This window comes from Gobius niger (assembly GCF_951799975.1).
Source record: "Gobius niger genome assembly, chromosome: 8".
Classification (NCBI taxonomy): Eukaryota; Metazoa; Chordata; class Actinopteri; order Gobiiformes; family Gobiidae; genus Gobius; species Gobius niger.
Genome location: NC_136859.1, coordinates 24,680,366 through 24,732,878, shown reverse-complemented (window position 1 = coordinate 24,732,878; position 52,513 = coordinate 24,680,366). Strand labels below are relative to the sequence as shown.

Sequence of the window (52,513 nt, the reverse complement as noted above, 5' to 3'; positions counted from 1 at the left end):
AAAAACAGACAAAAAAAGTCACGCTCAGTTTTGTAGGCCTTAGCTTTCAAATAAAGCATTACTCTGACCTATAGGCTGTGAGCTCCAGTCGAGAAGCTTTAGATTTGGGTAAGGTCGACCTGGAGAAAATGTGCTTGGTTCAGAGGTTAATAATGGTTGTTGGGCTGTATCTAAAGTGTTGCCATGTTTTGTACTGTAAAAAAAAAAAAAGCACTGGAAAAGACTTCTAAACAAACAAACTCCAGTCTGAACACAGCCTCGTGAGACAGTCCCCATTTTATTTCAGATATTACCATAGCTATATGCAACAACAGTATCAACGACAGAATACTACAATGAAGATTTCAATGTTTTCTTTCTGCAATTTCTTTTTTTTGGTCCGGTAAGTTATTATTTTTTTTAACTGTCTCACACATTGTACAACACATGCACGTCGTTCACCTGTATACAGAAGGACACCAGTCAAACATACCATAATATCAATTTTTCTCTTAATTTTCACCTATACATTACTAATCGTGGTTATAGGGCTAAGGGACTGTACAGCTATGCACCAAAGATTCACTCGTCTGGTCTACAGAAGGAAAAAAAAAAAGAAAAGAGCACCATATTTACATCTATATTTACATTTGGTTTAAAAAACAAAACACAACCCAAAAAGGAAAAAAAAAATAAGGTGAGACCGACGTAGCTTTCCTTTTTTCGGATTCAAAAAACAGAAACAAACAAAAACTCAGAATCTGTACACGTAGCTGCAACACACTTAGCTTATTGCCAATGCCCTTAAAGTGAGGGTCTGGGCTTGATTTGGGACTGTATAGACTGCCTTTACTTGTAGGCATTTTCAACAGCGTTTATAAAAGCAAGAGCTGAAGAAAAAGAAGGAGCGCTCTGTGTGTGTGTGTCAAAATTCAACAGGTGCGTAAGCAGGGAAGCTTCTTTAGGCTACATGATGAGGGATTGTACGCGCCCACTACACTTACAGGACAAACATTTGCCTAAAGCAGCAGTTTAAGGCATATTTAATTAATGGCTGAACATTTTGGAAAGTGCATTAGCTTCTTGAAATTACAAATGAATCTGACAGGTAGCTACTGTTAAACTCAATGCTGAAGTACGGGTAAATAGCCATATAATTTTGGTTTATATTTTTTTTATAGCCAACTACACAGTAGCCAACATGTTGGAGTCTCTCTTGAATGGTTCTATACAGATAAAGAACTAGACATAAATGTATGTTCAGCCAATGTTAAATGTTGGGGGTACACAGTACATGACCTACAGTCCCGCTAAACAAACCCAGATTCCCACAGTAAAGATTTCCTCTGATTTGTTCTTTCCCTCGGCTCGTAAAGCTGCTCAGATCTGACTCTAGCCGACGAGATTCACTCAGGCCCCTCCCGGTTCAGCATCACAACACATTGTTTTTTTTTACAAATTTAAAAAATAAAATCATTATTTTTATACCATATATACAAACAACAAATATTGACACACCGTGACAACATGTAAAATAATAGTTACGTGTGATTGCAGATGGGACAAGCCAGTAGGTCAAAACATACAGAAAACTCCTGTTCAAATGAACATTTAGCAGTAACTTTTATGTTGTTGCTACAGTACAATTTTACAGAGATGAGCAGCTCGAGTCAAAAGCAAAAAATTTAAAAGGAGTAGTTGACCAGTTGAGCAGTTTTTGTCTCAATGAAAAGCTTAAAAAACAAGGAAAAAAGATTGTCTGAGTGCAACATGAAGACAAGCATTTACAAAGAAGAGGTTAAACTAAAATCCACTGCTCCGAGCGGTCACTGAAAACCCAGTCTGGGACATCCCATCGCCAACATTCACAAAGGAGGTGGGGGCAGGAGCTGCCTGCTGCTGTGTTCAGAAAACAAGATCCTATGGGAATGTGATGGAGTATTAGGTCACATTTCAGGATCAATAAAGGGATCATTGACAAGTAACGCGTTACATTTAAAATATGCATTACAATATTGTACGCCAGATTTGATTCAAACTGTTAAAACACCAAACAAGTTCATCAAATATAGGTTTACAAAAGTCGTTCATGCGACAGGTCACTGTCACCAATTTGGTAATTCATTGTAAGTCATATCAAATTATAATTCATTGACCAACTTTAAACAACCTTTGAAAATGGTTACATTTTGTGTCCAGCAACATCACACTGATACTTACCGTACATATTTCCTTTGGTAATAAAATAGATTTTGAACATTTTTTATCACTTAAATTAGCAGACCTGTCTCTTATTGACGACTTTTAGTTTGTCTTAAAGCTAAGACTACTCTCATAAACATATTCCTTAAAATGGAACAAAGCTAATTATAATCCACAGTGGACTATTACTCCATCACTGAAAAATGTTCAAATATCATATAAAAATAAAGATTTAAAACAGTTAAAAACGCACTCATGAGGCGGATACGATGTGGCAGCAGGCAGTCACATGACCTGCCTGGTGGCGTGGTCATATGACCTGGCAGCAGGAGGCGGGGCCTGAGGTACAGAGCAGTCCATCTCTGGGTCCGTGCTGAATGTTCACAGAGATGGTCTTCTCGCACAGAGGTAGTTGCAGTACCCCGTTCTTGAGTGTGGGGGCACTATGTGTGTGTGGCCTGCGGGGGACGCTGTGGTGGCGGGAGGCTGCAGTCGTGGGGAGGGTAAGAGTGTCCAGACTCCCTGTGGATCCAAAGCACATCCTCCAGGCTGACCTGTCCTGGGCCTTCACACTCCGAGGGTCTATGATGTACCTGTCACAAGTCCCGCCCACTTTCTGGCTCCGCCCCCCTCTCTGCAGTTGTGAGCTCAGGCACAGACTCATCAGTTTCAAGCTCTCCATCACTGTTGCCCGGGACGGCCGTGACATCATACTGGGGGTTGGACTCGAGAAGCTACTGTTGTTGCAGCAGGATGAAGGGCTGTGCTGTCCTTTACTGCCCCCGGGTGGCTCTCCGCCTCCTGTCCCACTGTCATTGCCCCCACCTCCAGGTGGACTGCTCCGGTCAGGGCCCGAGCTGCCCCCTCCCTCCCCAGGAGGCTGCCCAGACCCGCTGCCTCCTGAGCCCCCCTGACTCCCTGGGGGACCCTCACTGCTGTCCCGTCTGTTCCAGCCCAGTCCAGAGTCCTTGTCCAGCCTGCGCCGGTGGCTCTCAGAGTCGTCGTCACTGGTCTCAGAGCTAGAACAGGACGAACCACGGCCCTGGCTCTTTCGTCTGTGGTAGCGTTTCTGAGGGGCCCCTGGAGACCCCTGCCCCACAGCGGGGCCAGAGCCCGGGGCCATATTCATTCGGAGCCGGCTCAGTTTGGGAGGGAGTCCCTCGTCCATGTCAAAATCATCGTCAGATTCCCCCTCTTCCTCAAAGATCTGATTCAGCACTGGGGCGCTCTTTCTGGACGTCAGTCTGTTTGTGATAGAGGGCGGCTTCCTGCGCAGGACCACCTGAGAGGGCAGAGGGGCAGGGTCATCCTCCTCCTCCTCATCTTCTTCCACCCTGAAAGACAAAGACAAATTAGCCTTCAATGAACATTATAACATAAATATGTCAATACAGTATCAAGGCCTAAATGAGACAGGTTTGTACCTGAAGAGGCAGGTTCTCTGTTTAGCTGAAGAAGATGCTGATGGGACAGGGGCCCTGAGTGCCCCAAGGCTGGAGGAAGGAAGGGGGACTGCAGGCACAGCACAGGCTCCCTGGAAAAAGATCACAAGGACGTAAGTGTCACATCACCAAACATAGTCACAGAAATCTGCCAGAGTTATATGGGGTACCACAGGGCTGTGTACCTGGACCATTGGTGTTGAGTCTGTGGTGTCCTCTCTTCGCCCCAGCTCCATCAGGCCTTTCGAGCGATGTCCGTTTAGCAGGTTTTCTGCACTGCGGGCCGGGGACTGAGGACCTCCACCGTGAGAGATTGAGGACGCTGCCAAACTGTCTTCAATGTCTTGGTGCATGTCCACTCGGGTGGGCCACGACTGCCTGTGAACAGATTACAAAATAAGGCATCAATCTGTTAAGCCTGGAGAGCTGTAATCGTGAAGTTTTAATCTTGACCACAATCATAACAAAGGAACCTTCCTATCGCAATACAGTTTTTAAATGGCTCAAACAATGGGCCAAAACAACATTTCAAATATGTATTCAGGGAACAAGGACTCTAAATGTACCACAATACATTCTTGAACAGCTATACCAAGCCGTTATTGTAGTAGTAAGTCACATATGATACAGGACTAGAGCTGACCAGAGCTATCACAGCCCTGCTCTCCTGAATCACAGAGCTGCGTTTGAGAGGCTCGCTGTGGGAAAACTGTCAGACATCGTGAAGTCCTATATCACTCCTCTGCCGCTCAGCTCTCGCTCTCGCTCTCGCTCTTCTTTCCCTTTCTCTCGCTTTCTGTGTGTGCGCAGAAGGAGTGCTTCGGAGGAGCAGATAGGAGCTGACACTACACAGAATAACAAGGCTTTTAAAATTTGGAGGAGTCTAGGGCAGATGCGCGAATTAAATAGTGTCACTGCAAATCACATCTCACATCCACAGTGAAAGGAATAGCCTCTAAGCGAAGGGTTGGTAACGTGGCGTGAATCTGAGGTTGGGGCTGCATAAGTTCACACCTACTGTTAATGCTTTTGTAGCCTGGCCAGCCAAGCTATTCTCTGTTTAGTATAGACCTATGACAATTTGTTGTTGAAGTTCAAAATCAAACTAAAAACATGAGAAAAACTATCCTCTCTTCCCTAAAAACTGTAGCCTCTGATACTCCAAGGCTGTTAAAAGGCTTTCAGAATCTCCCCCTTTATGTCATTTGGCTTTTTATAACCACTCACCATCAGCTCTCTCCTTCCTTTTTGAAAGGGAACAATCTGAGGAAGGAAGCGCTCAGACACGGACAGATAAACACGGAGGCTTTATAATTCAGCTCCGGAGAGAATGGGGAGAATGTAAACCGTACTGAATTTGATTACACTAAATGTTCAGCACTCTCGATGAGCCACAACGTTCACATCAATAATGCCTCAAGTTAATTAATTACACTACTCAATGGACAACTTTTATCATTTCTTTTCCCTTTGGCCTCCCCACTGCAACAACACCAAACCAGTCACGCATGACAGCTGTATTTAGTATCAGCCAGATATGATACAATACATATATAAAGTGTGGAATTTCTCACATTTCTGCCTAAATTGGTCACAAAATGTGGTCTGATCTTCATCAAAATCATAAGAATGAATAAACAGGGTCTGCTTTAACTGAATCTCACTGAACTGCAGCAGTTTTGTAAAGAGAAATGGTCCAAGATTCATCCTGATAGTTGTGAACGTCTAATCTGCAACTAGAAAAGCAGTTATTGCTGAAAACGAAGTCAGCCAGTTATTTAATACAGGGGATCACTTACTTATTCCATGCATGTTGTGAATGTCTCTTTTCTGCAAAATATCTTTATAAACTTATGAATAAAATGTTCTATTGATGCCAGCACGTTGTCCAAGCCCTGAGGCAACAGAACAGCCCCACACCATGATTCTCCAGCACCATGCTTCTGTTTATTCATTTTTACGATTTTGATGAAGATCATGCCACATTTAGTGACCAATTTAGGCAGAAATGTGAGAAATTCTACACAGTGTTGTTTTTGGCAGCCCTTTTAGTTTTAGTCTTAGTCTTAGTCCTTTGGACGAAAATGCATTTAGGTTTAGTCACATTTTAGTCATTTCAAAATGTGATCGTTTTAGTCACGTTTTAGTCAGATGAAAATTAAAAAGGTTTTTGTCAAGTTTTCGTCGGTTTCATCATAAGAAGTGATAATTAATTTCGATAAGTCTTGGATATTGGGATAAATAAAAGCTTCTATTGGCTTTTGACAAACAGATGACACCACGATAGGCACTGGCAGAAGTGGTCGGCGGACTGTGAACAGGACTTTTCCCAAAAGCGCCCGCTCTCCTCGTCCTCTGATCATCGCTTCGAGATTTATTTATTATTTTTTTTACCAACAGCGCTGTCTGCACATACGTAGCCTACATCAACGTGCTTTCTGCGTTCAGACGCCACGGTATTGAAAACTGTCCTGAGAAACAACAAACTCCCTGTGACCTGGATGTCAGACGCTCCGAGGAGGATGTACGTGAGCAGTGACCGCACGCCACGGGGAGAGAGAGAGAGAGGAAGACGCGCCGCCGCCGCATCATGACCAGCACGGCGCGTTCTCTCACTCCGCGCACAAACTCTGTTTGTGAACGATCTGACGAAAAACCTTCTCCCATTTTTGTCTCGTCTCGTCTCATTGACGTAAACTCGTAAACGTCTCGTCTTGTTCTCGTCCCCAAAGAGCTCATTTTAGCTCGTCAACGTTACGTTATCGTCATTAAAAAAAGGGGCGTCAACGAAAAGATATCGTTATCGTCTTCGTTGATGAAAACAACACTGATTCTACAGAGTGTAGTCACTTTTTCTCATCACTGCATGTGTCTTTCCCAGGGACATGACACTATTTTCACCAGGTACTTTTTAAACTTTTGAGTAAATGGTCACTAGTTTTTACTTCTACTTGAATACAATTATTTTAAAGTAATGCTAGTAAATATTTCAGCTACTCTACCCCCCTCCTGTATGAACCATCCACTGTTGAAGAGAGACCGATTAACCTACTGCTCCATACAGACTACTGTATATGACATTATTAGGGAAAACTAACAAAAAAACACACTCCAACTATAGACTGGATTACTATGAGGATGTTTTCGGGAAGACTGTGAGGGACAAGTGCAGCAGGAGCAGATGTAGTGAGCCCTAAATGCAAATGAAACCTCTGTAGCTCTATCATTACAGCCTCCCCTGGAACATTAGGAGGATGTGCACTGACATTTCCACTCTGATCATTAACTGGCACCAAACGACTTCTCCAGCAGCAGGGAGCTAAAGGTCGGGGATTCCAAATGGCTTTATTCCATTTCTCACATTAGGTAATGATCGCCTGCATATAGTGTTTGTTATGAGTGGTTCCAAGACTATTGTACTATGGTATTATAAGTTGGTTGGTTGGTTGGGTTGTTTCTGTCTGTCTGTCTTAGCCGAAGTGACAGTTGAAGTGGGATCAGGTCCATAATATTTTGAGTGCATCCTTAACAGTTTAGATCCACAACATTTTGAGGTGTTCGTACAGGTGTGACATGAAGCCAACTTCAGCCACAAGGGGTCAGTGAACATTTGGCATTGTGACCTGAGCCTCATTTAAAAGCTAAGACCAAGAAAATGTGCTTGGTTATGGCGGGGGTTAAGAGGTTAACGGGTTATAGTCAGTGGGAAGAAGAAGCAGGTGAGAGTTGAGATTGTCAATGTGTTATTGAAATAAATAAACAAGTGTATTTTACTAAGGTTGGTAAGGTAAGGTAAGGTAAGGTAGTGGTTGTACACACTAACACTCTGAGGAAGGCTTATGCCGAAACGTGTTAGTATGTTGTAACCAAATAAAGAAATATGTGAGTACTTCTGTCTGGATATATGTATAACTACTGATGTGCTACCCTTTACACTTTTTCTAAAATGTATAATTTTTTGGGCTTTAGCACTCAGAAGACGCACAACTTCCCTTCCGGGATACTATAGTTATAGTAATATTAAGGTTTATTTATTGAATGCTTTAATCAGGCTTTTTCACACTCCTTGCCTTGATATTTTTGATATTACAACTAATGTCTAGATAGAAATACCCCCGTTATATGAACGTAGCAATGTGTAGTTATACATAACACCAGCACTGAAGAGGTGCAGTGTACCTCTTCCGGCAAACATGCTAAACTGTATAAGGCAGAGAGTTTGGCGACACATTTTCATGGGGAAATAACATTTTAACAAGCTTAACCCCCACCGACTTTTACCTGAAATGTGCCTTGATGTTGCTGGGGCTGGAGGATCGCGTCTGCACCTCTTTCTCTTGCTTCTCTCTCAGGATGCGCTCGGCCAGAAGGTAATACGTCGCTGTGATGTGGTTGTACTTGTTGGTCTCTAGAGCCCTGGAAGGTACAATAAAGTCATTAAGCTCATTTAGGAAGTTAGGGAGGGACATATTAATAATCGGCCTTGATAATGCTGAAATTAAATGGATAAGAGATAATCACAATCACATCATGACATATAATTAAAGAACCACATTTTATTCATTCGCAGACGCTATCCTGGATGGAAATAGCGTGGCCTCTATCAGAAGACATTTCAGTGCAATTTATGACGGTTCTTACGTAACAGGAACAGGAAAAACTGGAATGACACATGCCACAGTGAGTTTATGGTACACCTCAGCAGTGCAGCGTGAAACATCTTATCAAATACTCAAATATGAATAGAGATGACATAATTCAGATTACGCTTTCTTTGACACCGTCTTCCCAGTGTCATGAAACCCTTACCTGAGAAAACGAACAATAAAATCTACACTATTTATGGACTGGCTTCTTTATTGTACAGATTAATACAACCTCCAAAACCAGTGGTGAAAAAGGTTGTCACAATATCTGCCACCTGGACGCAGCTACATCATTCCCCTACGCAGCTCCAGCCTTCACCGTTTGACAGCTGGAGACTGTTTTATTGGCATCTACAAAAAAAAAAAAGTTGCGTGTGTCATATTTGGCTGATTTATGCTCACTTTACAGGACAGGGGCAAATGGGAACACGTCTCTCCATTAGCCTTGGCATTTCCACTTTCCCAGGAACCTCAATCCCGTCCCAATTAAAAAGGCGCGTTATGCAAGTATGTAAAAAAAACAAAAAAAACATCTGCTCATAATGCATGCTGTTTGTTTGCGATATGAGCAGTTTGTGGTTCTGGATGAGTCAAGACATTCAAATGACGGTTATATTATTTCAGGAACATGAACGGGCTGATAATGACACAGCCTCTTGTGTGTTTCTCCTCGAGGTAAAACGGATGTGTATGGAAATATTTTGAATAACAAATTTATGACAGTGGGACGGTGGCTGACAAACATGTTCCAGCAGAGTCTACAGCTGAGGGAGGGACACGGTGTAAGGTGGGAATAAAGAGAGAACGTAAAACTAATGGATGGCAAATCATATAAATCAAATCGAGGTTTTACAACTACGCCCACTATGTAAAACCATGGTGACTTTTATTAGGGGTGTAACGGTTCAACTATCTTACGGTTCGATTCACGGTACAGGACACACGGCATCACGGAGCAAGTGCGATTTTTTCAATTATTATTATTATTTGACCTTTATTTATCCAGGTAAAAAAACTCAATGAGATTCACGATCTCCTTTACAAGAGTGACCTGGCCAAGAGGCAGCAACAAACAAGGATCCATAAAACAGTTCCCTTCATCATATTACTGCTATATTATATTATATCTATTCTTTTGTCTTGTTATATCCTCTGCTGAATATTGTGCAACCAGCTGCTCAAAGAAAACAAAGACCAATGAATGAATGTCAACCAAGATGAGACGAAATACGTGCTAGGAGAAACATCTGCAACCACCACAGCTCTGTTACAATTTCATCAACTTATATTTAAGAGTTTGGAGAGACCAACCCTTGAAAACTCGGCTCATTTAACAGCGGATCCTGTTCAGAGATTTGAGGTTGGAAATGAATCTGAGTGCTCCATGGTAAACTGTGTCCAGTGGCTGCAGTGCCCGAGTAGATGCCTGTGAATAAAGCCACCATAATCCAAGACTGGCAGGAATGTTGCAGTGTGAGTAGTGTGAACTTTCAAAACTAATAAGTTGGTTTTAAAATAAATAAATAGCCTAAAAGTTCAGTATTTGTCTCAGGATAAAATAGGCAATGCTCTTTTTCAAAGCTGCCCCTGAGCTCACAATGCAAAAGAAAATAGAAAGCAAAATCGTAGTGTTCTACAGTCTGAAGGCCATGCGCTCATTAATTGTTGGTTTCGTTTCCCACAGATCGATGGCAGCTAGAACACGCACAGAGCAGCACATTCGATTTGAGGCTCGTGTTGGGGCTGTTCCTGGACAACATTATGCTTGTTCTTCTTTGGAAACAAAGCTTTTGAGGCCTGATTATGGCCAAGATTGGATCCTACGCATTTGTCTGCGCCTCTGACGTCACGTGATGCACTAGATCCATCATTCACCGCAGCCTGGTCATCTACAGGGGAATCCATTACAAAGCCACAAAGATAACTTTGCAGGAAAGTTCCACAATCCCAGCACTTCATCAAGTCCTAATTAGTCCTGCATCCAGCAGTTAAAGCTCAGCATCTAGAGGTTCTTGGCTTTCAAATGAGAAAACTTGTGCTAGTGTCCAGTACTCAAGCTCAAGCCATCCCAACTCCAGGTGTAGTAGTGTTCCAGGTTATGCAATAAATTGGAGGAAACACAGCTTTTGTTTTAGTAACTATGATTATCAAGTAATTAAAAAAGTAATAATAAAGTTTTATTGCATCAATTTAGCAAAACATTAAAATGATGGAAAGGTCCAAGTCTGCTCGCAATAAAGATAGACACAAACAAATCAGGACAAGCCTTTGGGCTGTAAAAAGGTATGACCTTTTTACAGCTCTGGTGATGACTGATGATTTTATCAATTTTAAATTATATATTACGTGTATTGCAACAGTCAAGAATAAACGCAATACTTGGTAATTATCAAAATGTTGATTCAGAGATATATCATTGGCAGGTGTCAAAGTAGTGTGAAGCTAATAACACGTTTATTAGTTTTTTTTTTTTTCTCTGCAACTACTAGCATGTTACGCCCAAGGAGGGAAGCTATGGCGGCAGCAATTACCTAACCTCAAGGCTGATTGGTAAACATGAGCTACTGGCAACACAAACACAGCACGTTCATTTGCCTTCATTTTACAGAGCAAGGTTTTCCTAAATGCTCTCTGAATGTTAAACAGTACATTTTCAAATACTTTAAAAGGTAAAACATGGAAATTTAGAATATCGTTCAAAAGTTCATTTCTTTATGTACAAATAAAAGCTATACATATCTCACTTTGCATGTAATGAGTCTATCATATACAAGTTTCACAGTTTAAGTTGAATAACAGAAATTAAAGCACTCTTTTTTTACTAACTTTCCGAGTTTCACCTGTATTCTGGAAAAAAAAAAATGAAGCTTAATAAATATTAGTCAGCAGTTGTCAGCTGTACCATAGCTTCGGTCAGGTCTGTATGTCTGACATATGATAGAGACTCTTCTCTGTCTAACATTGAGATTTCTGTGGGGGAGTTCACGCAGGTTTGGAAAACGGTTGGTTTTGAATGACAGTGGACTGGTGCGTGGCCTGTGTAAAACATGACAAAATGGAACAAGACATGGAGGCGTGAAGGTTTGCGGCGCTGCTCAGATCATCACACACAGCGCCACGTGCAGTTTTCAAATGTTTTGGGAAAAGGGAGCAGGAAAAACATGGAAAAGTGTGGGTCCTTCCTTAAAACAACCCACCGGTTGAGAACCACTGCTGCACAGTGTGTTCACCTTTTTACTTTTCACCACTGCATTATACGTCATCTTTCAGCAATCCATTTAGAGACAACGGTTTGGTCTTTATTAAACGCAGCAGAGGAGCGACAAAAGGTGCAAATGGAAAGTGTCAACACTTACTGTCCTGTTTTAAATGTGAGCCTCGCGTGGCGAGGGGGAAAAATTAACTGAAAAACTGAGCAGGCTGAACAAGCGTAAACATGACAGAGCTCAAATCCTCTCAGCGTTCGTCTCCTGGAGCTAAAAGGAACGGCATGTGGTTCCAGTTGGCCATAAACATTCACTGGGGATAAATAGGTTTATGAAAAACTGGAAAACAGTTTTGTTGGCTGCTGCACGAGCGATAAATTAACACCCAGCATCAATGTTTTTCAAGATTTTACATTGATCAGCCCCTTATAATCAGTGGCATAGCAAGGGTACCAAGGGGCCCCAAGCAAGAATGTCAGTAGGGGGCCCTCTGATGGCCTTGTTGTACTGCGCACTGGGAAAGAGGACGTCATGTGGGCATGAGCGGGTCACCTGACAACTCCCATAATGCAGCAGTTCTCTGTATAAGTTTTCCTCAGAACAGAAGGCTGAGGTTCTTTTTTAGTCATGAAGAGTGTTGCAATAAACTTTTGAACTTCACTATTAGAAATATAATCTGGTGGAGCCATGAGTAAAAAAGTCTGTCCACTGCTCAATACAAGTGAACATTAGGGAACCGTGACTCACTTCAGCAGCAGCAGGATGGGGATGAACAGCGCCACGGAGCACTGGTGGAGAGGTGATGTAACTGCATGACCAAAAGGAAGACTGTATATATATCAAGAGTTTACTGCAGGCCTCTAAATAACAGGTTGGTTCACGGGGGCCCTTGAATGTCGGGGGCCCCAGGCAGCTGCCTGCCTTGCCTTGTTATGTCAAGCTATGCCTCTGCTTAAAATAAAAGGCTTTTTTGAAAATGGAAATGGAGAATTTTCAATGTAGGAAGAGTGCCTTCCTTTTTTTTCATATACAAGTTTTGTTCCATAAACATTGAAAAGGAACTTAATCCTAAACAATTATTTGACAGGAACTAGTTCCCGATAATTTTGCCGATGGCAGGCTACTGTATCCTTGTAGGAGTACTACCTTTACCAACACATTCTGTTGCAAAAGTCCTACATCTAATTTGCTTTATTTCAAGATAAGACAAGTATAGATTAGTACACTGCTTGACCAAAACATAGTTTGCCTTAAAAAAGGTCACATGCTCTAATATTTGTTTGGCCCGCCTTTAGCTTTGACTATGACAAACAGTTTCTTTCCCCAAGCTGTGATCACTTTAAACAAAGCACTTTAAACTAGGCACTTTACATTTTTGTATGGACTTTTCTTATTTTGACCGTAAGAATTTCTTATTTTCTTATTATTACCGTAAGAATTGTATTTTTACCGTAATAATTGCATGAGGCATTTGTTTGTTTGTTTGTTTGTTTGTTATGTCTATTTATCCCAAACATTCTTAATGGGGTAGTAAAGATCTGGACTCTGCGGTGGCCAATCCATGTGTGTAAATAATGTGATACCGATGAATCCTGGCATTGTCATCTTTGAATCTTCGGGCACAGAGTGTTGCTGAGCGTTTCGTTATTATCATTTTTTCTGCCTTAATGTTGAAAAATAAGAAATGCACTACAGTTCCGAACAACTTTGACCTACTCACAAACACAGCACCACATTTAGCCCAAGACAAAAGCAAAGAGCTGCAGACGCCAGGCACAAACAAAGACATCAGATTTGTGCGTCTTTTGCGTGTTGGAGAGTGGAGCGTAATCAGAGTAATTGCATGAGGACGTCCATGCAGGCTGTTAGTCCGGTTTGTCTCATTAATGTGTGTGGGCGGACATTGTGCTCGTATGAATTACTGCATTATCTCCCGCTCGCTGCTCTCAGCCGTATTTTCAAAAGGCTCAATGTTGTGAATCGTGCCGCAGTATGAGGCTGTAATTACTTAACAGGAAATGAAATGCTTTAAAGCCGCCCCTTTCACGAATAAGGGCCTAGATGCTGCTTGTATGGAGGGAAATTGCTAATATTCAAAAGTGCAGCCCCTTTCAAGAAGATAAGAACTGACCGAATCAAAATAAGCAAAGTCATTCAGTGGAGAACAAAAAAGGACATTTGTGAGAATTCATGGTTGTATTTGCAGTCCATTTAAGCGGCTAAAATACCTCTTTGTGTAAACCCTTTTGTTTTGTCATGGTATCCTGTCCTACAGTGTCCAATATTAAAGCAGTACTAAGTAACTCTTCCCCCTAGAGGCCATAAGCGCAACTGCAGGTGTCGTAGCAAGTTATGATTTTTTAACTTATTAATTGTCTTGGAGAGTAAATACTACGCTGACAGGAAAGGCGAAGGGAGAGTTACTGTGCATCAAATTACACAATGGAAATAAGTTTTTTCACTCAAACTTGGCTGTAAATACTGTTTAAAGTGACGTTAGCCCGCAGTTAGCTTTGCCCGTTAGCATGTTAAGCTTCTTCTTCGTGATTCCATTAGTGTGTATTGCTTGCTCCGGTCCGGTGGAAGTCAAGTTGCAAACATGGGTTTCTGTCCAGAGACACCAGGGGGAGATGAAAGACCCCCCAATCATCCCATAAACACTTGTATTACCCCCACACGGACTACGGAAAGGATTTATTAAGGTAAACACGTTACTTAGTACTGCTTTAACACTGTTTTACAAATTCAACCTTAACCCCCACCTGAACCGAGCACATTTTCTCCTGTTTGGCTTAACCCAAATCTATCATTTACAAGTCAATATAGCAAGAAAAAAACGAAAAAAGAACAAAAAATGTGATGAAAACACAATAAAGGGGCAACAAAAACGTGCCAGAAAAGCCACAATAATACAACAAAAAAAGTGATTAAATAGGCAACAAAATCCCATGACCAAAACGGAAAAAACAATAAAAAGGCAAAAAAAAAAACGGACAAAAAAGGCTTTACACTGTTGCTCTCCAGTCGAGAAGCTTTAGATTTGGGTAATGCCGCACGGGGGAAAATGCACGCGAGGGGTAAGAGGTTAATAGATTGATAATTGAGCGCCTGGGCCTGCGTTTTTTACATAACTTCAGTAATATCAAATAATTAAAAAAAAAGTTTTAATGTCATAACTTTGTCCAACGAAACGAGCTTTCCAGTGAACTCCAATCAGGAGGGGGAGGGACTTGATTGTTTACTTCTGAAATCTCTCTCGCTCTCCCATCCTCCTTTTGGAATTTCACAGATTATCACTTAATAACAACATTAACAACAATGGGTCCAGTTATTCCAAAGAAACTGTTTAGGAATAAGCAAATTCAACATGACAGGCTGTCAATCATCTCATGTACTCACTCGATGATGGCCTCCCTGTCTGCGATGTCGCCCAGAACCATTCGCTGGATGATGCTGTTGTGCTCCTCCTCCGACAGGTTCTTGTGGGACACGAGGGGCGTGTTGAACTTGGTGGCTGGAGACGGGTCCACTCCCTGCAGCCACGGATGAGTCTCGATCTGCTCCAGTGAGGCTCGGCGCTTTGGGTCTCTCTGCAGCATCCGGTCTATCAGACTGTGGAGGGAGAGGAGGACACGCTTCCACTTAATTAATCACAATGGGAGCAAACTGTGTGCATTTCTTTACTTTTTCCACCTGTTCTGTTCTGTGCTAGTTTTATCTACAGTCATCGAGCGTGAACCCGTGAGCTTTACTTCCTATCCCGAAATAAAAGTCACACTGAAATGTTTCAAAAGTTCAGAAAGTCTAAATGCGGCTCTAGTTTTAAAGCGGTGGTGGAGCGCTCCAGGCTGCAGAGATGGATGAGGGGGGTATTGTTGGTGACAGGTGCGCTCGGGTCACACATGGGTCCCATCTGCAGGAGAACCAGGGTTACTGTTGTTTTCTCTCAGAGTCACCTCCTGCAGCGGGGGCCAAACATGTCAGGATCCTGTGTTACTGTGTGGACTGACAACTCACCTCACACTTAACCGCGGGTCGGATCAGACCGTCTCACTGCCCGCGTCATAATGCTTCAAATGTTTGGTTTTATTTGGATAGCTGTGTTTCTTTCTGATCCTCAGCATATTCATTGTAGACATTTTTCTAGTGGTGGAATCAATGATATGAAAATTGTGTATTTTTTATCAAAACCTATTTTGTTATTAAAGTTGGGGTCTGTAGTGTTTTGTACATTGAAAAATTCATAAATATCCGTCTGTGTTTCATCCAATTAGAAACAGAATTAGCGCCAAGAGCCTCCAACAAACATTCACTCCTTCAACACGTCCTCAAGCGGCGCCACGTTAGCATTATGTGGTTAAAAAAAAAAAAAATAATTCATACACCATTCACAGCCGAGCGATTAATCGATTAATCGTGAAAATAATCGGTAGTTGCAGCCCTAATTGTGCACCAATTATAGAGCTTAGTAATCAATCAAGAACTAGCTTGGTTGTTGTTCACTGGGGCTGTAACAATATATTGATTTTTTTGATATATCTCGATATATTTGTGGGATGATATTCCAACACTTTTATTTTGAGAGATACTTTTGATGACGCCATGCATATTAATGACTGACCTCATGCATATTATTGAGCTAGCACTGCTCTACTGTTTTCAGGGTCAATATGTACAATCAATAATGATCTAGAATTCAGTCAGAACATTACAATTTTAAGTACGTACTTGGCCCAAACACCGTCACACAAATATATTACTTTTGATGATAGTTTTTTATAATTATAAATAAGGTTAATTTATGTTTAATTTATTCCTTTTGAAACAGGACTGTGATTTCGTCTTTATTTAAATGTAAATGAAATGATGTCACTGACCAAACAAAATCGTGATGTATCGCAGGTTATTTTTGTGCAATATATCGATTAACGTAGTATCGGCATATCGTAAGATTATCGTTATCGTGAGCCATGTATCGTCTGCACCTCTGACAACCGACCAGAGCCTAATTTGTACTTGTGGAAGACTGAACTGAGCCTCAGTCCGCTAGAGCCCGGTTTACTTGACGTTACAGTGGGCCGAGAGCAGATGGAGCATTAATACAGAGGACACAATCACAGACCAGCGGCCCGGACAATTCTGACACTGCAGCTGGTCCGCTTAAAGTCCAGGCAAACTACGCAAGAGATTGCATTTTAATAGGATTATGTCAGAATAAACGGCAGTGAGAAGAGTGAAATTAATGCAGGAAAAAAGCATGATACGCTCAGGGGTCAGCCATGATAAACTAACACAGGAATTTACATCTGCAGTGGATGTTATCCCTGTCTGAAAGGAATTATAATGCATTATTTCTATGTCGGCGGCTCATCTTTTTTTACCCTTTAGTGCTATAAGTGTGAAAGTGCGAAGCGAGGAGTGTAATGGTTGCAAATGTTTTTTTTTTTGTTTTTTGTTGTTGTTGTACTACATTCGTTTGAACTGACTTGTAATTATAGTGAGGAGAAACTTGTTGTGGGAAGAAACGACGCAACAATTGTCACCAAAAACTTGACGTGACCACAGATTCCATGACACCAGCTGCTTTCCATTCCTTTGATGTGTGTATGGAGACTGGTACATAGTGTCTACACTCCAGTCCCTGTAGGCATTACACACACACAATGCACATCATCAGGAAAGATGGAAAAGACGACATTTACATACTATATAATGCCAGGGGAGTGCTGAACTGGCATCAAAGTGCTCCGATTCTGATACGATCCACAGTTTGGTGCCAGTAAACCCCTGTGGAGGGCTTGCAACGAGTACCAGAGAGCGGCTTCTAACTGTTTATGTAAAATGCTTTGGGACAAGATGCCAATCAACTTGAAGACCTAGTGCAAAAATACCAGAACCAAGAACAAATCATCGGCTTTGAGTAGAGTTGAGTCGCCGTCACCCAAAGTGATAGAGATTTCACAAGAAGCCTCGCAATGAAAATTGGTTAGCTACAAGTTTGTTAAATATAAGTTTCACTAAACCTCAATGAATATGGACAAGTCATTTTGAAGCGCAGAACCCGGAGTTTTCAGTTTTCAGTTAGCTTTAACCTCCGCAATTGTATTTCTGATCGCCGGCTAGCAACAGTTTGCTAATGCTAACGGCAACATGCTAATGCTAACAGCTACTAATAAAAGCTAGGACAGAAACTATGATTGAATCACCCAAAGTAATAGAATAAAATTGGCCACAGCTGGAGTAGCCAAGTATTTATGTTTTTACAGGATTATATAGACCAGACATTTGGAAAAATCGACAAATAACATCAGTCAAAAATATCGGCAGAGCATATATCAGCATTGGCCTTAGAAAGACCCATATCAGTCGACCTCTAGCTTTGAGGACATTACAGATGTAAACTCAAATTGAGCCCATGATGGTGATAACAATGTGTTTCAAGAATATACTTAATAATAATCAAGTGACTGATCCTATATATCACTCTTTTTGACAGGGACAAATAAATATATAGTGGAAGGTAAAAAATTAAGGATCATTTTTTATCTAATTATAGGACAAATGTGATAGAAATCCCCATTCAATTGCCTATCCACCACTTGTTTTTATAACTGTACTCCTTCGTGTTAAGATGGATTTGTTACTTCACACATTTCGTCGAGCGCCACCCAACATCCAAGACACAACTAACTGTGGACAAATGAACAACACAAACATGCAGGCAATTCATTTCAATCAAAGCCAGTGCAAAAAAAAAGAAGAAGAGGAGAAAAAAAAGACTCTCCACAAGTGGTGACGCATCTTCATGTAAATGATGTGTGAAAAAATAGGTTTATGACATTTACCGGGAACACAGTGTACAGCTTGTATAGGACTGGTTTGAAAACGCAGCAGGTGAATCACGCTGCAATGGCAGGCTTCACTTGCACTGACAGAAAAAAAAAAACACTTCTACATCAAACTAAGCATAAAGTTCATTAAGAGGTCTGTGTTTTGGTGCATATCTATCAAGCTTGTCCTATGGCTATATCATGCATGAGCCTGTTAAAGTGCCCTGAGATTCATTCACTTAATCATTGTGTGATGTTGAAGCGGTGGAGTTATTAGCTGAGGGTAAAAAATAAGAGTAAAACTGCTGCACAAGCACACATTTATCAGCTTTTACCCGAGGGTGGTATGTGCACACGTGAAAGAGAGAATGTATGAAACTTTACCAATGCCTACAGTCACAGACTTACAAACGTCAAGTTAATATACTATGATCTCAATTTGTTTCAAGTAACAGACGACAGAAGAGCAGAGGGAAGCGGTGTGGCATTATTCGTGCACAAGCAAAATGTCATTCATTGTGCTACAAGCAAATATTTGAACAGAATCTCAAAACTGTTATTGATATTTTCAAATGCAGTGTGGGACTGAGAGTCAAACGCCTCAGATTGGTCCCAGCTGCGGCCCTGTCTCTTTAGCAACAATCAAGGACTTTCTGTGCACAGTACATTGTGAAGCCTCCAGTTACATGTTAAAAACACGGACAAACTGTTTGTTGTTGATTGCCGTTTTTTTCATCTATAATCATATCTGTCATTAACAATAAGTCTTTAATGCAAAGTGTGATTTACACGCTCACACAGTTAATCATGCAACTGTGGTTCATGTATTTCTGCCTGAAACACAGAACTATTTTGAGGCGAGACGTGTTGTTGTTGTGCTCGGAGTGGGACAAAGCCCTGTGCAGCTGGATCCTCACACTGCCTCAAGGCCTCATGTTACCAACATCAAATCTGTCTGGAGAAAATGCAAAGGGAAATGTTTTGAATAAAAAACTGCACTTTTATGGAGTTCCAAGGTCAGGACGGGTGGGGTCAGCTAAGGTTTTAGGAAGCAGCCTTCACCGAATCCCGCTGAGTGCATGGTCTACTGTCCGTCAATCGTGCACCGTGTACATGGAAAAGCAATTCCCTTAATAAAGTCTAAAGTGTATCCAAATACTGTTTATAAAAGTATTAAATTAGGGTATGTAATATGGTGAGTTCTGTTACATCTGAACGGTCAAATTGGTGAATCATTTTGGTGGACCTGTAGTTTCAGCATGTGCTCTACTCACTCTTTGCAGGTGCTGGAGACTCGCGCTGGTACAGTGTATTTACAGTCCATGATCATGGTCAGGGTTTCACTGTCGTTTGCTTCCTGAAACGGAGGCTGTCCGCAGACCAGCATGAACAGGATCACGCCCAGGCTCCAGATATCTGCGAAAACAAGAGTTCTTTTAGACTGTATAGTGACTGAACTAGGGCTATGGCACAAAATAATACTGGTAGATACATTTGTCCTCATTCTCAATAAAATTATTATTAGGGTTTAAAGTAGCAATGCTCTGGTTGGTGGTACTTCAGTCAGTGCTTTTACTTTCAACCACTTTTACAGTCTTGGAAACAAAACATTGCATCTTCAAATTCTCAAAACCTGAGGGAGTTTAAAAAAATAAATTAAAAAAATCACAATATCATCCTGCCAATGAAAGAAAATGCTTTGCCAAATCTGAGTCCCTTCTGTGTGGGACTTAATAGAGACATGACACCAGCGGCTGTCCGTGCTTATTTTTAGCTCGACACATCACGAAAACCTGCTCCTGGCTCAGAGGCTGCGGGCTGAGGCAGGAGGGGGCTTTCAGCCAGAACAAAATATATTGTTTCTATTAACATTTCAGTGTTTGCGCATCTGCTCTCCGTGTGATGTCCTTTACAGGCGAGGGAGAGTAAAGACACGGTCATAAGTAAGTCTGCCATTAGTTCTAATAATAATATAAACACCAATATCCTGTCTCAGTGGGGTTTGATTATGTATAATAAAGCCTGCTATCCCGTGTTCTGCACTTAGGGATGCACCGAAAGCAGGTCAAAGTAGCTCATGCCCCTAGAAGCCATAAGCGCCAATGCAGGTCGTAGCGTGTTACGTTTTCTTACTCATTACTTGTCCATGAGAGTAAATACTATCCTGACAGAAAAGACAACGGGAGAGAGGGATATTGTACATCCAATTACACAATGGAGATACTTTTTGTCACTGAAACGTGGCTGTAAATACTGTTTATGTGGCGCTAGCAGTTAGCTTTGCCTGTTAGTTTCTTCTTCGTGATTCCATTAGCGTGTATTAGAGCTTCTGACCCAGAGGCAGCAAAGTTGCAATTGTGGTTCCCCCCACAATAAAGCAAAACAATAAGTCTAAATAACAACAGTAAAGGACTCAAACATCGGCATATTTTCATACGAGGGAAAAATGCAATGCCGTGTGTGTTTATATGCAGGGGGGATAAACCTCATGCTTAATGTATCAAGATGCCTACATTAGTTTGGGCAGACAGGATTTATTTGTATTACTTGTCATTACACGAGCTCAAGAGCCAGACTTGGAGCCCTTGGCCGTCCAATTTAAACAGAAAGATCAAGCCTGCAGCCTGGAGTGGAGACAGTAAACATCATTTAATATGCATAAGTCCCCTCCGCGTTGTTTGACAAAGTCCATTAATCTCAAAGCGCTGCCTCTTCAAACAGAACCGACACGATGCATACTCCAACCTTCTCGCGTAATCCTCAACAAACATTTATACATCAACGTCGCCGTTTACACCAGTCAACGAAACCAAGACCAACACGCGGCTAACATTCAGATCACAACACATGTTTATTTGTATGTAAGAAATAAAAACTACTAAGCGATACATGTCAATAACCTGCAAACAATTTTGAATGATTTGGTGTAGCCGGAATCGTTTCGGCCCTATTAAGCATAGGCTGATAAAGCAGACGTGTCTCTAAACCAGGCTCAGTAAATACCACAGAGATACAAAAGCACTGTTCTAATTAAGACTAAATGGGTTAGGGATAGGAGGCCTGATTGTGCAGAAATGGTGCGAGAGTGTGACATTTTCCCCAGTCACAATAATTGGCTGACCAGGTTTTAAACTTTCAAATGACTTGGAGCCGAGTCTTGACCTAAAACAGGGTTAGTCACATAATTTTCCAAGTCACAATTAAAAGGACCATTTTTATTTATTCCTTTTTTTGGTATATTAGAGATCTAAAAGGGGGGTCCTCGAGGTCTCCCCCCAGGAAATTTGTATAGACATTTTTTGAGGACTTCTCAAAATCATCTTGAGAGCCTGAGGGTACATGTTTGAGGGCCGGATTTGGTCTGCCGTTGCCTACCAATGGACAAAACAAAAGTAGCTAAATGTACAGTACATGGGTCCAATCAGCTTTGGAGCAGTGTAGGGAAAGAGTCTTAGCCAATGCCAATGTTATGGCAAACTTGGCTTAATTCAACCCTGGCTCATTAAGCATGGATCCTCACATTCTCATGCACACCTAAACTTCACCTGAGCTGCTTTGACCACCTTCAGCATGTGTCCGTGGATTACTCTTGGCTTTAGTCCAGTCCTACAGTGTCCTCTGCTGTCCCTCACTGCTCCGGGCCACACACGCCCCCCACATCAACATTCACAGGACAAGAGCCGCCCGTGTCCCAGAGGCATTGTTCGCCATTCTCATCTACTCATGTCCACTTACAGGCTGTGAAATAAAAGGCAATATAACCACAGGACACACACCGAATACACAAGCAGAGAAGACATGTTCAGGGATATTGGACGAGAGTCCCCTTGAGCCATAGAGTTAATAGATTCATTGACATCCAGGTGGTATTTGTTGAGGAAGGGGAGGAAGGGGAGTGTAGAATGATTGTCTAGTGTCTGCTCTTGAAGGACAGGTACTTCTTACATAAAACCAATTCTTTTGTTTATACTTTATGATTGTCCTACTGGCCGTGAAGGGTCGTATCTTCAAACTTTAAAGCAGAACTAAGTAACTCATGCCCCTAGAGGCCATAAGCGCCACTGCAGGTGTCATAACATGTTGCGTTTTTTTACTCATTAATTGTTCATGAGAGTAAATACTACACTGACAGAAAAGACAAAGGGAGAGAGGGATATTGTACATTGTATATTATTTTTTTTCACTCAAACGTGGCTGTAAATACTGCTAAAATGAGCCCGCAGTTAGCTTTGCCCATTAGCCTGTTAGCTTCTTCTTCGTGATTCTATTAGTGTGTATTGCGCCTCTGGGTCAGAGGCAGGGAAGTTGCAAGGGTGGTTTTCTGGACAGAGACACCAGGAGGATGTGAAAGACGCCCCAATCATCCCATTAACACTTGTATTCCCCCCAGAGGGACTATGGAAAGGATTTATTAAGGTAAACAAGTTAATAAGTTCTTCTTTAACCTGCAAACTAATAGTCTCACAAATTGCAAAAGCTATAGAATACTTATCAGCCAGGAGTACTGATTTGCAACAATGCAAAGATCCGAGATAGTTAGCGAAACTGACACCACTCCCCTTCCTGGTTTTGACAAGCAAGATTGCCATATCTGTTCAAATTCAGGGTATCATGAGAAGCCATATGCGCAGTTAGGATTGCGCATAATGACTAGGATTGCAGGGAAGATTAGATTTATAAGACTGTCAGTATACAAATCTATTACTATATCTAGTTTGACAATACATTTTATACAGTGTTTTAATATCCATTTCTTCTTTCTTCTTTGTTTCATCTTTCTGTAAACTTTTGAATCCATGACAATAGCCGTTTGTTTAATACAAATCCCGACCCCTCTCCAAACTTCGGTGCTTTGAATTTCTCATTTTTCACATCAGACTGGAGTCGGCTTTAGAAGTTCAGACTGCAGCCGAGTCCAGAAGCTCAGATCAATACCTAAAAAGGGTGCAGTCCTGGTTTCTAGTCCCACATACAATCCTTCTCTGTCGGCGGTTGAACTTGGAAAGCCATCTAGTCATTAGCCGCACAGATAACCGGCGAACAGCGTGCAATCTGCCACTGGATAAAATGCAACCAGTCTGCTTTCATTCCACTGATGCGCTGTACACACGCAGTAGGGGGTGGCATTCAAAAGGGCTCAGCCAAACATCAGAGTGGATGAAAGGGGGAAGGAACACTGGTTAGATCTGTAGTCAAATTCTTGGTTGTTTTTAGCTCTTGAGGAAACGGGCTACAAAACGATTTAATGTCAATTCAATTCACGGGCAGATTACACCATGACAATGACAAAACGACGAGGATGCCATTTTCCAGACATTAACGCCACATGTCTGTTTTGAATAAGAATGATATCTCACACAGTTCTCACAGCCAAAACAGTGTACCCACAGAAAAAGCAGCCTGGGCCAAAATAGCCCACAGTAAACAGGAAAAGCAGTGACACACAGTGAAGAAAGGAAATGATAACAATAGTGTGTGTGGGCTCAGACTCAGAGACACTCATTTGACTTGTGTTGCATTGTGCGTTAGTGTGAGCAGAATCAGCATCACCTCTTCAAGAGTGAACCTGCTACCCAGGGCTGGGTAGATACTTTTAAAGACGAAATTAATGAATGACAACAGGCATATTAATGAGGCTGCTTTCACTGTCAGTAGAGGTTTAATAATGGTCAACAACATAGTCAGGATATTAGAAAAAGATCAACTTATTGGTTAATTTCTTCCCTTTGGAAACAGAACTTTCTTGTTTATTTTAATGTGAATTAAGTTATGCCACGGCTCCCTATGATCAATCAAGACATTTTCAGTCATATCATATAAGTTATGATGTGTAATATACGTGTTGTTTATTGCAGTATTGGCATATCGTAAGGTCATTGTTTTCTTGAGCAATGTATTGTATGTTGCATCTAATCGTGAGGTACCCAGAGGTTACCACCTCTAGTGCCTGCAGTGCAAACCTGCTACTAAACCTCATTTTTGGCTACCTGTAATCAAGCAAAGCAATGTAATCCACTCCCAGCAAACACAGTAAAGGTAAATGTTTTTTCAAGTGTCTTTCACCTGCAAAAAACCTGATCTCATTCTTGTACAAAATGCCTGCCCACACTCCAGTTTATGTCACAGGGACATTGCCATTTACAAAAGTAGTACAAAAGAAGGTAGTACACACTCTAGATAGAAAGAAAAACTGCATTTTATCATAACGTAAAGTTATAGGTATAAAGTTGCTCTAAAAGTAGTAGTAAGTTAGTAATAAAAGAGGAACAAGTGGAACATGTCTGCCTCACCACATCCTCTTCACACTGAAGGCCACTGGTTCGTTTGGTTCCTGCAGGTTTTCATGTTTAGGGCCAGTCCAGCAGAACGGGGCAGTGGGGGCGCATTAACACATGGCTTTGTGAGGAGCTGTCAGTAACATGCACAGAGCTGTCAGTCCCTGGACAGCCCCCAGACTCTCATCACATCAACATAAACGCTGCTGTCACCGGCCGCCAGTGGAAAAGAGCAAATCTGTCACATGCAGGCCTGCCTCTTACATAGTCAACCGCTCGGTGACATTCACATATGACGGACAGGCGTACTGCCACGTATAGAAGGTGGGCCTCGTATTGTTCTCAATTGGTTTAACAGCTGCTTCGTTTAGAGAAAAGCATACATCCTGGATTAGAGTGATTAATACTGGTCCTGTTTAGTCCGGGTTTCCTTTAAATGTTGGTTCATTTGTCCCCTACAAAGTTAATTCTGTGAAAGCTTTTTATTTGTTAACTGACAAACTTGTCTCACTATGTAACAACCTTTCTTGTTGTAATGCTGTCACAATACTAGAATTGAAAAGTAAATTTTGATTCTAAGAATTAACTCAAGACTTGATACCAATTTCAATATCACAGTTCAAAGATGCAATATGTATTATTGACTACTGCAAGAGAACCGTTCTCAGTTATGCTTTACTATGGATCATCTTTTGTCTTGATAGATTCTGCTCCCAAGACATAATAGGCTAATTTAAGAAAATGCAAGACCCAAGGTAAACTGTTTAGACAAGAGTCCATCTCTGCTTAAACGTTATCCGGGTAACTGGAGACATTTCAGTGGAGAGTGTGTCACGCCTTCAGAGAATGGAGACAAATGTTCCATGGAAACTTCAAAGAAAAAGCATGAACTCTGGCAAGAAATTGCTGCTATTACCGGGAATGAGGTTCGCCATCTTGACACGGCCATCAAACCAAATCAAGGACAATAAAAGTGGGCGTCCTATATTATTCATATACTTTTTCATTCTGACAGACAATTATAGTCGTAGTGATATTCAAATATTGTCACCTGGGTTGATTGATTAGACGTTTTGCTTCTATCGACAGAAGACGGACGTCCATGTCCTCTACGCAGTGAAAGTTTCATCACGCTTAAATCGGAGGAAAAGTGAGCCTTTATCTACCCGTTATTGTACTTTGGAGAGAACTATTTTTGGTGCCTCTAAATGTCATACATTTGAGTTCGTAAGCAATTCCTTACACAAAGTTGCGCACAAAGCAAAAGAAGCTGAAAGGGTTCTATTCAGGTCAGAATTCGCCTTGTCATTGATTTTTTTTTCCCCAACTAAACCATTGTGTTTTTTAATAGTAGCCGTTTATATAACAGTCTAAAATTGGAGATACCAGACAAATAAAAAGCACAGAGGAACATGAGTGGGTGAAGCTGTGAGAATGGTTTGGGAATGGCTGCGTGCGCCGGCCTCCAAAAACCTCCCATTTCAAACAGACGTCCAAGGATAACTTCATCAAGCAAGGAAAAGAATCCACACATGTCAACTTAAAAAAAAAAAAAAAATTGGTCATCCTGAAATATCTGGGGCGGTGCAGACTTGGCCTCTTCTTCTTTTGTGTGGTAAATGCTGTGGCTGAATTGCATGTCTTCCTTTTGTTGCGAGGAGTTCTGAAGAGCGATTACGGCAATTTTCCAAAGATGGTGGTTTGTCTGCGTGTGCTTTTATAGACATTTTTGGAGGGGAGCACTCTCAGACTTCAAAAACAGGGCTCGATCAAAAGAAGCTGGGGTCTTTGTAGTTCATGGCTTCACCAGAATTGGAAAAGAAAAATAGGAGCGACTCAAAAGTTGAGTGTTTTTGGTGTTTTTGACTTGTATTTGAGTTGACGAAGCAATGCAATGTGTTACTCCCTTCCATTAGAACTTTCACAAGGAAAAAAAAGAATACAAACTCCTGTACAGAGTTGTGTTTAACAAGAAAGGCCCAAATCAGCAAGGAAGTATAGCCCCTCATTTAGAAGGATGTGCATGTGCGCCATGACATTCTTGGGTAACAGAGGTCTTCCTGCTTATTTGTGTTGTGCTAATGCTAGTCTAACATAAAGGGATTTACCCGTAGTGATTCTAAAACACGTTGCTAAGGAACCGTTGGGAAACCGGTGTCAAACAATGCATCATCCTCAACAAATTCGACCAACATTTTTTTTTTACTGCACTTACTGTTTGTCCCTAATCCGCCAAACACAACAATAAAACAAACCCCAAATGCATCATGCACACCAACTGTCAAAACGTCTGACAGCAGCGACGCATTAAAACCTCAATTAAAAACAAAGGCCGTGGCATTTCTCACCACTTTTATTGATGTCTCACAACCCCAGAGCTCTGAGATCCACTTGACAGACTATTAGTCGACTGTGGCACCAAAATGAATGGATTTAAATAATAGACGGTAATCATTTTGACATTTACAGAAAGCCAAGACCAAAAGACAAAACAGTGAAACCCTTTTTCATCAAAACAGTTTGCAGTGACAAAGCTATGGTAATATCACGGCACCTGGTCTAGAATTAAAGCTAAAAAGGTGACGCATATTTGGAAACTCACTCCTCTAAGACGCAGTGGCTTCTGCAGCATTTTGACCTGTGGGATGCTAGTTTCTATGCAATTACTTTGGACTTTCTGGGTTTGTGTTAATTGATTGTGTCCACCTTTGCCGTTTTGTGTACCCCCTTTGGCCTTTCATTTATTCCAAGTCGCCCCTCCCTCGTAGAACTGAAGAGTGTTCGTGCAGCAGCCTTATCCACTTGATCTTAAACTTATGGCTTTTACTTCAAAATACCATTTACATGTCTATCTTTTAAAGCAATGTTCGAATACTATTTGATTTCACCTTCTTTCTATGGAATAATGTCAAGTACCAAATAGTGATCATTAAGTTAGGAAAAACACGGCACTATACGGCTGATGGCAGTTTCTAATCTTTCTTTGCACATTGTAAAGCGTGCAAAATGCTACAAACTAATGCGGTTTACCTGACTCCCAGACATGAATTGGCCCATCGCTAAATTCTCTGTGAGATTGCCATACATCAAAACAGGACAAGTGCTCTGCCGCAGCCAACTTAATAATTGCACAGTACATTCTATTTAAGATCAAGATAATATGTATGATGATCAGTCAGTAATCCATTAACATGCAAGAGAAACTGACTCTCTTCTTTACCACGCCATGCACCGACGACACCACTACTTTGCCTTTCACTTATTTCACTGGGCAGCAGATTAGAAAGGGGACTTCTTTTCTCGCATGGTGCCATGTGTTAATTATATCAGTGGGGCATATCTCCCGCTGCAAGAGCAACAGATGTTGAAAGGAACCGCGGAGCCCAACAAGAGTCCGGACGCACTGAAGCACGAATCCCCGACCGCTGGGCTCCGACCATTAAGGGTATAACAGTATGTGTGTGCAGCGTGACAGAAGAAAGACAAAGAAGGGGAATATGTTGTGAAATATGTCTGGCTGACAGGGCCTGCTGCTGTGGCTGAATTTGAATGAGGCACTAGAGCTCTCTCTCAGGCGTCTCTTCTGTCTGCAATTAACATGATGGCTGCAGGCTTATAGTGTGCAAAGCTCTGCTCCAGCTAAAATACGGTATCAAGACGCAGAGGAGGATGGTTTGGAGAAGAAATAGACGGAATGGAACAAAAAAAAAGAAGCAATACACAATGCAGTTTTATGTCTCAAGGTTATTTCAGAAAATTGCATAAAGGACACGGTGCAAACAAACAACAGCGAAGTTTTCAAACTACAACGGTTTCTGACCCACAAATTCATCAGCTACAGTATATGACACCGCTTGAGTCGATTGAACCTGGCAGGTTAGAGTTCAGGGATAAATGCTCTATCCTTCGTAATGCATTGCCTGTAAACTTGGGGCACCGCATCACACGCTTTGAATCTATGGCCGTGCAGAGAATATAGCAACAGCTCTCGAGGTATTACATAAACGCACCCCATCTGACCCCTGTAGTTCCAAATAAAAAAACAGTGCTATCCCTTTAAGTCTTTATTTAACTAACCGTGACATTAAGTGCACAATACAGTACCTTAAATGTCACTGGGCTTGAATGTATAATCCTGCCAAACGTCATACCAAGGCCTGAAGGCGGCATCACTTAGCCCCGCACAGAGAACAAACAGCACCACGGACACTAAAAATACTCCGCTGCACTCTCTCTGCTTCATTCAGACGTCGAGCCTTTTACGGTTCTGTAGAAATGGACAATGAGTAGTGAGTTCCAATAAAATGTTCCATGACACAAGCCCTTTATAAAAAGAACAAAATGACAACATATCGGCTTCTTAGAAATGTCTAAGATTAATAGAACATGTTAAATTATTTGCACTATTCAAAACGTGAATATTAAAGCAGTACTAAGTAACTTGTTTACCTTAATAAATCCCTTTCGTTGTCCCGCTGGGGTAATACAAGTGTCAATGGGATGATTTCATCTCCCCCTGGTGTCTCTGGCCAGAAAACCACTGTTGCAACTTTGCTGCCGACGAGTCGGCGGCACCAATACGTTTGTTAAGTGTCACGTCACGACTTCCAGTTCCGGGTACTAGCAGACCGGCAAATATGCAAGAAAAATACATTTAAAAAAAAACTCTTACAAACAACCATCAATATTTCTGAAACTCAACGGAGAGTTACTGAACCTACTTATTTTCCAGACTCATTATCCAAAATTGCTGCTAAAAAAGTCATATTTACTAAAATCTCTGCTTCCGGGATTAGCGTAGCTGCTGCGCATTTTTCTCCGCTAACCCGGATGTGCCGATTCTGGCAAATAATACTTTTATAGCAGTAGGTACAGCATTCTTGGCTAATGTGCCTGATAAATAAGTATGTTCAGTAACTCTCTGTTGAGTTTTAGAAATATGGATTGTGGTATAAAAGAGTTTTTTGTAGTTTCTTGCACATCTGCGGACCCAGAAGTAGAGCTGTGACGTCATCAATTAACAAACGCATACACACTAATGGAATCACAAAGAAGAAGCGAACAGGCTAACAGGCAAAGCTAACTGCAGGCTAGCGCCACTTTTGCAGTATTGACAGCCAATCTCCATTGTGCCATTGGATGTACAATATCCCTCTCTCCCTTTGTCTTTTCTGTCAGTGTAGTATTTACTCTCATGGACAATTAATGAGTGAAAAAAAAACACAACATGCTACGACACCTGAAGTGGCGCCTATGGCGTCTAGGGGCAAGAGTTACTTAGTACTGCTTTAACAATAAGCAATATTAGTTATGTCGTGCAAACATTTCCTTCATTAAACCTAATAACTCAAATTTTAACATAAGGTTTACGCTATCACACATTTTGTGCCTCTTTGCAAACGTGTCACTATTTTGTAAAGATGAAGATTTAACAAAACGAGTCTTCGGTTACTGCGAACTAAGATCCTACACAAGTTCTAAAGCATTGACTTAAGGATTTGCAATAAAAAATGCTTTTTTATTATTATCATTATCATTATTGAACCATCTTCATCTTCAATTAAATTTTACTTTCTCAAATCTTAAGTTATCGATTTGACAAATATGGTTTAATAATCCTCAAACTAAAAAATATAATGGTACAACCTCTCCGATCCTCACATGTCAAAGTTTTGTGAGTAACTTTGGAAGTGCGTGACCAAAAGTGCTGCAGCCCTCGGTGGAAAATGCAAAAAAGCAGTGTACCATATAAAGATTCCTGTTGCCAAGCGCATTGACCCAGATAAAGCCAAATTTAGAAACTCAAGGTAACTCCTCATGAACTTTCCACGTGCATTAAAACTTTAACTTTCATATTAATTTAGGCACTCTCAACTATGTCAAAAATAACCAAGACTGACTCTTTATATTAGTCCCTTGCGAGTCTCTATTCAAGTGAGACAAAAAAAAAGCTCAACTATATGGTTGTTTTTGTTCATCGATAAAACCAGCCAAGTAGAAAATTGGTTCATTTATAATCTTTTCTAATTAGCATATCGTACATTGTATATTCTCTCCACTTCTCCACACCTAATCCCTACACTATGTATGAGTGTCGTGCAGTGTCACTCACCTATGGCTTAAAAGCTATAAAGAAATAATACTTTTGTGAGGATCTGACTTTGCGCTGGAGCTTACTGTTCCCTGTGATCTCGTCCTTCATTTACTTGTGGCTTAGCTCGGCAGAAAAGTGGGTTATGCAACTATTTACAATCTGCTGCGCTCCCCCGCGAGACCGGCCACAGTGTAAATAAACTGGAGTCACCGCCAGGGCCAAGAGCGTGACCCCACACCGACCTGTTGAGAGTAGAAACCATCACAGGGGCTTTCGTGTGTGGTATGGAAAATGACAGCATTGTTGGGCTCAAACTGATTTTCCTTTTTCATTTTAAGGAAGGCTCTATCGGCCAATTATCTTTCCAAATATCGTCCGATAGCTCTGATATTGTAAAATACCCATATTTCACTCGATTTCTAGTAAATTCTTCGCTCATAAAAACTACCTTTTGTCACGAAAGCATCCTCTCAATCGAAAAGCCATATCGAGTCTGTCACATTCATACAGTTGAGGACCATGAGGCTGGCTGCATTGTGCCGTCAGGATTAAGTGCGGCAGTTGTTGATTTCGCTGACAGCTTTACCCACAGCCTCCAGGACTGCTGAGGAGATGTGGGCCAGAGATTGCACACGGGCCCCTGGAGACCACACACACACACACACACACACACACACACACACGTACACTCAAACTCCACCTCACACCTGGCTCTCACTCCGACAGCATCCGTTACCACAGCAACGCGCGTGTGCACCGAATCATCTGGCAAAATAAAAAAAGGATCAGACCTCTGTCAAGCCCGGGTCCGCAGCAAACAAGCAAACCTTCAGCGGGATCTGTCCCGAAAATCCCTTTAAATCTTACCCGGGGCCAATCTGAAAAGCGGTCATGCGTGTAATTGCATTTTTAAATTTCAAAATGAATGCACTTGAGAAAATAGCCAGGTAATGGAAAACTGAAATAGCACATATGAAAACAACAGGACCTGTGGCTTATAGACTTTCAATATCAAGGATGTCGGTGTAGTGTTCTCAGTCAGGTAGTCTTTCATCGTAGAAAAGGTGCTCAAATCATCATCTGTACTGGGTTGTTTTGAAATTTCAACGCGTGTCACAGTACGCTTTATCCGATCCAAAGCCTTCCTTGATAAGAGACACGCTGACTGGTCGGTCTGCACTGGCTTGTTCGCACTTCCATAACTGAATGTGGCCTCGGCCGTTTCACACAAAGCCAAACTCCCGACCGCTCGCTTCTAGTTCAGGGGTACATGCTCTAGACCCCAAGGTTTCACAAAAGTTTGAAATAAGAAACTATTCTTTGGCCTTGTCTCAAGAGTTCACACCAAAGTCGTTGCCGGTTTATGAAACGGAACAGAGAATTTTTGCCGACATTATGTTCTTCAAAGAGGTCTTCCAAGGGTAAGGTCGCTAATGAGCCCAAATATAGAAGGTAGTAATTTCCAAAAAGCATTGCATTTTAATAATCTAATCAGCTGCTACACACAAACATTGCTTCTCGAGGAGAGATTTTCTTTTCCTCATTCATGCTGTGTGCCTCCCAGCGGCACCCTGATGCTTTAATTAGCGAGTGTGGGATTGGTCTCTTGGCGTGCTTTCCTGGGCTGCTCTGTATTCAGGCGTTTTTGCTCTGATAAACCGGAAAGCGGACAGAAAATGACAGCAGCCACAGGACCAATAACAAGGAGCCGGGGAAGAGAAATGCTCAATCCTCCGTGTGGTTCAGCTACTTTCAGATTCCCTGGCCAGCGCTGGAATCAATGATGGGAAATCAGACAGTAGCTTTAAGGATAAGGTGGATCTTCTGGCCTTGGGCTGTACAATAAAATGCAGTCGTCGTCGATATACGGCTGAAAAGTAAATGCTCAAGTTTTAATTAGAAGATGAAATCTATAAACTGGGCTCAGTGGAGAACACAGAATGTATAATGCAATATTATAACTCTAGTTAGTCATACTATAAGAAATTGTGTGAGAATTTGGAAAACATGTTGGTAAATAATAATAATAAATAATAGGGCTACAGAGACACAACTAACATCTGGTTTGTTCCATGGACACAGTTGCCAACACAGACAATGAGATAAGCTACTCATTATTCCTCATTTTTAAATTTTACTCATTCTTCAAGGCTTCTAGGCAATATGTCGGCAGCAATGTGCTTCTGCCGTGGGAACATATTTTAGTTCAGGGGATGCTAATAATGGGGTGTAACCGTTCAGCAAGCTCACGGTTCAGTTCAGTTCACAGTGCAGGACCCACGGTTTGGTGCATCACGGTGCATGTACAATATAAAAAAAAAATAAGGACTTGGTTTTCAAATAAAATAGCCTAAATATTCAATCATTAGGCAGTATTTGTAATCTTGCCCAGGGCGCCAATTGGCTGGGGCCGGCCCTGCGCTGTGAACCGGATAATCATTTATTGCAGCCTGGTCATCTGCAGCAGAAATCTTTACAAAGCCATACGGATTATACATAAATTATGTGTTTTTGGAGGATGTAACTGCAGTTCTGGAGTGTCTGCAGCCTTCTGTTTAGCGGTAAGTGACACACATGCGCCCTGTTTGGATGCACACACGCATGGCACAAAGATCCAGCAGGGGGTGCAGCAGCACTCTCAGCACTATGGGTTCCCAAGGCCTCTGCCATTTGTGGGGACCCTTCTCCAGATCTAAACCAGCTTTATTGTAAATTCTGCTTGTAAATTAAATACAAGCAGACTTTAGTACATGCAGAGAACTAAAAGACCATTAAATATCAAAACCTCGGTTGTATATAAGAAGGAAAGAGGGAAAAGAAAGGAGAGAGAGAGCAGCTTCCTGACAGGCTAGTGGAAGAAGCTGTCCTTCAGTCGGCTTGACCTGGCTTGGAGACACCACAGTCTCCGTCCTGAAGGCACTGAAGAGACGGTGATGGCTGCCTGGGATCAATCAGAAAGCTGAGATCTTCGGAGTGACACGGACTCACTACGCACTGGAGGCTGCAAAGGCAAGATGCAGGCGCTATACACCACAGTGCTGGTCGGATGCTCCATTGTGCACAAGTCAGAAATGCCTGTTGAAAGACACACTACATAAACCTTTCACACTTCAACTGTTCTGTTCCAACTTGCCTCTCAGTGTGTGCTTGTGTCCACTCGCTCCAGATCTGTTGGTAATAATTGCAGTGAGCTGCTATCCTGGCTGCTTCTCAGTGTGTGCCATTTAAAGCTGTAAATAAAGCTGTGTCACCCTCGCTAGACAGCCGTGCCTTCAGCCGAGCTGTTATCAATTGGAGAGCGGGAAGCATGTGATAATGGCAGCAGTGCCCAGGCTCCTCTCTTGTATCCAGCTTGACCTTGATGTGAGATGTTTCCACTGTGACGCTGTTCCCTTGCTCGTCAAAACAGACAGCAACTGCCTTAGGTAGAAAAAGATCCTTTGCAAAAATCCGAATATGGGTCTGATATCTATTTTTTTTTATTGCAAATCGAATTGCATGCCAGACAAATTGCAATTACTTATTATTCCAAAATGGTACGGTCCTACACATACGACGCATCCTTTACAGCAGATGAGACCACAGATTTATACCCGACTTCAGATCTTGAGCTAGGTTTGTTCAGGATTAGCTGGAGGACAAGCCTGTGAAGAGAGCCAACTCATCCACCACCGTGTCATTAGTCGTGAAATGTGATGTTTCTTGAAGAGTGAGGTCTCCAACAATAAAGCAAATCTTTTGAAGCATTTTACCATTGGGATATCTCCACTGTGTTGTTGCCGTGCTTTTTGGTGCTTGTTGTTCTTGGTCTTGCTGCAGCGGTTGGCACAGTTGGGTCTGTAAGCGACACATCTGTTTTTAATCCACACGCCGGGCGGCCCTGTGGAAAGCCACTGCTGCTCCCTGGATCTCGTCTTACCCGCCGATTCACATGGAGATAAAACTGCCAGAGCTATCACAGCATCTGGACAGCAGCTTGAGGCGGCCAAGCAGAATCAAAGCAAGCAGGAGTTTCAATATTTGTTTTTACAGCAGTTTGGGTTTTCATAATGAGTAAGAATTTGAACACCTCTTGAGCAGAAAAGAAATCATGTTATCGCTGGTATTAACAGGGCCAGTGATCAAACCTCTCAGTTGTCGAGACGTTTTCCATAGCAGGAAAGGTGGTCACTGTTCAGTAGTCATCTGGACTAGGTTACTGAAAATCCCAAATTAGTAAAATAGTCAAAATCATGGGGGGGGAAAGGAATAAATTAATAATCAATATCAAATAGCTGCTCCAAAGCTCCGACTCATCATGAATGTACTTTTATCTCCCAGGCTGTTTTGTTTTACTTCAGAAATGATGCGAACACCTGTCTTCAGCAGAGTAAAAGAATTGAAAGGCTGTTTGATGAGTAGTTTCTGCATGGTTTTATCCCAGCATGACTCCGACAAACAAACAGGACAGTGAGGAGCAGCCAGGCAGCTGGAAAGATGAGGTATAATTATTCTTCTCAGTGATCCGTGACCAATGGGGAGAATGGAAGGAAGCCCATCACTTTGTATCAACAGACCACTGGAGGGACAGGCTGGGGCGGCTTGTATTAGACGCTCATGACAAGCTCGTGTGCAGTTGTACATGACTTTAAATTACTAGAAGCTATAAAAAGGTCAACTCAGTCATGCCAATGGCTTGTTCCTTGGTTCGTTTTAATGACGTATTGAGGCCAGTGACCCAATATGCCAAAAACTATTGTTGTGCTGAATTGAATTGGATATAAATTGCAAATGGAATTCTTTGGAAAGGTGTGAATAGTATTTGGCCAGAGAGAGTTAAAGGAACAGGCCGCCGTTTTTACACACGGAGATATGTTCTTACCTGAGCTTAGACGAGTTGATGTGTACCTGTCTGGTCATGGTGCGTGCCCTCAATTGCGCAAAACGACCAAAGATGTTGTTAGCATTTGGCCTCTCCCAATGTATTACTATAGCTCCAAACGAGGGTGAAATTAGAAGCGACCACGCTCTTTCACGGGCACAAAGACCAGACAGGTACGCATCAACTCGTCTAAGCTCAGGTAAGAACATATCGCAGTGTGGAAGAACTGTGTGCCCTCAGTCACGCAAAAAGACCAAAGATGATGGTAGCATTTGGTCGCTTTCAGTATATTCCTATAGCTCCAAATAGGTACGCATCAACTCGTCAAAATTGAAACAGACAATGGATGCAAATGACATCAAAGTTCGATCAATTTCTGAACAGACATCTTAAAGGCTAGAGGCACCAGCTAGACCTCGACACAGTATTTTATCAACGTAGAAAAAGGTTGATAAATGAGTAATGAAGAATAAATAAAAGATTGAAACTGACTGGAAACAAGCCAAGAATTGGATGCATGGAACCAAAAAAAAAGTGTCTCTCTTGACCTAAGCAGTGACATATGGGCTTAAGGTTTTGCTATGGTCTATCAGTGATGTGCGAGAGCCAGACCATGTGGTCTGGTCTAGAGACTCCGGTGTTCCCACACTCTGAGTCTGCACCTGTCCCCAGTGCGTATACCGTCCCGTTTCTGGACTAATCCCTGCAGATCTGAGTGACAGCTGCCCATGTGCGCCCTCAGCACACAGCATTTTTAACTCACTCTTACTTCCCCACGTCGCCTTATGTTCTCTCACAAGTGGCCAGCTCCAGAGGCTCTGTTCACACCTGGCCCCAACATGTGTCTCATATGGGCGAGTGAAATCCCACTCCCATGGCCTGGCGCTGCGAGGACATTAACACCTGCTCATGTTAAACTACTCTGTGTCAATCAGTTTAAAGAGCGATGTAAATTATAGGGAATAGGGGTATTATCAAAAAGTGGTCTCTTGTTGATGTTGATTGTTTGATTTGAACACCTATAGCCAACAATGGAAGCTTGTATTCTGTTTTATCCCATAGCTAAAATTGAAAGCTTGTATTCCGGTTTGATCCCGTGTCATTAGGTGCTCCAGGCTGATTTCAAATTCTGACCAGCCCAGTCTCTCATGCCGCCCTCTCTTTTCCTAACACCTTTACTGTTAAAACTTGGAAATTAATTATATCAATTACACGTAAAATAATCAACAAGACTTTCATTACAATTTGGCCTAATAAAGAAAATGATGTATTCCCAAAAGGGTCCAGTGAACAGTAATTAATTTCCAATCTTCAGTCTTGTAATGGCTTCCACACGGTTTACCTGAACCCGCTTTCTCCGCACTACAATTTCCAGTATCTTTTTTTGTTTGTCCCCCCCCCCGACGTTTTTCCAAGTCTAAGCAATGTCAAGAGAAAACACATGACACCTCCACTACCTCCATTCCCATGTTCTGAGACATTATGTAAGCGAAGCGCCCGTATGTAAATGATATGCAGCAGGTGGAAATAGATCTCGTACGTCGGGGATGACATGGGAACTGCCATCTCCTGAAGTCGTTATAGACGGTGGTGAGTAGAAATAGAAATAGTACGAACGGCTCATTCACCGTCTGCATTTCTCGGGAGATTTACTTTATGCATGAATTCTCCTCCTCCGCAATGTCAACGCACAGAGACACACACAGCGCTTTCCACACGACGCTGGAGATGATTTTCTTTTTATGGCGTATGAATTTAGACGTCACAAATCTAATCTTGGTGGTATCAGTGTTTGCGGTGTCGACTGTGAATAAATTGATTTCTTGAGTAACCCGGCATTCTGTGGATAAACATATACGAGATGTGGGGAGCTGCTTCAGGAGTAAATCCGCGTTAAGTCTTTGCATCTCATCTGTATCATTGATCGCCTTCATGATCTATTGTCGATTATGAATACTGGCAACAAACGAAAGTTAGTCTATCGGGATGTGCTTTGACAGTCAGAGTGAAAATTGTTGGAGTGGTGGCAACTTTCTAACTTTTGAAATCTCTTACATCCAACTTGCATCATAAATTGTTTCTACTTATTACTAGCTATTCTTATATTGCAGCGGTGTCCGGACTGGCTCATGAGTCACTTGTCGAATGTTTTAGTAACTTCTGACAATCATGCCTAATTTTGGTGCTCCTGAAGATAGATTCCGTATTAGAGCTCAACAAACTTGTGAACTTGGAGTTCCTTATGTGAAACAGGTACAGCATGTGCTCTACCTTTACAATGGGGGCAGCAACATAACTCCTCGACAGGCCGTAACTCGGAAAATTTATGAGTAAAAATGACATGATGATTATTATGATGATTATGTTATTTTCACACCCTTGAGGTTCAAAAAAAAGTTCAAACATTATAGACTAGTGTTGCTGTCCTTGTTTGTCTAGTTATATATCACACTGGATTCAAGACTTATATTATGATTATGTTGCATAATACGAGTTGCATTTATCCAGTACTGTCTTACGCAGGTGTTGAAATGACAGTATTCCATGGAGCAGAAGTCGCAGCGTTTAAAAACTCTGGCGCTGGGTCCCAGATTAACCTGTTTGTTCACATGCAGCTCTTCAAAACTCGAATCAGTCCGTGACACAAAGTTATGCAACATTTCACTGCTGCACACACCTCCGCCAGGGAATTCTGAGGCGCACAATGCTACGAGCCCCAAACTCTATCCAGACTTATCAGTTTATTATTTCCACTTCAGCTCAAATAATCCATTAGTGTTTACTATAATCGCAACAAAAATAACTTCAGGCGAGCTGGTAATGAAAAGGAAAGACTCCTGAAATGGCTTGGGTAGCTGGGAGTCCTGTCTTGTTTTGTTTCCCATGCTCAAACTTCAACAGTCCAGTGCTGACTAGACAACACAGTTCGCATAAATCGGCAGAATGCAAGATGACAGTCAACAAAGCAAAGTAAGCGGGAAGGATTAACAGCAGCCGGGTCCAGCATCATCAGACGAATTCACCACAATACTACACCATTTCTATTAGCCACGATTAACTAGAGCAGGGGTGCCCAAATTTGGCCCGCCGGAACAATTCCGTTGGCCCAGAGAGTGACCTACTTTGGCACCGCGTAATATGGTTAACATTAACCCTCTTCCCATTGATTCTAAATGGTAAATATGGATGCAGTACACTTTTTGACCAATAGCATTGGGGGCGCTGTTTCACTCCTTTCCTTTGTTTTTTGTTTTTTTCACAGAGCGTTGTAACACATAAACTTTCCCAGTTTTCCAACTAATATTTCAAAGGCTGTTGACATCAACAAAGGTACATGGTAAAAATTGACTTATAAAAGAGTATATGCTGAACAGACACTTTCAAAATGATCTAATATGGCATTTTCTTTGAGTTACCAAATGAATGAGGTAAAGTCACTGTAGGTGCTGCAGATAAGACAGTCTGGGCACCCCTGAACTAGAGCGTTTTATATCATACAAATAGGGTGAAAATAATATAAAATCTTGGATCAATCTCACGATATGTCACCATATTATTGTCATCAATTATTAAGACTGAACAAAATGTTCTCAGTCCAACAGAGAGAATTGTTCTTTCACAGCCCAAAACAAAAACGAATGATAGCTTTCTTTAAAGGAGCAAAAGGTCAGCTTGAGTCATGAATTCCCAAATGTAATTTGGAGTTGTTTTGATCTTCATTTCTTTTTAAGAGGGTGTCTAAGTGCCTCTAGATTGTAATAAAAAAAAAGAAATGAGATAAAACTGTGTGGGTAGAAGGATAGAAAATAAATCATTACATGGTTAAAAACATAATAATAGTAGATATAGTCACTTTTAGAATTGGAAAACTGTGCCAAGGCAATTCCAAACATGGTAGTCTGGCACTCTATTAAATAATTACAACTGACTAGAATGACTCTTTGACTCTGACGTTAATTCGGTTCCATTTCTGTACAGCGTCCCAAACCGCACAATTAGGCTGCACAATGTTTTGCAACAATCGGCGACACAATATCCGTATTGCGAGAAGTACATTACAAAATTGGTTTAGTCTTTTATCTGCAAGGACCATATGAGTTATAATTGTCCTTATGTAGTTCCATTTAGCCTCGTTTTAGCCCTGATTTAGTGTCAGTTTAGTAAAACATTGCAACATTGCACCCCATATGCTCGACTCAACTGACAACTTATGTGGGTATTACTAAAGGACAAGAGACAAGAGAGTAAAGGACAACACAAAGTCATGTCTTATGCTCAAGCTCTATACACATCATGCACACGACCATTTGCATCATGTCCATACGAGTCTAAATATCAAACTGCCTTGGGTCTTGAAGATGGACACTCGGCAAACACGCAGATGGCTAAAGTAGCACTTCCGAGCCCCACATCATTAGTCTCATTTCGCAGAAAAACACACAGCACTAATGGCTCTGACCACCGCGCCGCAGGCCACCGAAGACTCAAAATGCGGGGGGACGGTCGGGCGGACGGCCTCAGAAGTGTGCTCATATGACAGGCGTGTGGCCAACGGAGTGTCCCGGACCAAGGCCAGAAGTGCTCCCTCCTCCACTACTACGACACGGGCTAAGTTTATCACACAGCGGGGCATGGGGAAACGGAACGGACCGTGACCGTTCATGAACTCGAGGTTTTTGATTTGTTTTTAAGTCGGCCACATTTATTTGTTATCGCTCTGGGTCCTGGTTTTACCTTGATGAGGCAATGGGAATAGACTTTGATTAATTTGGCTGAATTAGTGTTAGGCTTTTTCCTCCATTGGCTTAACATGAACATTACAATGCAGTTCTGACAATCCTCTATATTAAACGCACTTATTCAAGTCTTTAACAAAGCAACAATTCTCCCCCAAGTCCTGTGCCAACTCAGAATAAGTCCAAATTAACAGTCTAAATTCCCCGTCCACGTTGTTTTTCATTAAGGGTCCCTATGCAGGAAACGGCGTCGGAGCAGGGACGTGGTCTAAAATGAAAGAATAAGCAGGATGTTTTTGTAAGTCAAGGACAAGTGCAATTTTACAAAACGCCGCTCTCTTTAAGGGCAATAGCTGGGGAACAATCACAGCAAGCCATAAAAAAAAGAATGCAATTTCAACCGGGCAAACACAAGATAAACTGCAAAACAAGCGTGCGGTTCTTCAAAGCCGGACAATTGTTGTGCGAAATAAGCAAATATGTTTTTTTTTTTTTCCATTTCACTTCAAAGCAAACCAAAATTGATTGGTTGCATTATGCTTGCAGTAAAATAACTCGGCACAGAAAAGCGCAGAACACAGATGAGCTGCACCCGGTGGGATCTCCTCTCCGGGGAGTTTACGGACCTGTGGCACAAAGCAACACGTAGGACTTTCCACTAGCCGCTTTGACGTTCATTGTAGAGATGGCTTTGCATTTTAACCATCCTACATGAAAAAATATTATACAAGTGTGGGTTGTAAAATGGGTTTTCAATTTGTGTTCAAGTGCACTGTAGACAAAGTCGGTTCAGTTGACAGCCAAACATTTAGGAATGTCTGTTAGGTTAATCATTTGAGAAACAGAACAAGGCCAGACGTGTGCTCGACTGTCTACATGGCTGACCTTGTTTTGGTCAGGCCGATGGTGATACATTTAAGCTTGTTTTGTCAATGTATCAACTAACTGTCTACACAATGTTGCCCACACTAGGGCTGTTCAATGAATAAATAAATGAAGACAACAATTATTTAGGTAGTACTCTCCAATACGGAACAGTACATCTCTCGTGCTCTGAATTGCATGTGATTCTAGTATTAGTTTAGCAGTTCATATTTCAGTCTCTCAAATGTGCAGTGAACTGAATCACTGAATCCAGCAATTTTTAGTACAATTGCAATAATATGACAGAAAAATCAAGGTCATTTAGATATTTTTCAAACCTCTGCAGCCCAATCCACACCATAGGTCAATACATAAAGGAACAGACCCCAAAGCAAACAAGTTAGCTACAAAAGTTTACATACTCTGGCTGATTTTTTGACAATTTTTTAGAGAATATGAAAGATAACACAAAAAGTGTTTTTTTCACTCATGTGGTTGTGCCATTTATGGTCAAACAACGGAGTTTGCTCTTAAATCATAATAAAAAATGAAACTACCAAAATGGCCCTGATCAAAAGTTTACACCACAGTTCTGTTTATTGTGCATTGCCCCCTTTAACATCAATGACAGCTTGGATCCTTTTGTGGTAGTTGCGGATGGGCCTCTATATTTCCTCGGATGGTAAAGCTGGCCATTCTTTTTGGCAAAAAGCCTCCAATTGCTGTAAATTCCTGGGCTGTTTTGTATGAACTGCATGTTTGAGATCTCTCCAGAGTGGCTCAATGATACTGAGGCCAGGAGACTGAAATGGCCTCTCCAGAACCTTCACTTTATTCTGCTGGAGCCAATGAGAGGTCGACATGGCCTTGTGCTTTGGATCGTTGTCACGTTGGAACGTCCAAGCACATCCCATGTGCAGCTTCCTGGCTGATGAGTGACACTTTTCCTCCAGTATTCTTTAACAACATGCTGCATTCATCCTATATTCAGTTTTGAACCAGTTCCCTGTAGCTCACACATTCCCAAAACATCAATAATCCACCTCTGTGTTTCACTGTAGGAATGGAGCACCGTTCATCACAGGCCTTGTTGACTCCTGCAAATGTAACGTATATGGTTATGGCCAAAACGTTCCATTTTGGTTTCATCATTCATAATGACATTGTTTCAGAAATGTTGATGCTTGTCTCTGTGCTGTTTGGCATATTGTAAGCAGATACTTTGTGGCATTTATGAAGTAATGGCTTTCTAATGGCGACTTGGCCATGCAGGCATCAAGTGCCTCCTGCATCTTGAAACAGCTATACCACTTTGTTCAGGGAGTCCTGTATTTCAGCTTAACTTATTTGTGGGCTTTTCTTTGCATCACGAACAATTTTCCTGGCACTTGTTACTGAAATGTGTGTTGTTTGGCCTGACTGAGGTTTGGTTTCAACAGAATCTTGCATTGAACACTGCTGATTGAAACTCTCAGTCCCTTGGATATCTTTTTTATAATCTTTAGTAGCCATTAGAACCCGTTTGTGTAAACTTCTGTGTATCTTATCAGGCTAAGATTACCAGGGTATGTAAACTTTTGATCAGGGTCATTTTGGTAGTCTCTTTTTTCATTATGATTTAAAAAGAGCAAACTCAAGAGACCATAAATGGCTTCACACAACCACAAACTATGAGTAAAAAAAAAGTTGTTGTGTTATCATTCATTTTGGGCGGCACGGTAGCGCAGCGGTTAGTGCTCTCGCTTCACAGCTAGAAGGTCCGGGTTCGATTCCCACCTGGACGGGCCTTTCTGTGTGGAGTTTGCATGTTCTCCCCGTGTCTGCGTAGGTTTCCTCCGGGTACTCCGGTTTCCCCTACCACTAAAAACATGCACAATGGGCCAGGATGAATGATGTGTGAGTGAATGTATGGTGGTGGTCAGAGGGTCCGTTGGCGCAGACGTGTGTAGTCGCGAAAGCGCCTCTGACAGTCTCCCCCAGGGGAAACTGAAGCTACAAACGTAGTTTACCACCACCGAGAGTGGAGTGAATGTACAACTGTCTCATGTAAAGCGCTTTGTGACTATATGTCTGTGAAAGGCGCTATATAAATAAAGATCTTCTTCTTCTTCTTCTTTCTCTTAAAGTCAACAATTCTGAAAGGCTAGATGTAAACTTTTGAGCTCAACATTTCAAAGATGAGCTAAATTTCGGCAATGATACACATTATCATTTACCAGAAATCCTTTATTAGTCTAACGAATGGAGCATGTTCTCATGAAAAAGGCATCAACATAATATCAGCGCTATGAGTTGTATGTTTACCATAATAATTATCTCAAAGAGTTCGGAAAGCGTTTGAGTGAATAACTCCATTACACGCAATTTGTGGTGTTCCCAAGCACTTTGGCTCTGCTGACTGAGATGCCGCTGACTCATGTAATGGCCTCTCTCTCGAAAAACATCAACAACAACTACTACTACTGCTGCTGATGGGGACAAACCAACAGCTGCGGCGCCGTGCTTCTCGCTTTAATGTCCACCGCTCCGCCACAAAATGACTTTGACTGTGCGATGTTCAAAGGCAAACGACAAAACCACAGCTTCCTCAGGCTCCTGACACAAAGAACATGAAAAGAATAACAGCGATACACAAACAGGCCATTTTTTAATCATTTCATCAGAAGACAGAAGAAGCAATGGCTAAAACTATACTAAAAATAATGATTGATATGGTTAATCAATATTTATAAGATTTGAAGTCCCATATGTCATGCTAGCTGTAGCCTTTAGCAACAGAAATTCTAATATTGTCCATAAACAACATTACATTAATTCCCTGTGTGCATTTGCAAATAACTGAAAGTAAAGTATTTCACTCAGGATAGCACTGACATGTATTAAGTCATAAAACTACATATCGGGAATACAAAATTGATATCCAATAAATGAATCAATACAAAATCCAAACTAGATAATAAACTGAGCAGGTATTGATATTTTCAAGTAAGATCAATGCAATGATTTTGACCTGAAAATTGCATTGTTGCATTGTACCCAATAGAAAATATAAAAATAATACCCAATACATTTTGAAGCATACAGTTCCAGTAAGCCAGCATAGGCTTAACGCGACACTCGAAACATCGTATTCAATTCCACAGCAGGAAGTTGTATGCGTCTGTCAGTACCACCCATAGACTTCCTGTGGTACCACCTGATGAGCTTCATATCAGATCAACAGCACTGGGACACGCAGCCTGTCGCGCTGCACTTTGTCAGCCTCAAACAAAATCAATGGGACAGTTCATTTAGAGCTATGAGACACCCTCCCGAGAGCACATCAGTGGCAGCAGCAACAGCACTGACCCCACTGGAATGGCCCAAAGAAGCTCGTCAAAACAGAAACGGGACAGGAAAGATGTACAGTCAGTGAAGTGGAAGAGGCTTTGGAAACGATCTGAGAACGAGCATGCACAGTTCACCTCAGCTTCAGAACAAAGTGTGATCAGAGAGGTGCCAGAGATGACAGCCACAAGATCATTTTCCCTATGTCCCTGGTCCTGTATCTTTTTTGTTATTTCCAAACTTATACAAAAGTCAAAAATCTTGTGGAATAGATACAAATAGACAGAGTCCGCCACATCTCCATCTCAAGATTCAAATAACAATAAAGCGATGCGTTCACACAGTATCAAAGACACTTAACACGCTCGGTTGGTAATAAACAACATTTCCTGAGGCAATAATGGTAACTGTGTGCTAATATGCAAATGTATAATATACAAGCACGACCGGCTTACTGCATGTTGACAGATGTATAGGCATAGTGATACACAAAAAGAAAACAAGAAACTTGTTCAGGCTTAATTACAGCAACAGCATTCAACTCTGTGATCAACTATGACTCTGCCACATTAAAAGGGAAGTCAATAATGCAAATGCATGCCACTTTGGGCAGAAGAGAATGACAAGCTAGTTATGCACACAACAGTTCCTGAGAAAGAAGTCCATTCAAAATTTAGAAGAAAATGGGTGTGACTTTATCTTCTATGAGTACAAGAAGCCAACCACAAAATATGCACTTGATTGTTTTTACACGAGTATTTGACATTTAGCAAGGATTAGGACACCATCACAGTGGTCATGTTTAAACTTGAAAAGTGTGCAGATTTGAGATAATGACGCACGCATAACGGATAAGCATAAAGACAGGTAAGAAAGCCTATCTATCCAAACATGCTTTAGGTGTCCAGTGCGGTTTTAAGTGCAAAATACAAACTTGTTTAGAAATATAAAGAGGAATTCGATTAATCCAAGAAACTTGTTATTGCTCTTCTCATCTAAATTCACTTTCTTCCCTTCATCACTGTGCTTTGTCTTGCACCATAAACATAATGTGTCGATTAAAATATCTGAAATAATTACGCACCTACTGCTGGAGCGTCATACTCATCTCCTAGTAGAATCTCCGGTGCGGAATAAGCCAGTGATCCGCAGCTCGTCGTCAGCTTCTTCCCGGGCTGAAACTTGTTACTAAATCCAAAGTCCGTGAGCTTTACCAATCCTTGCTTTTCAAAGAACACTACATTCTCTGGTTTGAGGTCTCTGTGCACCACATGTAGCCGGTGACAGTAGGAGATGGCATGAACTATTTGGGCAAAGTACTTTTTTGCCAGCTCTTCCGTGAGACCATCTTCGTGCTTCATGATGTAGTCGAACATATCTCCTCCGTCGCCGAGCTCCAGGATGAGGTAAAGCTTAGTTTGGGTGTCTATGACTTCATACAGGCGAACAATATTGGGGTGCTGGACTAGCTTCATACATCTCACCTCCTGGAAGAGATGTCCCGTGGCCACCGTGTCCAATTTAGTCTTGTCGATCACCTTCACTGCTACCTTCTCCCCAGTGAAGACATGGCGGGCCAGCTTGACCACCGCAAAATGACCCCTTCCGAGTGTCTTATCAAGATCGTACAGCCCAGCGATCTTGCCGTCGTAGCCCCGCTTGAAGCCCGCCATCGAGGGGGCCGGGGAGAGGGGAGCCCCCGCGGAGGGCCGGGTTTTGCTGGTTTTGTTGTGGGGGTCCAGCTTATTGGAGTTCATCGGAGGCCAAACGAAATAGCCATGGCCAGAGCTTCCTGAAAAGCAAAATAGAAATGATATTCAAAATGTATTGTGCGGCGCCAAACTGTACTGTGAAGGTTACAATAACCCCAATGCAATGCTCCCCACACACACACTTCACCAACTTAGCGTCAAGTCTCCTTTCACTGCACCTTAAATCTCCTCCTAACTGGTCCTCTATGTCAGTCCCACCTGGCTGTGTCCAAACCATCTGAGTGTGGCCTCTTCACCACCACATACAAACTGTCCATCTGATGTACTTGATACTAGTGTGCACACATAACAGTAAACATATCCACCAGCAGGAAGATGACCGGGTATGATGGCTCTCTGGAGTTGTGTTAGTTGAGAGTCTCTCTGCTCTCCCTGACTCTTAAGCCTCAGTCAATCTACCTGCTCCTCCACACTGCTGAGAATAAGTTATTTTGATCAAAACGCTGGCCTATTTTTTTTTCTTTTTACATTTGGGGCTTAGCGTGGCGACAATCCAGGTTTTACTTTTGTTTTGGCTTAATCTCGTGCCGAATTTACAATGTGCATACGATCTTGTTGGCACACACAGCTCTATTCGTTCACAAACTCAACGTAATTCGTTTAATGTTGAATGTTCTTCTCACCTCCCCAGCCCTCAGATAACACAGGGGCGGTGGGCTTGTTTTGACAGGGTACAGCCGCACCAATGTGAACGCCTAGAGCACAGGATTTACAACCATCGTGGACACTATCATCTTAGCCCAAACACAATAAAACACTAACGCTGTAAACGCCTTTGGGTGCTCGTACCCAGCCGCATGGGAGTTGAAGTGACCGGCGCATAAGTCAGCAGCATACGGCCAGTCTCATAACATTAGCTTGACGTTGCCAGGATAGCCCTCGTTGTTCATTGATTAACATTAGCTTTTTGCCTTGGCAGACTTCAACTTGTAACTTACTCACTCTTTTCTAAAACAAAATAACACACGTGCCTGTAATCTAACCGTCATTCGGGTTGGGCTGGTGTAATTTTGACGGTGTGGTGAAGTAAACGGTGTATGTTTTCCACAGAGTTAGCAGGAGTTAGCAGTTAGCATGTAGCGGGCTAAAGTTACTACGGCTCGCTAAGCTCACCTCTCCAGCCGCACTTCGGTAAACATTCAGCCCCGAGTGCGCGGTCCGCCGGGTGCTTTAGGTCTTCGGGCTGCGGTCTTCTTTGGTCTAGCGGTAAATCCCCATGGAAATGGAGTGTGTCGGGGTTTTGTTGGGGCGATCGGGGCACTCAGGAGGTGCCTATGCCCATGGCTCATCCGTAAAACGAGGCATCGTTGGCAGCGGTAGAACCTAATCGGAATTGTTGTATCCTCCTCCTCCTCCTCCCTGCCCCAGCCCGACAGAGTGGTGCAGCATCAGGGACCAGCCAACCAGACGGAAATTCCTGTACCCGCTAATGGCCAACACAGTCGACATAGCAAACGAGGCATTACATTTAAAGTTGGTCATTTCTATGTTTGTTTCCACTAATTGCCGCCTTGTAAATACAAACTAAAGTTTCCAATTGGTCGAAAATTATAATAATTATAATAATGATTATTATTGTTTATTATTATATTATTATTATTAGTAGTAGTAGTATAATAATACTATTATTATTATTATTATTATTATTATTATTATTATTATTATTATTATTATTAGTAGTAGTAGTAGTAGTAGTAGTAGTAGTAGTAGTAGTAGTAGTAGTAGTAGTAGTAGTAGTAGTAGTAGTTTTATTTCAAAGAGGCAGAATATTAACCTATTTGAATACAATGGGTCAGAAGATTTGGACTAATATTAGATTATATGAGATTTAACTTTATTGTCCACCTCGGTGGAAATATTTGATGCGGACCCATGTATCCTAGTCATCCAATGCATTAGGTGTAGTAGACTACATCATAGAAGTGAAACTTCAAGATTCAGCTAATAGGCCCACCACTTTTTTTCCTCCATCCAAATTAGTCTGACAACAAAATGTTGGATCATATTTCTAAATATTTTAGGTTCGTCGACCCAACAAATTATAATGCAAAAAATGTCCGCTGCCATGCACTTTTCCCTCACAGCCAATCCATGGATGTAGGCTATGTGTTTATCTCTATTGAATAATTCCGAGGTTTACCTGAACGTACCATAAGAGCATCACAGACCGCATTCAGCTCTGACGTCAAAGTCTCTGCGTGAATGGGAAAATGCATAAGGCTCAATTAAACCAAACCACGAATGAGAGAATTGGTGAAACGCATAGGGTCACGGTGAGCTTCAGCTCATATTATAGGCATTGTCATTCAAAAATATCAATTAGTTTAATCTCCCCTGTCGTCATTCATTTGCACTGCTGGAGTTTGTCGCTTTACCATAGTCTGAAAAGACCTTACCTTTTTGCTTAAGCTTTTCTCTGTAATAATTGCATTTAAAAAACGCACAGGTTTTATAAAGTTCAGTTGAATGTCATTCACGCCTGGCGTTGTCATTAGATGACGCGCAGTGCCATCTAGAGGAGTAATGGCAGTTTAAATGTAAAAGTAATTTTGGTTAAAAATGTTGAGATGGTGGCAAAAATGTAACACCTTGACTGTAGTTAGTCGTAATAATAAACAAAATGTAACGCTGTGACTGAAGTTAGTCATAATAATAGACCAAATGTAACACTGTGACTGTAGTTATTCATAATAACAGACCAAATGTAACACTGTGACTGAAGTTAGTCGTAATAATAGACCAAATGTAACACTGTGACTGTAGTTAGTCATAATAATAGACCAAATGTAACACTGTGACTGAAGTTAGTCGTAATAGACCAAATGTAACGCTGTGACTGAAGTTAGTCGTAATAATAGACCAAATGTAACACTGTGACTGTAGTTAGTCATAATAATAGACCAAATGTAACACTGTGACTGAAGTTAGTCGTAATAATAGACCAAATGTAACACTGTGACTGATGTTAGTCGTAATAATAGACCAAATGTAACACTGTGACCGAAGTTAGTCGTAATAATAGACCAAATGTAACACTGTGACTGAAGTTAGTCGTAATAATAGACCAAATGTAACACTGTGACTGAAGTTAGTCGTAATAGACCAAATGTAACACTGTGACTGAAGTTAGTCGTAATAATAGACAAATGTAACACTGTGACTGTAGTTAAGATAAGATAAGATAAGATAAGATGGTACTTTATTGATCTCACAGATGGAGAAATTGCATTCGATGAGAGAGCATCCGGCAGCAGCACCCATTCAGTGCGCACCACTCTTTTTTTTTCTTTGGTGAAAGATCGTTGTGTCGCAGCTGCCATCTTCATTGTTTTGGTCACAGGAGGAGCACTGGTTGATGGGAAATCTGTAGACGATGACCACGGCGGTGGAGCTCTTGCGCTTGGCCACGATGTTCTTGGCCACACAGGTGTAGTTGGCCGTGTGGGACAGACGCGCCTGCTTGATGATCAGGTTGTGGTCCATGGTGATGTAGAAGTTCCTGTCCTCGGCCGGGTCCATGATCTCGTTGTCCTTCAGCCGCTCCACCCGCATGACCTTGGAGGATGGAGAAACTGTAGCTGCCCTCTGTCTCCTCTGATCATCTGAAACGGTGCACCGCCTCCTGGGCTTGTCCCCGTCTCAGAGCGTGGTGTCCTGCACTGGTCAGCTCCACCTCGTCCTTCCTCTTCCTCCTGCACAGCTCCCTCCACAGTCTATCACCATCTCCTCGTTGGTCCCTTTTGTTGTTTCCTGCAGCTCCTCTTGTGACGCCTCCTCCGTGCTGCAGGTGTGGGGGCTCTTGGTGCCTCTTCACTGTTCAGTGTCTCAGAAGAAGTTAGTCGTAATAATAGACCAAATGTAACACTGTGACTGAAGTTAGTCGTAATAATAGACCAAATGTAACACTGTGACTGATGTTAGTCGTAATAATAGACCAAATGTAACACTGTGACTGTAGTTAGTCATAATAATAGACCAAATGTAACACTGTGACTGTAGTTAGTCATAATAATAGACCAAATGTAACACTGTGACTGTAGTTAGTCATAATAATAGACCAAATGTAACACTGTGACTATAGTTAGTCGTAATAATAGACCAAATGTAACACTGTGACTGAAGTTAGTCGTAATAATAGACCAAATGTAACACTGTGACTGAAGTTAGTCGTAATAATAGACCAAATGTAACACTGTGACTGAAGTTAGTCGTAATAGACCAAATGTAACACTGTGACTGATGTTAGTCGTAATAGACCAAATGTAACACTGTGACTGATGTTAGTCTTAATAATAGACCAAATGTAACACTGTGACTGAAGTTAGTCGTAATAATAGACCAAATGTAACACTGTGACTGAAGTTAGTCGTAATAATAGACCAAATGTAACACTGTGACTGAAGTTAGTCGTAATAGACCAAATGTAACACTGTGACTGATGTTAGTCATAATAATAGACCAAATGTAACACTGTGACTGAAGTTAGTCGTAATAATAGACCAAATGTAACACTGTGACTGAAGTTAGTCGTAATAGACCAAATGTAACACTGTGACTGAAGTTAGTCGTAATAATAGACCAAATGTAACACTGTGACTGTAGTTAGTCATAATAATAGACCAAATGTAACACTGTGACTGTAGTTAGTCATAATAATAGACCAAATGTAACACTGTGACTGAAGTTAGTCGTAATAATAGACCAAATGTAACACTAGTGACTGAAGTTAGTCATAATAATAGACCAAATGTAACACTGTGACTGATGTTAGTCATAATAATAGACCAAATGTAACACTGTGACTATAGTTAGTCGTAATAATAGACCAAATGTAACACTGTGACTGAAGTTAGTCGTAATAATAGACCAAATGTAACACTGTGACTGAAGTTAGTCGTAATAATAGACCAAATGTAACACTGTGACTGAAGTTAGTCGTAATAGACCAAATGTAACACTGTGACTGATGTTAGTCTTAATAATAGACCAAATGTAACACTGTGACTGAAGTTAGTCGTAATAATAGACCAAATGTAACACTGTGACTGAAGTTAGTCGTAATAGACCAAATGTAACACTGTGACTGATGTTAGTCATAATAATAGACCAAATGTAACACTGTGACTGAAGTTAGTCGTAATAATAGACCAAATGTAACACTGTGACTGAAGTTAGTCGTAATAGACCAAATGTAACACTGTGACTGAAGTTAGTCGTAATAATAGACCAAATGTAACACTGTGACTGTAGTTAGTCATAATAATAGACCAAATGTAACACTGTGACTGTAGTTAGTCATAATAATAGACCAAATGTAACACTGTGACTGAAGTTAGTCGTAATAATAGACCAAATGTAACACTAGTGACTGAAGTTAGTCATAATAATAGACCAAATGTAACACTGTGACTGATGTTAGTCATAATAATAGACCAAATGTAACACTAGTGACTGAAGTTAGTCTTAATAATAGACAAGAGGCAAAGTTTCCAAGAGCACCATGTTTTTATCTGAGATCAGAGTACCTAATGGTCTTCCTCTTGACCATGCGCGGTTGTGAGACGATTTTGATCTTCGGGTAGATAATGAAGGCAGACGCAGACACTCTGCGTAGATCACAGGAGTCGGACCCTGCCCTTCCAAAAGATTGTTTTTGATATGGCCAATATTAAAAGGCTTTCTCTTACGAATCATGGCATCAATGACATTTAGGCCTATCTGAACTATAGTGTTTATTTCTACAGTATAAAAGCCTTGTCAGTAATAATAAGTCTTCACCTCTAGTGCGTAATGGAAACAGATAGATCTTCAGGCCATGCTGGTGTCAAGAGTAGCTTTAAAAGGTTAAGTACCTGGACCGTGGGTATACTTCTTTAAATCTTTAAACAGATCCTTATCATTGCTCATTGAAAACCCTGGAGATGAGTTGCAAACAAACCAAATTAATTGTGCCTATAGCCATCTGTAAAGGCTATTGTCATATGTTCTGTTGCACTTCAAATTATATAGGCTAGAGGGCGCTGTTGTATTCCATTTAGCACAACATTTGATGAATGTTTTTTTTTTTTTTTAATGAAGGTGAACTCCACCGAGGTTTGTTTAATGGCACAAATCATATTATAACCTATAGTAAATTAGCAAACAATGAGCGATTCCACTTGTTTGTCTGTCCATTTTAACAATGAAATAGGCCTACTTATTATGCTCACTGTGCACTGTGGAGATATTCGCCTTTAGAACATGTTATAGGCATTGGCAGTATATTTAGAATGGTTATAG

General features: G+C 41.5%; 1 protein-coding gene across 1 annotated transcript; it reads right to left on the bottom strand.

The window, feature by feature from the left end:
• Positions 1-1,270: 1,270 nt before the first annotated feature.
• Positions 1,271-47,600, bottom strand: snrka (SNF related kinase a). Its single transcript, XM_079561398.1, has 8 exons — positions 47,348-47,600; positions 45,547-46,254; positions 19,580-19,721; positions 14,875-15,087; positions 7,905-8,039; positions 3,809-4,001; positions 3,606-3,715; positions 1,271-3,515 (listed from the first exon to the last, which is right to left on the bottom strand). Exons 2-8 carry the CDS (start codon positions 46,217-46,219, stop codon positions 2,492-2,494), a joined length of 2,490 nt encoding a protein of 829 aa, XP_079417524.1. The 5' UTR covers positions 46,220-46,254; positions 47,348-47,600; the 3' UTR covers positions 1,271-2,491.
• Between the last annotated feature and the right edge of the window lie 4,913 nt (positions 47,601-52,513).

What these genes read in the sequence shown, in the direction of transcription:
- snrka (XM_079561398.1), bottom strand. Translation starts at nt 46,219, where the DNA reads ATGAACTCCAATAAGCTGGACCCCCACAACAAAACCAGCAAAACCCGG. An exon ending in GTATGACGCTCCAGCAGTAG is followed by an intron (nt 19,722 to 45,546) that starts GTGCGTAATTAT and finishes TTGTTTTCGCAG; the next exon opens with ATATCTGGAGCCTGGGCGTG. An exon ending in GACAGGGAGGCCATCATCGA is followed by an intron (nt 8,040 to 14,874) that starts GTGAGTACATGA and finishes TGTACCTTCCAG; the next exon opens with GGCTCTAGAGACCAACAAGT.